Here is a 72,089-nt window from a genome sequence, read left to right on the forward strand (position 1 = left end):
CAATTGTTGAACACAATGTACTACTCAAAGGGGGGTGAATCAGTGGTTCCTAAAATCTTTTCTTTTTAAACCAAGACTTGAGTACCAGTTAATAACCTAAACACTAATTAATCAAATTGGTAATATATGAGAAGATATTAAAAGAGGAAAACATACAAATGCATAACCCACAACACCAGATGTATGAGGAAAACTCAATATGGGAAAAACCTCAATGAGAAATGCTATTGGAGTCTACTGCTCCAATCCAGCCTCATAATGAAATTAAAGATTACAATGATTTAGGGCACCAACCCCTTTGATTTAGGGCACCAACCCAAGGAGAACCAACCCGTACACCAAGCACCAACTCAGTGTAATGTGATGAAATATAATTTTAATGCAATGATAGCACTTAGTTGTAAATGAGTTCTGCAACACCTGATCAATTGATGTCTACTAGTTAACAACCTCCTCTTCTTGACTAGTTCTCACACTATTAGTTATCAGATTACTATCTTTGATCACTCACCAGTTACTCCTAGCCTTTCTTCTCTCTCTCTAAGCCTCACACTTCATAGTGTCACTCTTGGATTCCTTCCTAACCAATCACTCCTTACCAATATGCTTGATTGTTAAGACTGTAATAGTTTACCAATTACTTTGTCTCTATCGATTAGACCCTATCACTAGTTCAACCTATTAAGACATGCTCTAACTCTCTAAAAAATAAATTTTAGGTAGATAATATTTCTTCTTGCTCAGGCTCTCTTTCCTCTCACACCTCGCATCTAGCATCAAACATTTTAGTCTCGAGTTGACATATTTATTTGTGAGGGCTCTCACCAAAAGTAGCATTCAAATGGTGACGTGTTAGGTTTTACCTTCACTAACTCGATTCGTATTAGATCAAATCTGATCTTCTTTTTTGGAATGGTGATCTGCATCACACCAATTAGCATTTTCATCTCCTTTCTTTTCAATTTGCATTTTCTATTTTTGGATGTCTACGACATGCTTTTCTACATTTCTCTATCAATCGTCATTAATGGCTTGATTGTTTCCTTTAGCAAATAGGTACAATGATCACATTGTCTTGTAAGGTCAGTTCAATCACCTTGCCACCTTGTCTTCCCAAAGATGCAACATTCTACCATCCTCCCATGATTTGCAGTTTCTTCATTGATATCGACCTACTTGTTGACTACTAGGTCGATGAATACTTCAGCGACCTCTATGTGATCACCACCTGGTTTCCACCTATCATCCTTGTCGACATCCACCTATGCTCAGTTTGCAATGTTGGTTTTGCATCATCTTCAATCTTCTATGTTGATTTGACATCCTTCACGAACCAAGACTAACTACCGGTTCAACTCACCTTACCAGTATAACCTAACTTCACTGGTGGACCTTTATACTTGTTGACCTCTTCTCTGTTAGTGGATCAACTTGGCCTTACATCACACATGTTGGTCCATCTACTAAGTCCATTTACTAGTAGCATTAACTTTCATTGTGCATAGATGTTCACATCCTTTTGTTCTTCTTTTCTTGCTTGCTTTGGCTTGCTAGTGGTCCTTCTTTACCAGTAGAAGATGCATTTCATGTGTACCAATAACATACCTTTTTGTCTGCTTACACACATATTGTTTGACATCATTATGTCTTACTTAACCCATACTGATCACCACTACTTACTCACTGATGACCGTGCCATACCAGTTTACATCAATGACAACCTAATGCCAAAAAAAGTCTCCTCATAATCAATTCCTTCCATCCGTGAAAAACCTTTACAAACAAGTCTATCTTTTTTTTGAACAGCTTCACCTTGTTCATTCAGCTTATTCTAGAATACCCATTTAGTTCCAATTACATTTTTATCCTTAGTTCTAGGGAGAAGAATCCATGTATTATTTTTCTCAATCTGATTCAATTCTTCTTCCATAGCTTTAATATAGTTTTCATCTTTACATGCTTCATCAACATTTTTAGTTTCAATGTTAGAAATCAAACAAATTTCTTCAACAAGTCTTCTTGTAGTCATCACACCTTTATTCTTATCACCAAAAATATGATTTTATGAATGATTCAACCTCACATATGTGAGAGTTTTGTGATTTTCTTGAATTTCAGGCTCTTGAACTCTTTCTTTTGCACAAGAATTTGCACCTTTCTCTTCATTGTTTGACTTTTCCAGATCAATCTGAACTTGACTTCTGGTTTTCACATGTTTTCCTTTATTTGAACTAGCATCTTGATCATCAGAACCATATCTACAAGATCTAATATTTCTTACATTACCTTCATCAACCTGAACATTAGTACTTTCAACAATCTTCCTCAATCTTTTATTATAACATCGGTAGGCCTTACTTCTAGTAGAATAACAAAGAAAAATTCCTTCATCACATCTCGCATCAAACTTTCCAAGATCTTCATCTCTTTTGATATATCATTTACTTCCAAAAATTCTAAAATATCTAATAGTAGGAGCATGACCAAACCGTAACTCATAAGGAGTCTTACCAGTATCACCTTTGACATTTACCTGATTAAGAGTATATACTATAGTAATCACAACTTCTCTCCAATACACATGCACAATATTTCCTTCAATCATCATGGCTTTAGCAACTTCTTGAATTGTTCTATTCTTCTCTCTACAACACAATTTTGTTGTGGTGTCCTAGGAGAAGAGAACTGTCTCTTAACTCCATGCTCTTCACAATATGCATTAAACTCACCAGATGTGAATTGTACACCTCTGTCAGATCTCAGACACTTCAACTTCAATCCAGTCTTAGCTTCAACTAGTCTAGCATTGAAAATCTTGAACTTCTCCAACGCTTTAGAATTCTCCCTTAAAAAGGTAACCCACATAATTCTTGAATAATCATCAATCAACAACATCAAATACCTTTCACCCTATGAGCTTCTCACTATAGAAGGACCACATAGATAAGTTTTACAAGATTCTACAATCCATTAGAATTATGTTGTTTTCTCTTATAAGTAATTCTTGTTTGCTTCCCTAATTAGTATTCCTTACATACCAGATTAGAGGGCTAATGTCTCATTGCTTGAGTAGAACTTATCTTAACCATGCAATCAAAATTTACATGACATATTCTTCTATCTCATAATCAACTTTCATCGATCTGAGCAATCAAGCAACTTTTACCACCAACATTTAAGTGAAAGATATTACCTTTAGTATTTGTACCTGATGCAATCTTAGTTCTGGAGCTACTAAAGATCTCACATTTACCATTCTTAAATTGCAAGTTATATCCCTTATCAACCATTTGATCAACATTCAAATGATTATGTTTTAAACCTTCAACATACAACACATCATCAGTATTGTGCTTACCATCAAGAGAAATAGAGCCTCTACAATATATTACACAAGCTTTGTTATCACCAAATCTTATTATACCACCATCATACTTTTCCAAATTTACAAATTTACTCTTATCACCCATCATATGATGAGAAAAACCACTATCAATTACCCATTTATATTTCTCCTCAACTTTAGCAACCACATCTTTCTACTCATTAATCTAGCTTGTAGAATCTATAGTTACATAATCATCTTCCTTGATAGCAATGAACACAAATTCATTTCTTGAATTTCTCTAATCTGACTCATCATCTGTCACACCTTCATTAGCAGCATAATAACACTTCTTCTGATATTTAGGCTTATATGGCTTAAATGGCTTCTTAGAATTTCTATCTCTTTCTAGATTCCTTGATGAAAAATGTCCTATCTTATTACATGAAGAAAAGTTAAGAGGTAACTTTCCTTCATACTTACCGGCACCTTTATGAAATCTTCTGGAAATAAGTGCTTCAAGATCCTCAAGCTCTCTTTCTCCATCTTCCATATCTTTCATCTCTTTATTATATCTAGATACTCTTGTAGAACTTTCTCTTGAATCATATTTTTGCTTCCTAGAAACAGTAAATTTGAATGTAGATTCAATCTTAGGAAGAGAGTCTCCAAACTCACTCAGCTTACCAATCAACATGTCTCTTGTCAGATTTGTCATAGTCTGGTTCTCATCAATAGAAGTAACTTTATGTTTGTAAGAAGGAGGAAAGGATCTCAATACTTTAGCAACAATCTCAAATTCTTCTAATACTCCACTAGAACATCTAATTCCACACACAAGTTCATTCACTTTCTGCATAAAAGAAGTAATGTTATCATCTTCACCCATCTTCAAGTTCTCATATTTACCCTTCAGGCTCTACAACTTTGCAATCTTCACATGGCTATCATCTTCATGCAAGGTCTCCAAATTTATCCAGATCTCATCAGAACTCTCTAAGTCCATCGCATTAGTCATCTCAAAATTTGATAAGGCACTCAGCAATGCTTCCTTAGCTCTGATATTGTATTTTGCTTTGTTTATCTCATTTAGAGTAGTCAGAGCATTTTGAGGAACATTATACACATTCTTAGTAATCTTCTAGTACTCTTCTCCAATGCATCTCATATGACATTACATCCAGCTCTTCTAGAGAGTGTAGTTCATTCCATCAAATCTCAAACTATCTTTATTGAAAGCAAAGGTTGGCATCCTGGATCTCCTCTAGCAGTCAAGCTTCTTCTAGAGGATGTATCTTTGATACCAATTATTAGAAACAATGTAGCAAAATGAGAAGGGGGGGGGGGGTGAATCAGTTTGCACAAAAACTCACTACAACTTAAACCACAAAATAACTGATAATTAACAGTTAAAGCATGAAACAACTCTACATTAATAACAAACATAACACCAAGATTTTTGACGTGGAAAACCTGTTGGTAATTGACACTCAATTGGTTGGTTTCACTATGTTGTCATTGATGGCAACATGGTATCTTATTTCCGCTTCATGTTTTGGTTTAGTTGTGTAGTGATAGACACTTCATAGACACTACATCGACACCGACACTAGTAGGATAGAAGGATATATTTGGTTACTGGTAATACAGGCTAACATGGTTAGGAATATGGTTATCATTATTAGAGGCCGACATCTCTTGGATCTGGCATCGACCATTGTTTTTGATATTTATGCATTTATGTTATCTAGATGACATGTAATTTGATATTGTAATTATCTTTGTAAGCCGATATAAGGCATGATAAGTTGTATAGGGTATATAGGTCAGTTGGATTAGATCATTTTGCAATATATAGATAATAGATATGGTGGTGGATATGCGAATGTGATATAGTGTGAAATATATTAGAGAGATTATGTATGTGAGGATATTTATGTAAGGGTTTAGGGTTTCAGACCGGAACAAATAGAGCTTAAACCGAAACTTTATTCTAGCATAGAACATGCTATCTTAGCAGTTCAACACTTCTCTGGATTGTAGTCTAGATTTATATGAAGTCAGTGAGGCTCCTTTTGTGACAAAGGAGTGTGCTCTACGCTATAAGCCTTCCTACAAGTGTAGGCCCCTTATATTTTGTAATATCTCTTCATATGGCCAATGGATTGATATTGTGGGTCACAAATCCCACTGTGGTTTTTCCTCTTTGAGGTTTTCCATGTAGAATTTGTGTGTTATGATTCTTATTTATTTGATTGTCGTATTGTTTGCTTTACTTCTTTCAATTATGTATGTTCCAGTATATTGGTTGGTGTATGCATATTTTAATAAGGCTAAAATTGATCATTCTGGTATAAGACTGATTCACCTCCCCTCTCAGTGTTATTGGATTCCAACCATTGGTATCAGAACCCTATGCCTTAGAGGAATTTTAACAGCTTGAGGAAGATCCTAAATCCAAAATCCATGGATATGGCTTTGAAGAAGAAACTTGAGATGGAACTTGAAGATTATGATGTTGAAAGGTTGAAGAACTTAAAGCTACAAGATGAATTGAATTTTGCTAAGTAAATCATTCTTGTCCTACAAGAGAGGTTATCATTTGTTCAGGTTAGGAGGAGGGAACTTTTGCAAAGTTACGATGATGAAGAGAAACATGCACTTAAGGAACAATGTTTAAAATTGAGTCAAGAAAACATGGTTATGAAAAATGAAATGCAAGTTATAACTATGAGAATGTCTAAGGAGATTGAGGACCAAAAGAAAAAGAAAGAAAATCTTGTTGTATACCTCAAGAACAAATTTAAAGAATGTGGTAGGTTGGTTCATGAGAATGATATGTTGAGAACTGATTTAGTACAATCCTAGAGTAATGAACAAGAGCTTGAGAGACAAATGATAATTCTAAGAGAAGATTTAACTACTACAAGTGAGTATAAAGAAAAAATCAGGATTAGCTCAACACAACTAGATGAGTTATTGAAGAGACAAAGGCAGATTGGAAATTCCAATGGACCTAGATTTGAGCAAGGATAGATTTTTGATACTGCTAATGAAGATCAAAAACCATAAGGCACTAGTAAGGTAATTCAATGCTTATAAATTTAATGGTAGATGTTTTGTTTGCAATAGATTTGGTCACATGGCTAGACAATGTAGAAATAAAGAAAATCATAACTCTGATTTTTCTCCTGGTAAATGTTCAAAATGCAATAAGTATGGTCATCAGATAGGAGATTGCAGAATTTATGTTAAATGCTATGCTTGTGTAAAGTTTGGACATATAGCTAATCAATGCAGGTCAAGCAATTTGACCGGTTTTAGTAAAGCAATTCAAAGGAACAATGTTACATGTTCTGCATGTAATGAGGTTGGACATATTGCTAAATTTTGTAGAAGCAAAAGTCCACTGGTTGGTAATGGAGGATCAAATGAGAAAGGGAGAGAAGGTTAGTGAGATTCAACAAGATCATTTTCAGAGATGGGTTAGGAAGACTAAAGAACAATCATTAGATGGAAATACACTGGTTACTTATGTTGTTCTAAAAAATGAGCAAACCAAGTTCACTTGCAATCTATGTATGAAATAGCCAGCTTCATACAATGAATAACTTTAGGACTTGGACAACATAACAAGGATTTGAATCCTTCTACTCTTCAGGCTCTACAAAACCTAGGTGGGTGTACCTTTGATGTATTGAATCAAACCCATTACACACATATAATAGCATCAATAAAAGAAGATAGATCTCATAAGGCTTAAACAACTAGGAGGTTACTACAGATGGGCTAGATCTACATTGACATCTCAACTAAGTTGAAGCATGAGATAGGTGGAACAAACTAAAACCTACAAATATAAAAGTAAATGGATATTTGATTTTAAAAATCTCTGAGAATCCCCAGAATCTGCAAGACCGGTGTCTTATCCAAGGGCATGGAGTCATACATCAAACTATAAATGAAAACCTCCATTGTAAATTCACCTTCATCATTAAATATCCCTGCATTAATTCCTTACAAAAATGCATTACTCAGCTCACTCACAAAATCATCAAATATTGAAAATATATCCCATTATCTATGATTGATTACAGAGTTTAAATTCTTCCTTGAAGAATACCTGCAAACAATCACAATAATCTCCTTGAGATGACAAACTCCAACCTCCTTGAGGACTTAATTTGTAACAAAGAAATATACATTCAGTGACAACTTTGTGTGAATCTATGCATGCCTTACATACATATAAATCTGCAACAAGAAACACTTGTAGCAAGAAAATATATTCCACTACTTGAAAAAAGACATTATATTACAAACTTGGAAAAACTCAGAATTGGAAACCAAGATTATGGAGCCTTGCTCACAAAAAAACTGGAACCCTTACAAAATGAGAAGACCTCAGAATAAGAAGGAAGAGAGATCAATTTCAGACTTCATCTCTGATAATGGCAACTACCAAATCCTTCAGCATTAACTACCCATACACTTGGCTTGCAAAAAATCTTCTCTTTTTGACTGAAAAATAAATTCTGAGATCCTGAGGTAACTGCCCCAAAAATATTTGATGTGCACAACAACTCTTCAACATATCATTTTATTGAGTCTTATATTTTCATTTCCAACATAATTGAGTCTCCTAGTGAAGCCATCTTCATTCTTCTTTCTGTCTTCAATGTCTTTACAAAACCTCATAGTATATCTTGCATTTCATTCTTCATAGTACTGTTTTCTTGTCTCAACTTGTTCACAAGTTCATTAAGAGTTTCCTTTTTAGCATTATCATTTTGCATCTTCTCATGAAGTTCTTTTCTTTGATTTCAAGCTATAGTAAGATTCTCCTGAAGTCCTTGAATGAATTCATGTGCAATCCTTAGATCATCTTCAAGTTTGATATTTTTCAACTTCTCTGTATCATAATCTACAAGAGCTCCTTCCAATTGTTTTCTTAAGTTATCCATCTGTACCAGTGTCAGAATATTCCTCAAGTTGTTAGGCTTTTGAAAATAGAGGACTAGGCTCTGATACCAATTGTTAGGATTATTGACAGTCCCAAATATATTGAGAGGGGGGGTGAATTAGTATCTAACTGGTTAGCAGAATATTTAAAATTATTAAAAATTTTACATCCCAAAATAGTATACTAGTAAATAAGAATTAATGCAGCAAATAAGAATAACAGAGACAACATAGAGAACACACCATAACACAAGATATTTAACAAGGAAACCCGGTGTGGGAAAAACCTCAGTGGGATTTGTGACCCACAATATTCACTCACTGGCCAATGAATAAATATTACTTACAATGAGGGGCCTACACATGCAGGAAGGCCAACTACCTAGAGCACATTGCTCAATAAGAGTCACACTGACTACAAAAGTGGATTATGAAATCCAATACAATGTACTGCTTCAAATCAGCATCAACTATGTTAGGTTTAGTACCAGTTTAAGCTCATTCCATTACCAAAACCTTTGCTGTCAACTATATCACCTTATACACAATTTTCATAGTTCCATACATGCTAAATGACCTATAAGATCTCATAGATATATATGAGTCTTTTACAATATGCGATGTAGGCTTTTACAAAAGATAATTACATTTAAATACAATAAAAAAAAGTTTATGCCCTGTCTGTTGGGGTGTCGGTATGCATTGTTGCCACTGTCGATGAAGTGTTTGCCGGTGTATGTAGATGTCTATTACCAATGCTGGTAACTACCGGTGGCTTACTAGATGAATACCAGTTGGTTGCCAGTTGGTTACCATCAATGACAACATCAACTATTCTCATAAGAGTGTAGAATGCCAACATTACCCCTTTGATTTGGATTAGTTCCACAGTTTGTGTTGTTGCCTTGGGCATTGTTGTTGGTATTTGGATTTGAAGGTCCTTGATTGGTATTTGGTGGATAAGTGGTAGTGCCTTGGTTAGCACCCTTTTTATTCTTGGTAGCCTAGGGATTACTTGATAAAGCTAATACTGGTTGTTTGGACTTCATATCATTAGCATCAGTTCCTCCCTCATTAACAATGTTTTTGTTTCTAGTCCAGAATCTGGATTTGTCTAAGATGTTGTTGTTGTTCTAGTTGTTAAAATGAGAGTTGGATGAATTAGTTCCTTCTTTGAAGAACTTCAATGTTTCTTTCTTGATTCATGCCTCCTCTACTTGGATTCCATTTTCAATTAATTTGGCAAAAGATGGTATACACTGGAGCTTGAGTAGATAACTCATCTCGCTATTTAGATTGTCGATAAAGATTTCCATCTTTTCTTTCTCAAGCACATCTTGAAACCATATGTCTCCATCATTGAAGAAACACCATGAATGTTTTATTGTTTTCTAATTTAGTATTACATACATCCAACATGGTGATTGCATGTTGAATATTGTAGGAGTATTGTGTGATAAATTTATTGACCAACTCATCAAAGGATCTGACGGGAGGTGTAAGTTTAGAAAACCACTCCATTGTTTTCCCTCCCAAACTTCTTGGGAATAGCCTCATCAAATAAGTGTCATCATGAGAAAATTCAAGGCTCATGGTACAAAACTCCAGAACATGATTGTGAGGATCACTCTTACCATCATATTTGTCATATTTGGGTATGTCTGAATTTGGGGAAAAAGGTATCATGTTCAATCTCCTATCAAAGGGGTAAGGACAAATTTTGTTTAAGGAGTATTGTACTGTGCTTGCCTATTATATGTCATGTATTTGTCTCTGCAACATTTGCATTTGTTGTGTAAGAACAACCATGGGTGCATTTGTTTGTCGAGGAAACAGTTCTTCTCTTTCATTATCCCTAGTTTGGTATGGGTGTGTTCTGGTATGTTATGTTGTCCAGGTATGTTTTGTTCAGGTTCATGTGTCTCCTCTTCTCTTTGTTGTTCTTGATAAGTGTAATTTTGAGACCTTGTCCTAAAGATTTCAGTGTCGAAGTCTTCAGGAATTCTAACTCCTTTGCTTGTTAGCATGAACATGTATTTTTCTTTGTCAACTTCTATGAGTCTTTCCATAAGGTTTTGGAATGAGGGGTTTTCTTGAAATTCTTGAATAAGATCCTTAGTAATCTCTATTTCCTCTAGATTTGGATACTTGAAAGGATTTGATAATCTTCGACCCATACTGGACTCTGGTTGTGGTTCACTTTGCTTGTTTCGTTGAGAGTGAGTGACAGTGAGCATCTAGTAGAAACTTTCCATGACAAAGGGGATGAACTCCTCTTCTTCATGTTGTTCGAGGGTTGGTGGTTCAAATTGAGCTATGTTATAAGTGATGCAGACTTTTGGGAAGAAAGTTGGGTTGATCTTTCCTCCACAATTCAAGCATTCATTGAATGCTGATTTTTGGCGAAAGGCTCTGCTTCTTAATGGTTCTTCATCAAATTCGTTTGACTTGTCTTGAAGATATAATTGCATATGATGGAGAAAGGTGTGATGTGATTTGAAGAGTTGATGATTTATATAGAGAAATCTATTTCATTTGGCAAGTTTCTGAGAACTAAGTTGTCATTTCTTCAACTTAGTTTTGTGATGAAAACTTTTTCTTCTCAAAATATGAGTGGTCATACACGATTGATAAATGGTTTCCTTTTATGTTTGGATTATGATACTTTGTTTGAAAATTTAAGCCTACTTTTATTGAGTAGAGTTTTAGTTTGATTCACCTCCTTGACAAAGTGCGTCAAATGATATGGAATAAAGAGTTTCCCGATATGGAGACTCAATTTGATGACTTAAGTTTAAACTAGGTATGTTTGGTTGATGAAATCCTTTAGCTAGCAGACCTTTTGATTAATGTGACGATACTACCTAATTCTGATAGGATAAAGTTCTATCTCTAGCTAGTTTTAGTTTTGACAATTTTGCTCTGAGAACGACTTGCTTGATTGTTTGGAATATTTCTCTAATGCTTTGGTTAATGTTTTGCTTGGCAAGGTCAACTAAGGATCCAAAAGGGTATCTGAGACTAATGATAATTTTTTTTTTAAAAATGCTCAGTTTTTCTCTTTGTTTTTTTAAGTTTTACTTATGCGCTAAGACAGAGACTAGATGCGCTAAATTGTGATTTAGATGCGCTATCAAAAGCCACCAATACGCTAAGCATCCTGTACTATGCATTAAACTAGAGTTTTGAATTTTGACTAATTTGGATGGGTTACGCACTAATATGTCCTTAATACGCGCTAATGTTTAGACTCAAAGCATTGTAGTTTTCCCCCAATGCACTAGGTTGATGCTTCAAAGCGCTAATATGGTGTCTCAGAGTGCTAGTGAAAAGTTTGTCAAATTTTCAAACTATTATGCGCTAGTTTTAAGAATGAGTGTGCTAAGTTTTAGCTTGCATGTGCTAAAGTGTGTTCCAAATGTGCTAGGAGATTGCTCCTATGCGCCAAACTTCTCTGTTTGTTCTGCTTTTGGCTTTTTGGAAATTTTTCAACACTTTTTAAATTTTGATGGGTGATTTTTTGAATTATAAACTCAAGACACAACACGAAAGAGACAACCATTTTTTCCTATTCTAAACAAAGAGTGTATGTTCTGCGAGGATGTGTTCAAATCCCCAATGTTTTCATAGGTTTGGATACAAAGAAGATAATTCAGATGGGCTTTTTATTCAAAGGTCATCAACAATACCATAGCCCACTAGTCTCGATACTCCATCAACTCAAACAATCATGTCACCCTCTAGGGGGCACCCATTTTTTGCCTTTTGCTAGAAATTAACCCAAAGTGAATTGCTTCACAATTGGGTAGTTATCTTGGGAGATATATGATGAGTAATCTTGGGGGCAGATTCTTCCCCACCCTTTCACTATGATATTGCTAATGTTTGGATACTAACTTGGCTCAAGGTTTCTATAGCTAAAGTTCGTAATCAGGCTTCCATTCAGTCTTCAATGATAAACTCCCTAGGGAGGCTTCCCAACCTTTAGAACAAAGGCTTTACATATCTTAAAGATACTAGGGGAAGGCTAATCGCTGAGCAAAACCATTGAAGGGACTTTCATCATCCTCCATTTTCGATTATAGTGGGTTGGAACACTTGGCGATGAATTCATTTCCCATTTAGGTCATTCCCCTCTCACCGACCATTTAAATGGTGTTCTAAGAGAAAGTCAGGAGGGCAGGCCTACTAAAGGATGTAAATCCTTAAATTATAGAAAGCTTAAGAGTGGTTTGGTTTTTTGGTCACCCAGTTAAGGGGAGAGAATATACCTTCAACTTTTGAGACAAGGCACAAAATGGTTCTTTTTAACCCTTCAATTCAGTGATTTGCTAACTCTTATTGGGAGATGTTTCCCAAAAAAGACATGGTGTTCTTTTTAACTCTCAAATCAATAATTTTTTTGATCTAAGTAAAGAAATCTTGGTCAACAAAGCAAATTCTTTGATATGGTCAACAAAAAATAAATTCGACAAGGGAAGGATTTCCCTCTTTTGCTTTATCTAGTATTTGGAAGTGAGGTTTTTTAACTTGTGCAAAAAGTGAAGTGGATCCTTATAAACACCAAAGGATGGTGAGGTTTGTTTATACTTTGCAAAAGTAAATTTTGTCCTATTTTTTTAAGTCCCAAAAATGAAGTGTTTTTCTCCCTATGAAAGCAAGATTGAAGATTTTTTTTGTTGTTCTTTTTAAATAACCCACAAGGAAAATGAGTTCATTTTTACCAATAAGGAAAATAAAAAATTTCAAACAACTAACTTAGCAAAGTTAGAAACAAGAAAACTAATCAAATGCCTAAAATAGTAAAAAGATAAATCTTCCAAATCTTGCAAAACAAATGTTAGTGACCTACAATCAAAACACTAGTTAGCAAAGAAGAGTTTTTCAAGGTGGACTTCTACAAGTCTAAGTTTCTATCTTTGTTACAACTTTGTTTTTCCCTCTGTGTCTGTTATGTGCTAATCTGCAAACCGTACACACTACAGAATTGCACCAATGTGCTAACCAAAGACCCAGATGCGCTACGTTGTTGTATGGATGTGCTGGACTGATGCTTCAAAGCATTGATGCTTATGAGAAACCTACAGAAGTGTTATGCACTATTTTTACTGTAGAATGCACTATGTTTTGGGTTCAAAGCACTAAACAGTGAGCGATATGTGCCAGAAGACAGACCATATGCGCTAAATGATGGTACCAACACACTAATTCATGTTTTCCATGTACCTGCAATGTTAGTCTTGTATCAAAAATGATTTGATAAATGGGGTTATGCCACACAGTGGGTGTCAAAAATGTGTGCGGGAAAAGTAGTGTGATGAAACAGAAAATATGAATTCAAGACTAGTCCACACACCAATGGGACTCTTGGTGCAAGTTATGGAGTTATATGGAATAAATCAACTTCCCAAGGGATGTTCCATTGTTCTCTATATCAGAAGACCCCTCAAGCTAATGCCTTTTCTATCATATCACTGAGAAAAGTGACTTAGGGATGACAATCATGAGAATGAGGGATACTTGATCAATCTAACATGAATGCAATCCTAAATGTGCATGATATTAACAAGTATGAATTAAACTAGCATGTATATGATGATAAGATGCAAGGATTAGTAAAAGAACTATCCTAACATGATACACTAGCTAAATTTGATTATTATGATAATAGAAATACTTATAAAATATTTATTCGATTATTTCTATTCAAAGAGAGACTTAATGATTTATAAAAATGAGTATAGATTAGATGCATGAAACTTGGATTGTGAAAATGGAGGAATGAGAGCTCTATTTATAGGAATAATAAGGAAATGGATGGTCAGGATTGGATGATCCTATCAAGGGCTAGGATTGAAAGTTATCAATCCATGTTTACAATTCGCACCAATGAAAATTTGACAATTATCAACATAATACTGCTTGAGAGGGGATGTAAGAAGCATTAAATTCTTGAGAAGACCTCATGTTTACCTTAGGAGGTAAGGGTTAAGGTTAGGTTAAGGTTATCCATTGGATAAATCTTTTACCCAAAGGATAAACTCTTGTGTAAAGGTTAAAGGAATAACCAAGGGTAAAGCCATGAATGCTTGATGAGACCCTTGGGTTAGATGAGGGTTGAGTTAGAGAGAAAGTCTCTAATCATACAAGAGGGTTGAGTTAACCATTAATGGTTTGGAAGACTTTCAAGGTTAACTTGTTGAAGACGTAAAGCCTTTAATGGTTTCCAAAGACTTTGAGGGTTTGAAAAGTGACATCTCTTTGCTTAGGGATGTGACAATATTTAGTAGATGGGTTAGGCTAATTTAGAGGTGATTAGAAGAATCTAGAATGGGGGGGGGGGGGTTGGAGAGACAAGTGGGAGATGTAGGAGAATGCAAGGGGATGGAGGGTAATTTTAATTAAAATAAATTACTTCATTTCAACTAAATAGATGCAAGTGGGGGATTAGATTTATTTATTTGCCATGAGCAATTTAATTAAATGTAAATTTAATTAAAAGGGGAGAAAGGGAAATTAATTAAATAAAGTGATTTATTTAATTAAAGGATATGAAAGGTTTAGGTGAATTTAATTAAATAAATTGAATAATTTATTTAATCAAATAGATGAATGTGAATAATTTGATTAAACAAAATTTAAATAAATAGAGGAATGAGGTTAAAATAAATATTAAATATTCACTTAGGAAAGTGGTCATTTTTATACGTCTACATCTTGCAACAAGTGTAAAGGAGATCCTTGGAGGTGAAGAGATCTTTTCTCAAAAGACATCTACCTCCAAGAGGAGCTATCTTGACCAAACATAACAAATTTTACCCAAATAAGGGAAGGAGAATAGGGATGCATACCTTCCTCCTATTGCTAGGTGAAAGGGATTCTCAATGAAGGAAGACATACTTTTGAGCCAATGTGAGGAGTAAGTTTATGACAAGTGTACATTGCCAAGTGAAGAAGAGGTTGTAGCTAAGGACTTACACCTCTTGTATAAGATAGAATCCTTGGGAAAATAATATCTTCACACAAGGAATGACATAAAATCATAAGAAAACACTATTCAACAAAGGAAAAGTGGATCCTTAGAAAGGAGAGAGAGAGAGAGAGAGAGAGATCATTTCCCCCCAAGTGTAAGGACAACGAGAAGAATTACACAACTTCTAAAGAGAGATTATTCATAAGAGACGTACCATTTCAAACAAAGAATGGGTCCTAACAAGGGACACACATGTATGCACATGAAGGATAACTCAATGTATGAAAGGAAATCATGTTATAAAATATGCAATGCAAAAGAAGATGTAATATTCAAAGAGAAAGAGTGAGATAGAAGAAGGATCACGAAACTTCTCTAAGGAGAGATCGTTCATAAAAGACATACCGTTTCAAGAAAGGAATAGGTCCTAACCAAGGAACATGTGTGTGCTCACATGAAGGATAACTCTGTTGGCAATTAACACTCATTGGATTTATTTTGTTGTCATTGATGGCAACAAAATTTGATGGAAGTCACAAACCAACACTAGAAGGCATATACCGATAGATATCGACATTGGAAGCATTTAGGCCTACACCAGCATCGACACTGACATCAATACTTCAAGGAAGCTGACATCAAGGAAGATTTATTTAGTAAATCATTTTGTAATTATTGTAGAGGCCGACATTGAATATCTTTTGTAAATGCATTGTAAGCTAATATAAGGCATATCATGTGTAATAGGTATATAAGTCAATCTGCTAGATCAATTCAATATATGTGGATATGAGGAGATAATTGTATTGTGATGGAATAGAGATAGACATATAGTAGAACTATGAGATGCAAAATATATGCATGGAGATCATTTTTGTATGTGAATATTATATCATGCAATGATCTATAGCTAGCTTGGAAAGCATTCTTGGAGGAGAAGTAATATTGGTAATAGTTCAAGTTTGTGAACCGGTACAGAGCATAACCAGAATCAGAACTCTATCTGGCATAGCAGATGCATTCTTGAGTTCATTTTTAGTAATTCACTTTGGCAGAAAGCTTGTAGTCAGTGAGGCTCTTTAGTGATGAGAAGTATGCTCTAGGAAATGTGCCTTCCTGCAAGTGCAAGTCCCTATTTTATGTAATATCTCTTCATATGGCCAGTGAACTAATATTGTGGGTCACAAATCCCACCATGGTTTTGCCTCATTGAGGTTTTCCATGTATAAATTTTGTGTTATGGTGTTCATTAATGTGGATGGTTTATTTTCTTCTTATTATATGCTTATTTGTTTACCGGTACATACATGCATGGTTTATAAAGTTAATAATTGTTAATTCTGGCAGAAAACTGACTCACCGCCCCCCGCCCCCCTCTCAGTGTTCTCAAATCCCAACAATTGGTATCAGAGCTTGGTACCTTAGAATAAGTTTAATAGCTTGAGGAAGATCCTGAAACCAGAATCTTTGAACATGGCTATGGAGAAGCAACTTAAAATGGCTCTTTAGGATTATGATGCTGAAAGGATGAAGAACTTGAAATTGCAAGAAGAAGTAAATTCTGTAAATGAATTCATCCTTATCCTATAAGAAAGGTTATTATCTGCTCAAGACAAGAGAAAAGAACTTCTGTAACAACCAGATGATGAGGAGAAGAATGCTCTTAAAGAACAATGTCAAAAAATAAGTCAGGCAAACATGCTCATGAAGAATGAAAGGCAAAATCTGACCATGAGGTTATCAAAAGATATTGAGGATAGAAAGAAGAAGGAAGATAATATTGTTTTATCTCTGAAGAAAAAGTTCAATGAATATGGAAGGTTGACTCATGAGAATAATATGTTGAGGACTGATTTGGCACACTTCTGGAATAATGAACAAGAACTTGAAAGAGAAGTAACTACTCTGAGAGATGATCTGGCTGCTGCAAGTGAGTATAAAGAAAATTTTAGGATCAGTGTTGCACAGTTGGATGACTTACTAAAAAGACAAAGACAGATTGATGATTCTAGAGGACTTGGATTTGTACAACATGAAAGCTTTGGTACTGCTAATGAAGATCAGACAACCAGTATGCGGAACTCATCAGAACAGAGGAAATCGGTAAGGAAATCTAATGCTTATAAATTCAATGGTAGATGTTTTGTTTGCAATAAATTTGGGAATTTGGCTAAACAATGTAGAAATAATGCAAATAAAAACTACAATTTTGTTCCCGGTCAGTGCACAAACTACAAGAAATATAGCCATAGATTAGAAGATTGTATAATGAATGTTAAATGTCATGCATGTGGAAAGTTTGGACATTTTGCTAATCATTGTAGGTCAAGAAATAATAATACCGGATATGTCAAAGAAATTCAGAAGAACAATGTTACATGCTATGCATACAACAAAATAGTTCATATTTATAAGTATTGTAGAAGCAAGACTCAGTCGGTTAATAATGAGAAAGGAAAGAAAAATGTAGATGAAATACAACTAGATCACACCAAGAGATGGGTTAGAAAATATGAAGAACAAAGTGGAAATGGATCTATACTGGCAAATCCATCGGTAGAACAGGGTAATCCTCCATCAGCAGTAAATTTCACTAGTAACTGAGGCATAAGCCTTAGGGGTTGGCAAAGTCACTACTAAATTTTGCATGTTACCTCGAAAGAGATCTAAGGAGATCTGGAAAGAGATCTAGAGAAATATGTTCATCATCAATGAAGGTTACCCCAACACATAACTGTGAAACTGACATCCGTAGGATTTTTGGTGAAGCATTAATTATAGAAAGTTAGGGTTTTTTGCTGATAAAAGAGGGTAAGTGAATTCATTTTCACTCATCGAGCATTCAAGCATTTAGAGTGAAGTTAAGGTGAATTAAGAGCGAGCAAAGCATTGAGAAAGGATTTCAACCAATTATCTAAAGAACTCAATTGTCCACCGACATTCACTCTTAGGTATTTTCCAACATGGCATCCAGATCATTAGCACCTACTTTTACTGAAAATCCCATCATTGTCAAAGTCAAGGATAGGTTAAGGCCAGTCTTTAAGGAAGTTCCTGAAATTGCCAAGAAGGAAGACTCTGCAGGAGCATTTTCTAGGGTTCTTGATGGAGTAATGTATGTTGAAGATGTGAGGGCATACATTCACTGCACTCCTGAGGACTTGGATACCGAAGACATTAAAATAATGTATCAATTAGTGATACTGGGAGACACCAAAAAGATCAAACCAAAATTCAAGGCAATTGAGGATCTAGGGTTAATCGGTATTCTATAATACCAAAATTCAAGGATGAGGTGATCAAATACGTTTTGCGTAGGGTTCACAATGAATTCATTTGGTTAGAAAGACCCTACATGATCATGAAGGAGGCAATTGAGGCTGTCACCAGCTTACCCAGGGTTGAACAAGAACCTGGTAATTTCCAACACAAAGGTCAAAAAACTCACTGGTGCTACATCTGATAGTAGATCAATGAGGATAAGCACAATAACCAACATGGACATAAAATTTGCAAGCATGATCATATGATATAAGGTAACTCAATCCAACTGATTGAATTCTGTTGCAAGTTCATGCATTTATGTTGCATATTAGATGCTAAGAAATAATGTGAAGTATGACTTATGTGAATGGATGAGGAGTGAATTGATGCTAAACCTTACTAACATCAAAGGAACCAAGAAAGGCACCTTCAGATATGGTAAATTGATTGTTTGTTTAATGCTTTACTTTCTAAATGAGCTACCCAGTTTAGGAAAGAAGCAATGGGCTCATGACATACCGGTAGGTATGCAGAGCGAGATGGCTATCATTAGTCTTGACACTGACAGAGATGAGAAACTTTGGGGGTATTTTAAGACTTTTCAAGAAAACGTGAGGAAAAGGGAGAGAATTTCAAAGAATATTGTGGAGAAGTATTCCACTAACATATGCTTCATGGTGAAAACTGATGAAATTCTCATGGAAGTAGTTGAACCCAGGCAAATCTAGATTACTGAGCTTGGATATGAGGTAGATGATAGCATTTTTGAGCTTTATGAAAAGATATTTTTAGATGCCCCATTAGATGATAAGACATAACACTTTGGTACAACAAGAGAGAAGGCTCTTGAAGTAAAAACAAGTTTTAACAGGAAAAGAAGAGAGAAGAAAATAGAGAAGATGTCTGCATATGTACAAGATGTGCTGCATAAGATACACACTCAACTAGGCTCTAAATCTAAACAGGAAGTCAAACCGATAGAGGTTTCTATAGAAGAAGCCACAAGTTAACATTTCACCTATCACTTCTGATTCTGATCCTGAGGATAATGAACCTCTGGCTTTCAGAAGGGTGCAAAGGAAGAATTTGGTAAAACCACCAGTAGAGCAACAAAAGGTAGAACCTAGGAGGAGATTTGTCAGTAAGGAAACTCATCCCATTGCACCTCTGCCACCTGTAAGGAAGCCTATGCAGAAGAGGAAACTAGTCACACCAGCAACCACAAGAAAAAAGCAAAAGGGTGATGATACTGAAATTGGTAAGACAACAATTACCTATGCTGAAATTATTGATGAAGTTACAAAAGATGGAATATTAAAGAATATATCAAAGTATTATGAAGATTTTGAAGAAAATGAGCAAAATGAGTTAGAAGAGGCTATTTTACTATATATAGACATCTATAAGAAAGCCTTAGTTGAAATTTTGAAGGAGATACCTTTATCCCTGTATAATAAACTTGAGGCTAGAAGACTTGATGCTATCAAGAGGGATAGGGAGATCAAGGAAGTTGCACTTTTGGAACAATGTGGTACTATAAATAATGAAGAGATGAAAAGATGTATAGATACTTCTAATAGGACAATTTTCAGTAGTAAAAACTAGCAGATAAGCCTTATGATGGGAAGAGTAAATGAGGTGATAAATGAGACAAGTAAGGGATGGAAAACATTCTTTCTAAAAAACCCAGACTTTATCACATCACAAGAAGAATTTGCAAAGGCAACATCCCCCACCATTCCTAACAAATCAAAAGGAAAGGGTATTTTGGGTAGTTCAACTCCAGTTTGGACACAACCACAACTGACAGTTAAAGAGAGTACATAGTCTATACTAGCATAGACCAATTTTGAGCAAGAGAAAGTATAGGGCACTACACCAAGTGGTGAAGCCACCGATGCAATAGAGGTTGAGATGGACAACATAAAATCAACTGAGTCCATACCGGCAGGTAAAATTGATTCCCTGGCAAGAGTTTTGGCAATAGACACTTCTCAGGTCAAGAAGAAATTAGTCTCTAAGTTAAGTCCAATAGAATTACTAATGAGGACCACTTAGAAATTGCTAAAGGAAGGAACTATAGACAAAGGGTTAATTGATCAATCGGTCTTTGTACTAAATAGAATAATGTGTGACTATCAGATTGAGGATGGAGCAAGCCCTTCTGGTAAGTTCAAGACTTTAGCAGAGCACATATCAAACAATTAACAATCCTTGATATAGATTGCAGATCGATAGGATTTGGATAGTTTCTCTACAGCTAAAAGAGTAGCTTCTGGTCAACTCATAGGAACTAGGAAGAAGAAAATAGAAGACAAGCTTATTCCCATTGAAATTTGCTTAAAACCATATACTAATATTTACATAGTATGTTGTAATTTTGGAAATCTTACAACTAATGTAGATAGTAGATTGAAAGAGTTATATGACAAAATGGCTAATATTGCTAACTCTTTTGATGGACTAACTACACTAACTACATCTGTTGATGGACAAATTTTATCCTTAGAGAACCACAGTTTTTCTTTTGAGAAGGAGAAAGATAAAATAATAAGGAGAGCAAAAAATTTAAGAGGATTGGTAAGCCCTAGACTTGATTCATTGGGTGTTCACAAGAAAGAATGCATGGATATGCTAGCAAAACCTACACTAATAGATACCCATGAGAAGGAATCATTTTCCCACTTACTTAGTGGACTTGCATTGGTATATGATACTTTCAAATCAGGCTAGGACACGTATCTTCAGTTCCTACAAAAGGCATACCCAAAAATCCTGAAGATGACTAAGCTTGAGTGACACTAACAATATTCTTTCATTTTTTTATACTTTCACCAACCTTTGACATTAATTTCAAAGGGGGAGTATGTAAATATGTGAAAAATATCAAGAAAATATTATTAGATGAAGTATATGGAGTGTATTGCTCAAGGGAGCACGCCGACAAGAAATCCATTTTTCACATGAGTGTTGCCATCAATGCCAAAGGGGGAGACTGTTTGCAATTGACACTCATTGGATTCATTATGTTGTCATTAATGGCAACATGATTTTATGGAAGTCACAAAATAGCAGTAGAAGGCATATACCAACAGATACCGACATTGGAAGCATTTAGGCCTACATTGACATCGACACTGTCATCAATACTTCAAGGAATATTTATTTAGTAATTCATTTTGTAATTATTGTCAAGGACGACATTGAATGTCTTTTTTAAATGAATTGTAAGTCGACATAAGGAATATCATGTGTAATAGGTATATAAGTTAGGCTTCTAGGTCAATTCAATATATGTAGATATGAGGAGATAATTGTATTGTGATGGAATAGAGATAGATATATAACAAAACTATGAGATGCAAAATATATGTATGGAGATCATTTTTGTATGCAAACATTATATCATGCAATGATCTATAGATATCTTGGAAAGAATTCTTTGAGGAGAAGTAATACGGGTAATAGTTCAAGTTTGTGAACTGGTACAAAGCAGAACCAGAACCAGAACTCTATCTGGCATAGTAGATGCATTCTTGAGTTCATTTTCAATAACTCACTTTGGAAGAAAGCTTTTAGTCAGTGAGGCTCTTTAGTGATGAGCAGTATGCTCTAGGCAGTGTTCCTTCTTGCAAGTGCAGGCCCCTGTTTTATTTAATATCTCTTCATATGGTCAGTGAACTGATATTGTGCATCACAAATCCCATCGTGATTTTTCCTTATTGAGGTTTTCCACATATAAATTTTGTTTGTTATGGTGTTTATTTATGTGGATGGTTTATTTGCTTCTTGTTATATTCTTATTTGTTTACTAGTACATACATGTATGGTTTAGAAAGAACAATTGTTGATTCTGACAGAACACTGATTCATTCCCCCCCCCCCCTCTCAGTGTTATCAGATCCCAACAAACTCTATGCAAGAAAGGACATAAAGTTATGAATAATGAAATCCATAGTAAAAATAGTGAAACGTTAGGAAGAGATAAGATAATATTATTGCCCCCAAGCATAGAGACAATAATAAATAGACTATTATGTTTCTCACTAAATATGATTGCACTTGAAATTGTACCACCATGAATGACAATGAGCCCCAATAGTTAGGCTAATAATGTCACATAGTGAGGAGCAACATAATAGGAAATTGAATGTTATTTGAAATGATCATGAGAAATATACCATTCATCATCAGATGTTATTTTTATGACACCTAAATAAATATAATGTATTTTAATTTTCAAAGCTTGACACTCATTAGTAGAATGGCCATGAATTTGATGATACTTGCTTCTTGTTATTTTTCAAGATGTTGTTTATGTTTCCTTCTTCTCTTAGGGTAAAGGAGAGAGATTAAATTAGCATGGAGAAGATTGGAAAATACATTTTCTTGCTGTAACACAAAATTGGAATGAGAAGGTGTGGATTCACTAGATCTTGGAGGAGTTGTTGACAAAGGAAGAGGTTGGAAACCTATCTTTTCACTAGAAAAGTATGATTTCTCATGACTTTCACAACTTTGTTGCACACATCTTAAAAATTGTCCATTGCATCCATGTGTAAGATCAAGAGAGGGTTTTCTCTTAGGTGGAATTGAATTTAAGTTTAAAGAGGCCCAATCAATTCTAGACATGATTTAGGACAAACATTTTGAGTATCAAATTCCAACATCTTAGATTTTCTAGAAAAAGAAGGTGTGAAATCTAAGGACCCCCAATCATCCTCTAAGAGTTCTTCTTCAGGAACTACTTTAGTAGGATATGGTGTATTTGTTTGAATTGGAGAGAGGATTTTAGGAACTAAGAAATAATATCGCACCTCAATTTGTATGGTCTCATCTAAAGAAAACACCTCATTGTTATAGGTGTAAGGCACTGCATGATAATTAGGAAAATTTTTTTATCTCTCATCAATATGAATTTTATTGTTTTCATATTTTTTAGGCTCTTTATTTTTGGGAGAGAGCATTACAATTATGGGAAATAGCATCATATTGTTTCTCTAAGGTATCTTTGTGATTAAGACAATCAATAGGAAATAGACGATCATATGTAATTCATGCTTCATCTCTAGGAGGAAGGCTATTGAAATGAATAGAAGGTGATGTGTTATCAAAATCATTCTTAGTCATTTCAACTTATTTTACCAACATAGCATCCTCTTTCTCCAAGGTATTCTCATCAGAGAGGAACATATGAAGAGAATAATCCACGCCATCCTCTAATGGTTCATCCCAAATAGGGAGATCATTAAGAGAAGTGTTAAAAATATCTTCTTGCATCAATATGTCCTCTCTAGGGAGAGACATTTTAGGAGAGGAATTATTGGTAGGTTCATAAAGGGGGTTTTCATATATCTTAAATCCTTTCAACTTAATAACATCCTTTTGTAAAAAGAAATTTCACATTTTTCCCACTTAAGAAAAGGAAACTTGCAATGAAAGAAGTGAATGCAATGAACTGGATGCAATCCATGAGATAAATTATAAATTAGGGTGTTTGTAAATTCAACCACTAAATTTATGTAATTCAAATGAGATCTAGGAGGGAAAATTTGAATTTTGAATTTTGAAATTTGAGAATTGAAATTGGAACTTGCAGGATAATTGAATAATGCAAAGTTCTAGGAAAAATGATTATTCAATTAAATGAAGAAATTGATTGAAAGAATAAAGAGAAATAATGCAATCTCCAAGGAAATTGAAAATAAAAATTATCCAAAAGAGACTGAATTTCAAAATTAGGGCCTAGAGAAAATAACCTCTCAATTTTAAAATTGAAAAATTAAAAAGAGGGAAGATTTAAATATAAAATTAGGGTTGTCCAAAAATAACCTCTTAATTTTAAATTTTAAATATTGAAATGTTGAAATTTTAAAGAAATCAATTTAATTTTTAAAAATAGGGTTTGTTGTAATTAACCACTAAATTTTAAAATTTAAATTGAGAATGAAAATGTTGAAATTCAGATTTGTTTTCGACCTTAGGGTGACCTAAAATCAATAAAATTTCACAAATCTTTGGAATTGAACAGTAAAATATAGTCAAAACAAGCTCTCAAAATTTGAGGAGAAAAAGTCAAGACCAAGTAGGTAACTACTTGGTCCGTCCGACCAACTTTTTACGAAATTTTTAGGAAGCAAGATATTGTGATTTTAATGCAAATTCTAGAAGGATATGGGAATTGGAGATGTCTACATATGTGAAAATAAGCCTTGAAGGTCAAAATAGGACCGTCCGACCAACTTTTTACCAAATTTTTAGGAAGCAAGATATTGTGATTTTAATGCAAATTCTAGAAGGATATGGGAATTGGAGATGTCTACATATGTGAAAATAAGCCTTGAAGGTCAAAATAGGACACACTTAGGATGTTCGAGAAGATGATTAATTGAAAGAATAAAAAAAAATGACACACTTAAGGGCCAACTTTTATGATGTTTATAAGTACAACAAGAGGCTTTAGATTTAATTGAGTCAATTAAATTCTTAAAGGAAAATTTGAAATTGCACAAGATTAATTTAATTTTAAAAATTAGGGTTTGTTGCATAAACCACTTAATTTAAAATATTTAAATTTGAAATTTTGAATGTTGTAAGGAGGGAAAGTGAATTTTGAAATCGAAGTAGGGACTCAAATTTGAAAATTAATTCAAGATCTACACAACCCACAAGTTCAATTTTAAAATTAAAACTTAGGGAATTTTTTATTTAAACACTTAATTTTAAAAAACTTTGAAAATTGCACATGTAAATGAAAACTTGAATTGTAAAATTTAAGAGTTCACATATTTGAAACAATCAATCTAATTTAGATAAATCACAAGCTCAATTTTGAATCTAAAAATTACGATTTTTGTGAATTTAACCTCTAAACTTTTAAAAATTGCAAGGAAATGAAGCTTGTAATTGAAAATTTGAATTTTAAATTACATACACTCAATTCTGAAATAAAAAATCAGAATTAAGGGTTTTCACATCATGTTCACCAAAATGTAAAGTGGGAAATTCGAGCTTAACAAATTCACCACATGAAAGGGTGAAATCAGTAAGTCAATTTTCACTTGGAGGACTTTACATTCAAAAGAGGGGATGAATCCACTAGATCCAATCCTAAATGACACAAGGACTTAATACTAAGTAGATTGATTGTATTTGAAATGTGTTTGACCTTATTTGTAACTTGAATAAGTAAGGTGTTGAAATTGAAGACAAAGTGAGCGGAAATAGTGAGTACAGATTTGGGATTTCGTCATGCACCTAGATCTTAGAAGTTTGAGATTATTTGGAGCTGATCTACGAAATCTGCCAAAAGTTGTAAGGATTGTGTGTTCGAACCAGGTCACCCTCCTATCAATCCTCCAAACTTTCTGAGCATTGAAAAGGGTTCTTCTATCTCAGCAAATAAAGCTTAATTCCAGAAGTACAGTTGCGCACCTGCTTCATGAAAATATAAAGAAAAACATAAGGGGTTCGGAATAGGGGTTTGCATAAGTCAAACCTTGGTTTTGAATCAACCTTGAAATAAATACTACAAATATGTGAAATAAATGATAGAAATGTATACCTTTAGATCCACATTAGATGATGATGATGCTTTTCTTCTTAGATATAATCACATATGTTGTATCAAATGCCAAGAACATGGAAAAACCCTAACACACACACATGCTTGCAAATGAATGATATAATGTTGCTCCAATGGATAGATGAAGAATATGCAACATTGAGAAAATATTGAATGCTTAAATGCTTGAATGCTTGAATGTAGTTTTCTTTCCTTCTTCACTTTTTCATGCTATATGCTCAAATGAGAGAGGAAACTTCCTTATATAGTTTTCTATCATCAATTGTTTAATTTGTTGACATTGGCCGATGTGGGGAAGTAATTTCCTGATCATATCTGAGATAGGGCCTAGGGGACATAATAGGTCCTGATTAGGGAGGACTAGGGTGTGGCTCCCTAGTCCTACCCTAATTTACGCTAGGGACAAGGGGTTATGCAAGTTGTAAGATAGAAAAATAAAGTTTGGTTACATAGGGGAGGCATAAATGGGTCTCAATCAAGCATGGAGATGAGACCGATAAGGTGAGGGCCCAAAATGTAGTCAAAATTGCAAGGGGTGCAATTTTAGGACACTACAACTTGAAAGGAAGATCATAATTATGAGAAATGAACTTACCACTACTAACGAGTACAAGAAAAATTTAATGTTATCTCAACTAAGCTAGATGAGATGCTACAAAGTTAGAAGAATAAAGGTGATAAATGAGGACTTGGATATGATAAAGGAGAAAGCTTTGAATCTGGTCAAAGCAATTCTAAACCTAATTATCAAGAGAATAAGAGATCTCCATTAAGACAACCTGATGATTATAAATGCAATGGTAAATTATTTGTTTGCAATAAATTTGGTCATATGGTAGGTCAATGCAGAAATAGGGAAAATTAGAATAGCTCATCATTCTCCAGACAATGTTTCAATTGTAATAAATATGGTCATACGTCAAATGAATGCAAAAGTATGGTAAATACGAGAAATATGAGATGCTATGCTTGTGGAAGATTTGGATAGATTGCTAATTAATGGAGGCAAAGGGGAAATCAAGGTAATTCTAGGCCTAATCAAAGAAACAACCTTGTTTACTATGCTTGCAAAAAATCTGGTCACATTGCAAAATTCTATAGAAGAAAGAATATGAAAAAGAATGCTCCAACGAACAAGAACAAGTTAGATGATAGGGAAAAAGTGAAGGTTGAAGAGATCAGAGAGTAGTACAAGAAGAAATGGCTCAAAAAGGGTGATTCAAATGCAGTGAATGAGTCTGCACCTAATTCCAGTTTCGAAACCTCATCAGGTAACTAAGGTACTTGGCCTTAGGGGGAAGCTTTTCATGAAGATCCTAAAAACTATCTATCTAAGATTTATAACTGGCTATGGCAGGTTGTCGATGATTATGAATGATTGTTCAATCAATCTTGAAGGATCTCTGGAAGACTTAATGCTGATTTGATAGCCCGAAATATATTTCATGAGATACAAAGCATCGAAAAGAATTAGGGTTGAGCATTTATAATACCTAAAATTTAGGTATGCAGTGGATAAAAAGGTGATTTAACTCTCATTTCTCATATTGTATTCGAAGTGAAAGAGTAGGAGAGCTTGGCGAAGGAGATTGTGTAGTGAACCTAGAGATTTGAAGAGATTCGACAAAGATTTCTTGCATCCGGTTGGAAACTAAAAGGTATTTTCAGAGTTTTATAACTTTCTTTGTTTATAACATGAAATTCGGCAATGGCATCATCTAGTGTGGTGACTCTATTGGTTGTTGACATAACGAATAGGGCAAGACCAAACTTTAAGAAACATCCATATAAATTGATGGAAGATGATCCACAAGGAGCCTTTTATTCTATTTTGTATGGTATTTTGCATGTTGAAGATACTAGGGCTTACATCCATTGCAGCATTGAAGAGCTCAGGAACCCCTAAATGATGAAACTTTATACAAGGAACATAATAGGTGACATGGGAAACTAAAAAACCAAATTCAAATCTCTCCAAAACAAGGGTTTCATTCAATTCATAAACTTTCCAATTTTTTGTGAACCAGAATGGGTCAAATACAGTTTGAGCAGAGTTCATGGAAAATTCATATGGCTTGACAAGCCACACAAGTTCAAAAAGGAAGTAATCAAAGCCATAAGATTCTTGAATGCAACCGGTGAAGTTCCTGGCCTAAGGAATGTAAAGAACCAGACTATGATGGAGGCAACTGGTTCCAAGCATGATACAATATAAATGACAATCAGTGACATTGTTGAATATGATGTCAGGTTTGCATCCATGGTGACGGGATACAAGGTCTACCAATCCAGTAGAGACAACTCAGTATCTAGTATGGCCATTTGTGCTACCTATTCAATTATCAAGGAAGACAAATTGTATGATTTGTGTGGGGTGCTTCAAAGTGATCTCTTGAACAATTTGAAGAAGATAAAGAAAGACAAAAAGAATGTATTCAAATTGTTGGCAATATGGAGGAATTGATTATGTGTTATATTGATATTTTGTCATAGATGTCAACACTAGCTCTTATGGATGGTTACTAGAAGATAGGTTTTGGTTACCGATAGAATTTCTTGTATTACCAGTAAGGGTTTAAGGTTTTACTGGCAGAGCCTTTATTGAGAATCTTTGACAAGATGCACAAGTGGTGTTGGTGTGGCTTCTAGATGGAATTCAGGATGTAGAAGGTGATCCTTGATTGTGCCCCAACTAATTGGAGACATCTCTTTGGCATGGTGGACCCAAATTAGGTCGGGTACCTATCTAGGTTATGGACCGGTATCATGTTAGCATGTTATCTACACGTTACTAGGATGTTTTATGGATTGGTTAATATTGTTTTGGTCTTAAGATGACATGGCATATCATTGTAATATGGATGTATGTAATGATCTTATTGTAATATCTTTTAGTTGGCCAACCTAATTGGTTTAGGCCTTAGGGTTTGTATACATTGATGTAAGATATCATTGTAGATTGTGGTGGTGAAATATGTTCATGGTCATGGAATGAAATATCATATGTGAAGGAGATGTGGTCAATCATAGGTGATTGAATTGGGTTTAAGTAAGAAGTCAAAGACCTCTGGTATTGAGCTTAACCGGGACTATAATCAGGCATGGTAGATGCTATCTCTTAGAGTTCATTCTTCTAGATTGTTGTCCAATTATCTTGAGGTGGTTATAACCTCTTTGTAGTCAGTGAGACTCCTTTGTAATGAGAAGTATGCTCTAGGCAGTGTGCATTCCTTCATGTGTAGGCCTCTTATTGTATCACATACTTTCTATATAAGTATCATCTAACTGTGGGTAGGCTTCCACCATGGTTTTTCCCTTTACCGAAGTTTCCATGTACAAATCATGGTGTTATGTGGTATGGTTGCATTGTGTTAATTCTCTATTTCATTCTTAAGTTTTATTTCTTACCAGTATTTGTTTTTGTTATTCAGGTATTCAATATTAATGTGCTTTGGTTAAAGGTTATAAAGTGGTTTGATTAAAATAATTTGTTGACAATTGATTCCCCCCCCCCTCTCAGTTATCCACCGGTTATGCTAACATTTGGTATTAGAGAATTGGTCCTCTTTTGTAGAAGCTTAACCGCTTGAGGTAGATCCTATGGCAACTAATACTTCAAATCCACCGGCAACTATTTTCAAAAGAGAAATCCCTAAGCTTGATGGAATAAATTATGGGATATGGAAAATCTAAATGGAGACTCATCTTAGATGTTTAGAAATGATATTTGGGTGATCGCTAAGAAAGGATATACACCTGATGATTTGACATGTAGCAATCCTGCTCTTGCAAACCTGGACAAGAATATTGAAAATGATTGTAGAGCTAGAGAAGCCCACTTGTGTGCACTCACTAATCAGAAAATCATGGGATTGACTAATCAGTCATCGACAAAGGTTATGTGGGATAAATTGAAAACTCTAAATGAAGGTGATCCTACTATCAAATTTGCTAAACTTGATGGTTACTAGGTAAGGTATGAAAACTTGAAGATGGAAGATAATGAAAGAATTGCTACATTTATGGAAAGAGTAAAGGAGTTTGTTATGGGAATTCAATGTTGTGGAGGATCTCTGAGTGAAGATGAAATAGTTTCCAAAGTCTTGAGAGGCCTTCCACTGGCTTACAAGATGAAGGCTACTGCAATTAATGAATTGAGAACAATGGCAAACACTTCAGTTAACAAACATTCTGATTGGGAAATTATCTGCTTTTGAGCTTGAAGAATTTGGACCCTCTGGAGCTGCAAAGTCTGAACCTGCTTTTCATGCATCATCATCTAAATGACAAAAGTGATTGGAAAGCCTTATATGCAAAAGAATTGGAAGATATGAGGAAAAAGGATGAAGAATTTGAGAAAATTGAAGTCTTATTTGCTAGAAGAGTACCTAAAGGATCGACAAGAAGTAAGTATGAAGGAAAAACACTTTTTAAATGTTTTGCATGTAATAAGATTGGTTCTTTTTGCATCTATATGTCTTGAAAGGGATGCAATATTTGAAGAAAGAGTTAAGAAATCATTTAAGCCTAATTAGAACAAATATAGATTCAAGAAAAGAAAAGAATTCTACATAGTGGATGAGGAAGGAGTAAGTGATGACTCTGAGGATGAACTAGCAACAAACTCTGCTAGTGGATTCGACAATGGAAAGGAATGGTTGTTCTATGCTTTAAAAGAAGATGAACTGGAACCAGCTATCAAGAATGAAGAAAAGGCACTGGTAGCAAAAGTTGAAGACAAGGATGAATGGGTAATTGATAGTGGATGCTCACATCATATGACTGGAGATAATAGAAAATTTATGTTCCTGCAAGAATACAATGGTGGTCAAGTCATATTTGGGGATGACAAAGCATGTATGATCAAAGGTAGACGTATTATTTCTCTAGATGGAAAGCATAATACTGATAATGTCTATTATGTAGAAGGTTTAAAGCATAATCTTTTAAGTGTTGGTCAATTGGTGGACAAGGGATTCCAACTTCAGTTTAAAGATAGAAAATGCAAAATCATTAACAAAACTAGTTTGGAGATTGCAACCAGTACTTAGACTGGAGGTAATATCTTTCAATTGAATGTTGATAATAAGACAAGTTTGATTTCTCATATTGATGAGAGATGGATATGGCATAAGAGGTTGTGTCATATTAATTTTGATTGTATTGTTAAGATCGGTTCAACAAAGGTAGTTAGAGATATACCTAAGATTATAAAGCCTCATAATCTAGTATGTAAGGAATACCAATTGAGAAAGCAAGTTAGAACTTCTTTTAAGAGCATACATGATAAATCTAATGATGTGGTTGATTTGATTCATATGGACTTATGTGGTCCGGCAAGGACTAGAAGCTTTCAAGGTGATAGATACTTCATGCTAATAATTGATGATTATTCTAGAATGATGTGGGTGACTTTTCTAAGGGAGAAGTTTGAAGCTTTTGAGAAATTTAAGATCTTTAAAGAAAAGGTAAAAATAGAAACTGGATTGAAAATCAAATGTCTAAGATCAAATCAAGGTGGTGAGTTCATTTCTCATGAATTTAACAGTTATTATGAGACAAATGGAATGAGGAGATAATTATCTGCACCTTGGACTCCTCAGTAGAATGGAATAGTGGAAAGGAAGAATATAACTATTTTGGATGCAACAAGAACTATGATGATGTAAGCCAAATTGCCTCACATCTACTAGAAAGAAGTAGTGAGCACAAAAATCTACACATTCAATAGAGTTCATATCAAAGGTGAAACTAGTAAGACCCCTTATGAATTATGGTCTGGACATATACCTACTGTTAAATATTTTAGTATTTTTGGAAGTAAATGTTATATCAAAGGGATATTCAATTGGGAAGTTTGATCCTAGATGTGATGAAGGGATATTTTTTGGATATTCAATTCAAAGAAAAGCATATAGATGTTATAAAAAAAGATTGCAAAAAATTGTGGAGAGCACAAATGTGAAAGTGGATGAGAAATACATAAATCAATCTATATCATATGACAAGGAATTGATAGTGTAAATGATCATAACTAAACTGACAATGCCTCAACTGGCATAGGACATTGAGATACTTAAACCAGTACAATTAGAAAATTCAACTGTGACTGATGATCAAAGCAATGAACCTGAAGTTCAGAAGACACAAAGGTATGTAAGGTTAATCATTCTGAAGATCAAATAAGTGGAGATAGCAACAAGGGAGTTATGACAAGAAGAAGACTGGCAAATGAAGAGGTATGTCTTATTTCTCAAATTGAACCGACATATGTTATTGAAGCTTGTAAAGATAAACATTGGTTCAAGGCTATGGAAGATGAATTAGATCAGATAGAGAAGAATGAGACTTGGACTTTAGTTACCCGGTCTAAAAATAAGAATGTTATTGGAACTAAATGGGTTTTTAGAAATAAACTAAATGAGGATGGTCAATTGTAAGAAACAAGGCTAGACTGGTTTGTAAATCATATTCTCAAATGGAAAGAATTGATTATGGTGAGACATTTGCACCTGTAGCTAGAATTGAAGATGTTAGACTATTTCTTGCCTATGCAGCATATAAGAGCTATAAGGTCTATCAAATGGATGTTAAATGCCCATTTTTGAATGGTGAACTTGAGGAAGAATTATACATTGAGTAGCCTGATGGATTTTCACTAAAAGATGATAAAGATATGGTTTGCAGGTTAAGGAAAGCATTATATGGATTGGAACAAGCTCCTAGAGCTTGGTATGCAAGGGTGATAAATATCTTTTGAAGCTTAGTTTTACTAAAGGCAGTGCTGACAATAATTTATATTACACAATCATTGATGATGATATTCTGATTATTGAAGTATTTGTCAATGATATCATTTTTGGAGGTGGACATAAATTGTGCATGGAATTCTCCAATAATATGAAAATGAATTTGAAATGTCAATGATTGGTGAGATGAGATTTTTCTTAGGTTTGCAGATTACTCAAACTAACAAAGTCATCTTTATCTGTCAAACTAAGTATCTAAGGGAATTGTTGAAGAAGTTTGGTATGGATAATTCCAAACTAGTAAGTACTCCTATAGTGACAAGTGAAAAATTATCTGTCAAAGACACATCTACACTGGTAAATTAGACAAGGTATAAGTCTATGATTGGTGGCTTGTTATATCTAACTCACACTAGACCATATATTATGAATACAATAAGTATTGTTTCAAGATATCAAATTAATCCTAAAGAAAATCATGAGTGTGCAGTAAAGAGGATATTCTGGTATTTGCAAGGAACATCAGAATATGGCTTATGGTATTCTAGAGATGATAACTTCACTTTATGTGCATATACAAATTCAAATTGGGTAGGAGATACTGATGACAAGAAGAGAACTTCTGGTGGAGCTTTCTTTCTTGGAAAGAAATTGGTTTCATCGATTAGCAAAAAATAGTCACGCATTTCTTTATCTACTATAGAAGTTGAATATGTTACAGCAACAACTAAATGCACTCAAGTCTTGTGGATGAAGCAAATATAAAATATCAATAAAATATAACTTTCTGAAGGACAAGGTGGAAGAAAAGGAAGTCAAATTGGTTTATGTGAACACTAAAGAGTAGATTGTAGATATATTCACTAAACCACTATCTAAGGAATCATTTGAGTATTTGAGAGATAGGTTAGGGGTATCTACCCCTCCGCTAGAAACTTAATTGATGGAGCAGACCATCAGTCCGATATGCATCATTAGCTTTATCCTTTTCTCTGGGTTGATGTAGTGGTGCTACTATTCAAAAGGAGTAGTTAGCTTTGAGATTCACATAATTCTGATATCTATGTCATATCTTTGGCATTGATGTTAAAGGGGGAGAGTTATATATGAAAAATAATGTTTATGGTAGAGAGATTTAGATCAGTTTCAGATTGGACTGCACTCCTCAAGGGGAGTTGCTGGGATTTTTTAGTTTTTCATTGTTATATCTTCTATGAGAAATGTTTGGCACTTCTTGGTGCTTAGATGTTTTCTTTTTCACATCTAGTGTTGCCATCAATGCCAAAGGGGGAAATTGTTGGCAATATGGAGGAATTGATTATGTGTTGCATTGATGTTTTGTCATTGATGTCAACACTAACTGTTATGGTCTATTACCGATAGACAGGTTTTGGTTACTGGTAGAAGATCTTGTGTTACTGGTAAGGGTTTAAGGTTTTACTAGCAAAGCTTTTATTGAGAATCTTGGACAGGATGCACAAGTGGTACGACTTCTAGATGGAATTCATGATGCAAAAGGTGATCCTTGATCGTGACTCAACTAATTGGAGACATCACTTTGGCGTGGTGGACCCAGATTTGGTCTAGTACCTATCTAGGTTATGGATCAGTATCATGTTAACATGTTTTATACATGTTACCAGGATGTTTTATGGATTGGTTAATGTTGTTTTGGTCTTAAGCCGACATGGCATATCATTGTAATATGGATGTATGTAATGAGCTTATTGTAATATCTTTTAGGTGGCCGACCTAATTGGTTTAGGCCTTAGGATTTGTATAAATTGATGTAAGATCTCATTGTAGATTGTGGTGGTGAAATATGTTTGTGGTTGTGGAATTAAATATCATATGCGAAGGAGATTTGGTCGATCATAGGTGATCAAATTGGGTTTAAGTAAGAGGTCAAAGGCCTTCAGTATTGAGCTTAACCAGGACTGTAATCAGGCATGGTAGATGCTATCTCTAGTAGTTCATCCTTCTAGATTGTTGTCCAATTATCTTGAGGTGGTTATAACCTCTCTGTAGTCAGTGAGACTCATTTGTAATGAGTAGTACGCTCTAGGTAGTGTGCCTTCCTGCATGTCCAAGCCTTTTATTGTATCACATACTTTCTGCAGAAATATCATCTGATTCTGGGTAGGCTTCCCACAATGGTTTTTCCCTTTACTAGGTTTTCCACATACAAATCATGGTGTTATGTGGTATGGTTGCATTGTCTTAATTCTCTGTTTCATTCTTAAGTTCTATTGCTTACCGGTATCTATTTCTGTTATTCTAGTATTCAATATTTATGTGCTCATGTTAAAGGTTATAAAGTGGTTTGATTAAAATAATCTATTGACAAGTGATTCACCCCCCTCTCAATTGTCCACTGGCTATCCTAACACAAATTTGGTACCCTGATTGTTTGTCTATACTTATATTTCATGAATGAGGTCCCTAGTGTAGGCAAAGCTCAATGGGCATATGATAGGTCTATCGTGGTGCAAATAAAGCAAACTCTAGAAAGTTTAAGAGATGTACAAGCACAAAGATCTATTCTATGGGGATACTTCAAAAATTTCCAAAGCATGATACAGAGTAGGGAAAGGATCCCTAAGGAAATTATGGAAAAGTATGAAGACTCCATATGCTTCATGGTGGACACCAATCAATACTTAATGGAGGCTGTTGAACCCAGGACAACATGGATCATGCCCATGAGGTATGAGTTTGATGGAGATACTCTTAATGTGTATGCTCAAAACCTCTTGAGCAAACTAGTAGACAAAACATAAGGAAGATTTGGGACTTATAAGGAGAAAAGCTTGAGCCTGCACTCCCGATTCACTAAACCCGGAATGTAGAGAAGAGTGAGGAAGGAAATAGAGCAGCTAGCGAAGGATATGGGAATTACAAAGGAGGTAGTTCAAAAAGTCTGAGAAAGGAACATCTTGAAAGATTAAGACATGGTCAAACCAAAGAAGACCAAGCCATAAACTCCTTCACCGAATCTAAGGAAATCAACACCTTCCTCTAGTGCTCAATAGCCTAGCCCACAACCAAAGCCTCAATCCAAACCATCTAGTGGAGCTAAGAAGAGGAAGATAGGGAAAACAGGAAGAGTTTATGTGGTAGCCACTACAGAAGAGGAGACTGAATCAAATGAAGCAGTGAGAGAAGTCAAGAAGAGAGCTACTGCTGCTAGGGTTGTCAAGTTACAACCTTTCAAAGAAGATCAATCAAGCAAGAAGCCAAGAGTTGAAGTTGAACAATCTAGTATAACTCTTAAAAAGGTGGAGGAAGCAATAACAGAACAAGGTAATCTCAAATTGCTTTCTCAGTTTAATGATTGATTGGATGAGAAAGGGAAGAGATCACTAGAAGAAGCTACAATTGTATATTTGAATAAGTTTAGCAGGGCACTTATAGAAATTGCTTCTGAAATTCCTAAAAGTTTGTATGATATTTTGGATTTGAGAAAAGAAACTACTAGAATAAAAGAGGAGAGAATAAGGGAATATGAGCTAGCGCAACTCTGTCTGGTAATCACCAAGACAAAAATTGATATAACTCTAAAAGAGAATAAAGAAATATTTAGAAGCAAAACTAGAGTTAATAAAATATTGATTGGCAAGAATAGGGATGTACACAAGGAGACACAGGAAATTTTGAGGGAGATAATTAAAAAGTATGAGTATTATGTAGTTCTTAAGAGATCTTAGGTGAGTGTTCAAAAGTCTATTCTAGATGTCCTTGGGATACCTCCCATAGTAAATGAGCCAAAAATTGCAAAACCGGATGAACAAATAACTAAACAACTTACTACTACAGATGATATTGATGACAATAAGAAGATAGCAATCTCAGGTGAAGCAGCTTAGGATTGTCTAGTGATGAATACTAAATCAAAGAAGATAAATCAAAGAAGATAGTTGAGGAGGTTGGTAATGAGAAGGGAGAGGATATAAAGGGAGAGAAGGAGAAGTATGAAGGAAAGGTTGAATAGGTTTTGTTGAAAAGAGACACTATGGAATCTGAAAAGGGAAATCAAATAATATGCGACACAAATCTCATCCAAGGACCTATCAATCTCAATTCCTTATTTCCTGTGTAAGAACTCAAATTTGTGGTGATCACCCAAGATAAAGCCAATGGATACTAATTGAAGTCCCACATTAAGGATAAAGAGCTTATATCCTTAGCTACAAGTTTTCTTGAGAAAATTCCCCCATCTTTCAATCAAGACACACTTGATTCACCCTCTAGCAAGATAAGGAGTATGCTTAAGTCTGTAGAATCCCATTTTGAGTCCCTAGAAAAATAAACATATGTAAAAGTCTTTAACCATTTCAGTGCCATGAGGTTAACGATAATTTTGAGGATGCTTAAAGGTGATAGGGTCGGTCTGATTATTGATGTGAAGGGAATTCAAGAGGAATTGGATGAAGAAGGAAAAATCTACAAGTCATGTCTTCTACTAGTGAAGTTCACTACAGAGCTTGATAAGAATATCAAGGAGTGTGAAGGATAATTGGCTGATATATCTTAATCCTATGCCCCCTAGGTAATCTTTTCTAGTCATTATGAAGCTCACATGATGGTTTTTCTAGATAAAATCAAGAGATTGAATCAAGAGAAAGATAAAATAGTTGGTAGAGTGGGTGAACTAAGGAACCTAATCACTCCTAGGTTGGATACTCCACTTAGTAGTCAATAGGATGCCATGAATGTAATGAATAAGAGTGTTCCTTCAGATCTTAGAGGACTAGAAATAAATGCATATCATTTTAGTGCTCTCATGGTGAATTCATATGGCTTGACAAGCCAAACAAGATCACAAAACAAGCAATCAAAGCTATATCATGCTTGAATGCAACTGGTGAAGTTCCAGACTTAAGAAATGTAAAGAACCAGACTACATGATGGAGGCAACTAGTTCCAAACATGATGGGAGATCGATGACAATCAGTGATATTATTGAATATGATGTCAGGTTTGCATCCATGGTGATGGGCTACAAGGTCTACCAATCCAACAAAGACAACTCAGTATGTGGTACAACCATTTACACTACTTATCAAATTCTCAAGGAAGAGAAGTTGTATGATCTATGTGAGGTGCACCAAAGTGAGCTCTTGAAAAATCCGAAGAAGATAAAGTAAGACAAAAATAGTGTATTCAAATTTGGTATCCTAATTATCTGATTATACTTCTATTTCATGAATGAGATTCCTGGTGTAGGAAAAGTTCAATGGGCCTATGACAGGTTGGTGGTGGTGCAAATAAAGGAAACACTAGATGGATTAGGAGATGCACAAGCTTAGAGAGATATTTTGTGGGGATATTTCAAAACATTCCAAAGAATGATGTAGAGCACAAAAAGGATCTGTAAGGAAATTGTTGAAAAGTATGAAGACTGCATATGCTTCATGGTGGACACTAATCATTGCTTAATGTAGGTTATTGAACCTAGGACAAAATGGATCATGCCCATGGGGTATGAGGTTGATGGAGATACTCTCAATGTGTATTTTCAACACCTCTTGAGAAAACCAATATTCAAAATAGAGGGAAGATTTGGGACTTAAAGGAGAAAAGCTTGAGCCTGCTCTCCCAATTCATCAAACCTAGAATGCAAAGAAGAGTGAGGAAAAAAGTGGAGCAACTAGCAGAGGATATGGGAATTAAAAAGGAGGTTATCTAAAGAGACTGAGAGAGGAACATCCTAGAAGAAGAAGACATGGTCAAACCTAATAAGACCAAAAAAAAAATTCTTCACTGAAGCCAAGGCAAACAAAGAAATCAACACTTTCCTCTGATGCTCAAAAGCCTGTCCCACCAACAAAGCCTCAATCCAAACCATTCAGTGGAGCTGAGAAGAGGAAGAAAGGGAAACCAGAAAGAGTTTATGTGGGAGCCACTATGGAAGAGGAGACTAAATCAAATGAAGCAGCGAGAGAAGACAAGAAGAGAGCTACTGCTGCCAAAGTTGTCAAGTTGCAACCTTCCAGAGAAGGTCATCTAAGCAAGAAGCCAAGACTTGAAGATGAACAATCTGGCATAACTCTTAAGAAAGTGAAGGAAGCAATAACAAAACAAGGTAATCTAAAATTGTTTTCTCAATTTTTTGATCGATTTACTGAAAAAGGGAAGATATCACTGGAAGAAGCTACAATTGTATATTTGAATAAGTTTAGTAGGGTGCTTCTAGAAATTTCTTTTTAAATTCCTAAAAGTTTGTATGATATTTTACATTTGAGGAAAGAAATTGCTTGAATAAAATAGGACAAAATAAGGGAATATGAGCTAGTGCAACTTGTTAGACAGTTCAAATAACCAAAAGACAACTAAGAGGGGGGGGGGGGGGGGTGAATCAGTTGTCACAAATTACCAGAACCCAAAACATTAATACCGAAATAGTAGTTAAACCAATTAAGCATAAACAATAATCACAGAATAAATACCATCCACATGACACCAAGACTTGTACGTGGAAAACTCGGTAAAGGGAAAAACCATGGTGGGAAGCCTACCCACAGTAAAATAATACTTCTATAGTAAGTATGTGAATTACAATTGAGGGGTCTCCACTTGTAGGAAGGCCAACAACCTAGAGCACACTGCTCATCACAAAAGGAGTCTCACTGACTACATAGAAATCTAGACAATAATCTGGAGAAGTGTTGAATTGCAAAAGATAGCATCTCCTATGCTTGAGTACAATTTTGGTTAAGCTCAATACCGGATGACTAAATCTTCTTACATAAACCCAATTTCATCTCCAATGATCGACCAAATCCTCTGCCTCAATGATATTACATTATTCGCACATTAAATCCCTTGACCATGAACTCTAACATAACCATGATGATCTAAAATGAGATCTTACATCTATATATACAAACCCTTGACCATAAAAAAATACGTTGGCCACCAGATAATAAACTAATTACATAATTACATGCCATGTCTTCCTTAGAACAAACACATAATATCCAACACATAAGACATCCCAGAAACATATCGAGAGGTCCAATACACATGTTACATTAAAGCCAGCCCATAACCTAGATCAACTGGGACCTAGTATAGCTCCACAAGCTATAATAATGATCTCAATCTGCCAAGTCTCGAACATGATCACCAACAACATCCTGAAACTCTAGCAGAGGCTACACCAACACCACTTATGCAATTCATCAAAGATCTTCATCAAAAGCTCTGCCAGTGAAACCCTCGCTGGAACTAGAAACAAATCTTCTAAGAAAACATGATAACATTCGATCACCTGACCAAAACCAACTTACTGAATATGATTATGAGTAATGTTGTTCACCAAAACTGGTTAACCCAAGTACACCTGTAATTGATCTCTAAAATAGCCAATTTCAATCTATGAAAACTTTAGGGCTTGGACAACATAACAAGGATATGAATCATTCTACTCTTTAGGCTTTGCAAAACCTAGGCGGGTATACCTTTGATGCTTAAAATAAAACCCATTACACACCTATGACAACATCAACAAAAGCCGATAGATCTCACCAGGGCTCAACAACAAGTAGGTTACTGCAGATGGGCTAGATCTACACATACAACTCAACTATGTTTGAGCATGAGATAGATGGAACATTTCAATAGAATATAAAATAAAGATATTCTGACTGGATTTTACATTGTTTGAGAATCCCCTTAATTGCAAGATCAGTGCCTTATCCAAGGGCAACACAATCACACATCAAACTATAGATGAAAACTTCTACTACAAATCCATCTTCATCCTTAAGTATTCCTGCATTAATGCCTTAGATAAATGCATTACTCAGCTCATTCATAGAAAATGTCAAATCCAGAACACAAACTGTATTTTATTAATATTTGCTCACAGAGTTAAAAATATTCCTTGAAAGATTACCTACAAGCAAACATTACACTCCCAGACATAGCTGCTCATGACAAACTTGATCCTCCTTCAGGATCTGATTTGAATAAAATGAAAGTACACTTCAGAGACAAATTCTATGCAAATTTATGCATTCCTTACATCCATAAAAACCCACAATTAGATACACCTATAGCATGAATCATACTCTATTCTTTGGAAAAGGACATTGCCTTGTACAATCTTGAAGAAAACTCAGAACTAGGAACCATGAAAATCTGGAGCATTTCTCCAAAATTCTTGAACCCTTACAAATGAGAAGAAATGAGAATATGAAGAGGGAAAAGACCAGATTTCATTAGAAATTGCCAAGTGTCCTCTTTCCCTAATTGAAAAATATTTTCTTTCCCCTTCCCATGGAAACTGCTCTAAAAATATCTGATGTTTGTTAAAACTAACTACAAAACTGAATTCCTCATCCTGAGAGCTTTCTGATGGTATATAATATGTCTATATTTGGGCAAAAATTAACCCTCAGGCGAATTGTTCACTCATGCGGATTCATCATTAAAATTTTTGGATTTCTACTATGGTCAGAACTATATTTATTAGCTTTGATTTTTGCCTAATTTTCAACCTGCACCCTACTAGGTAGCACCCTGTGATTCGCTCATAGGTCTACTGGGATGACACCTCATCTGCCACCTGGTCGAAACTTGCCAGCTATCCTACCACTTGGACTTGCCAGCTCATCAGTCGTTGGTTCGCAAAGGGTAACTTTTGTGCACCATCGCATAGTGACACAACAACCAGCATCCGATCATCCTCAAGATGCTTGATCTTTAATATGCCTTTTTTGCAAGTGCTTTGTCGCTAGTTCGCGAAGAGTAACTTTCATGCACCTTCGCATAGCGACATAATGACAACCGTCCGATCACCTCGAACCTGCAAGCTCCTTAACTCATCCTCTTACTGCAAAAATTACTTACCTCAAAAATCATGCACGCATGGGGTCCACCTGGTCATTGAGCCTGCTCCTTTTGTCAAAATTGTCAAGGCTTTGACACTATAGATGTTTGTGTTTTTGTGTTTCAATACAAAAACTTTCCTATGCACAGCCAATGTAGGATTTATGCCTTATGCCTCATATTTGCATTTTTTGAAGGTTTTGATGGCCATGTCTGCATCAAGCAAGAAGGAATCTAGCAAGAGGTCATGGAAACTGGTCTTAACCTTTCAAGTACCTTTTCTTTAAATTCTAATGACCTTTTAGCATGCAGCCCATCTGCCTCACATGCATAGGAATGTTGGCAAATGTCGATGAACTTGGGCTTTACACCCAGCAATTTTATTTGCTGAAAGCTCTTTCTTTTTAAAAATCTCTTCACCCAATGCAAGGAGTATGCTACCAAGGTATGCGACATTTTCTTTACACCTGCAAATCGCATTTTCTTGGAAGTTTCACTGTCTGTTCAATGCCTCACCAAGATGCCATTGCATTTGAAAGTTTCTGAGGTCTTCTAAAAAACATTACCCTCCATTTCCAACATAGGGGAGGATGTTGATAGAGGGCGTGGATGTTACTTTACACCTTCCAATTGCATTTTGTTTAAAGTTTTTCAAACCCATGCCCAAACTCCACACCATGCAAGGGATAAGAAGAGGCATGCGAGGGATTTTTGGCACTAAGCCCGCTAATAGCATTTGCCTAAAGTTTCATTGTCTTGCTCACACGTGGGAGGGGGGTGTTGAATTAGTATACCAAAAATTACTATAAACAAACTTGCAAATGGTTTAGCAGATAACCAATATAGAAGATTCACTAATAAATCGGTTAAGATAAATGCAAACCAAATAGAAAACAAAGCATTCACCCACAAGAGCACAATCACCATAACACAAGATATTTGATGTGGAAACCCAAATGGGAAAAATCACGGTGAGCAGAAACTCACAAGTAACTATCTATAGAATAGAAACCAAACCGGTTAAGGTCAGAACAATTAAGGTCATGCAATGTTCTTGACCATAATAGATACTGTTAGGAATCTACATCTCTGTTAGGAGATAAGTCCTATTAAAGACTACCTTGTTAGAGGATTTCAGATCCACAGTTGTGAACCACCTTGTTAGAGGATTTACAAAGGCTTTTCTAGGCCTACCCAGTTAAGGGTTTCAGACTTGTCAAAGATATTAGTAATCAACAAGTGAGTGATCTAGATACTAGCACAGTATGCTTGGTTAGATCCTTGACAACTCATTGTTAATGCATTTTAGCATTACTTCAGTCTTCAATATCTTGACACTCTATCTCTTCACATAGACCTAATCTTCTCTTCAATGATCGCACGTAACCTCTTCTATCACACATCTCTCATACATGCAAACCCTAGACATGATGTCCTTATAAAGGAAACTGATTTCATGTTGGTCTGATAGGATTAGACTACAAGTTCCAAGGTTCAGTGCATCTAGAAACATTTGGTAACATGACACAAAATCACCGCGAAAGTGTCGGTGGATGATAACTCATCACACATTACAGAAATACCGGTTGGTAACTCATCACAGAGTAATACCGATTAATACAATATACCGATTACCAATTTGACAAAAATGAAGACTGGTAGATCATAGTGTTCCACTCAAAAGTTAACTACCACTTGGGTCCTTCATACTGCTTGAGATCCTTGAACCTCTTGGGGTCTCCATACTGCTTGAGCTCTTCAGACAATCTATGACGTATAAACATCTTCTACAAAATATCGATAGTCTAAAGACTATACATTCAATAATACACAATACCAGTTGGAACAATTACCAGTTGAGCATAACTCATACATCAAGAAAGTGTGTGTCAATCAATGACAATCAAAACATCATCAAAATGCCAACAATCTCCCCCTTTGGCATTAATGGCAACACTTAGGAAAATTTTGACATCTAAGTGTTTTTACAACAAAAATGCCATAATCAAAATTACTCCCCCTAAGCATATACACTATCCCTTTTGCAGAAATTACAATGTACACTACTTCCCAAAATGGTAAGATGAAAGTATACATGAAATGGTAAAATTCACCAAAATTTAATGTACACTACTCCCCCTTTGCCAACAATGACAAAGTAATGTAGAATAACCCCTGTTTCCTTATAGATAAAAATAGAATAAATGTTCATGACAATAAGGAATGAAACTTATCAAAAATAGATTTAAAGTCCTACAAAAAGGTTTTCATGGCAAATGTCCATGACTCAAGTAATGAGGGAGAAACCTCACTTTCAGTCTTCATTTGGAATACCAGTTCTTCCATTGCATCAATGGTACTCATCTCTTGAGTTACCATGACAACTTCTAGGTTGAGAAAACATTTATGAAGGATTTGCAGTCTTGGAAGTAAGAGCAGTTGAAGCTCCTGCAAATATTTAGTCCGGTTGCTGATTTTTGAGTCCATCTTGGTTGTCTTCTACTGATAACAATGAACCATTTTCCCATATGTAGTGAAGAGATCATAGGGCATCTTGAAGGTGCTAATGTATGCTTGAAACTCTGATTGGAGTTTATCTTTTTGTTTAAGCACATCATCACAAAATAGATGGGGTTGACAGATTTTACTCAAAAATAATTTATCCTCATCCATAGCAACACTAATATCCTTCTGTTGTTTCAGTAGTTGTGTCTAGAGCTCATTCATTTTCTTGACTAAGGTAGTGTTGAGTGTCTCTTTATGATTCTTCTTTATAGTGGCTTCAACAACATCTTCCAAGCATTGTACCTGGGCCTCCACTATGGTACAAATAAGTTTAAGCTCGAACAGAGAGGAATTGGTATTGGGGAGGTTGGTACTGTGAATCAGACTAGTAAGGCTGTCAATTGTAGTTTGTATGACATCCTTTTCCTTCTTCCTCCATAATGCTTCCAGTCTCTCCTGTGCAAGTCTGATGCTTTGAAGAAGCTCATACTCATCTGCTGATTGAAGATCAATAGGACTCATGGTATCAACCTGTTTGGTTTGATCACCAGTTACGTTAGGAGTCTCCACTTGTTTGTTCTTCTCTACTTCCTTCTCATCTTCTACTTTTTTCTTATCCTCTTCTTTCTTCTTTTTCTCTTCTTTCTTCTTCTCCATTTCTTCTTTCTTCTTTCTTCTTGTCCTCTTCCTTATTTTTTTTCTCTTCCTCCTTCCTTTCTTCTTCCTTCCTCTTGTCTTCTTCTTTCTTCTTCTCCTCTTCTTTCCTCTTCTCCTCTTCTTTCCTTTTCTCCTCTTGTTTCCTCTTCTCCTCTTCTTTTCTCTTCTCCTCTTATTTCCTCTTCTCCTCTTCTTTCATTTTCTCCCCTTCTTTTCTCTTGTTTTCTACCTACCTTGCTTTTTCTTCTTGCTCTTTGCCCTGTTTCTCTTTTTTAGATTTTTCCTTGTCCTATTTCTCTTTCTCTATTTTTTCTTTATCCCATTTCTCTTTCTCTTTGTTTAGAGTGACATCCTCAATATCTAAAGCATCCACATCAATAGTGTCAATTTTCTCTGTCACTCTTTCACCTTCACTGTCAAATGCTTCATCCAGTTTGCCTGATGATAGGTCAAGTTCTTGTTCAACCTTCTTATTGGCTTTGGATACTTGGTGTATTCTGATAGTAGCTTTGACATGTATATGAGTATCCTTTTACACCTAAGAGGTTTTACCTTCTAGTAGCCTGAGTCTTCTTTTTCATGAAGAAGATGCCTTTGTTCTTTTTCATCAAGCCCTTTTCTCCTAATGTTCTTAATTGTCCTTTGACAATGTGTCATTAGTTTTTAAGAGGAAATATCTATATTTACTGGTGCTCAAGTTGCAGGAGCATTATCAGTAGACTTTGTCTTCTTGCTTGATTGCCTTATCTTCTTTGGTTGAATTTTTGGTTTGGTGTCCTCTGATTCTGGTGAGCTGGTTTTGGTTTTCCACTTCCTCTCAAATACCTTTGCTGGAATAACCTCAGGTTTCTTCTTAGCTGGTGGCCGCTTGGTCACTTTGAAACTGGCAGAGGTAACTAGTGCAGATACCGATGGCACTACTTTTCCCTTTTTTTGTTTTGGGTCTTCCATCGGTCTGACCCTCTCCAAGTAGGTACCAATTCTATTTTTCTTAGCATCTATTGGTGAGGCAAGTAGGGTAGAGGCATACCTGATCAATAGGTCACTCACCACTTCATAACCTATAGGTTCAACTGCTTCCTTTCTCAGTTCCACCGCTTCCATTATGCATTCATCTACCTTTATTGTGAAGCATATGTCATCTTTATATTCCTTCACAATATCATCAGATATCCTCATTCTTTGGTTCATTTTCTACTTGAATTCATTAAAATACTTGTTTAGAACCTTAGGATATCCAGTTCCTACTACTTGTAGACTTTCCTTGATGTCCTTGGAAACCGGTAAGTCAGCAAACCATTGCACATCACCTACTCCAGGGAAATAACCTTGAAAGTAGAAGAATAAACTGACCAGAAGTTGTCCAAACCTGAACCTTAGAGAATTGCCTTATTTGATAGAATTCAAGTTTAGTAGCAATTGCTTCTGTAGATATGTACATAGGTAAAATGTAGTGTCTTCCTTAATCATTCTGTAAGCAGCCTTTACTGCAGTAGTAGGGACAAAATTCATTCTACTGGCATAGAATATCCTGTAACCAATCACCATGCAATCATATTTCAGCAGATCATCTTTGATGGTGTTGACAGTCATCGCCCATTGGTCACTCACAGAACTGGTGAGCTTAGTCATTTAAGTCTTGGTGACCTTTCATAGAGCTGGTACCTCTCCAATATTGCAAAAACTAGTGACGGCATGAATTGCTTCTGTAGACATCTAAAAATGGTCAACGCTTGTAGAGTCATACTTTAACATTGATGCATTGCCTTATTTTAGCATTTTTTTGTGTCGCATTAATGTTTCTTCTATGTTGTGCACTTGGTCTTTATCATTTGCGAGCATCAAGTCCTTCTTCTGCATTCTTCATCCGTGTCACTTTTGAATTTGGTCTTGTCGATAACAAATCTTCAGTCATGATTTTGGTCGATCTTATCTTGTCACATCAATGTGTCTATTCATTTGTCATCATTTTGGACATCGTCAATCCTAATTAGGGTTTTGTCCTCTTTTCAATCTTGTCATCTTGCGATCGATTCATCATCAATCCTTGTCTTTTGATCAAATTGTCAACAATCTTGTCATCTTGCGATCGATTTGTCATCGATTGTGGTCATTTTCAATCTTGTCATTTTGCGATTGGTTTGTCATCGATCATTGTCATTTTCAATCTTGTCATTTTGTGATCAATTTGTCATCGATCGTCATCTTTCTCAATCATGTCAATTTGGATCAATTAGTCATTGTTCCTCATCAATTGGTGCATTTATCAATCAAATCATTTGTCAGCATTGGTCTTTTATCAAGTTAGAATCATGATCAAATTGAATCGATATCAATTATCTTTTGTTAGGACCTAATTGTCATCCTTGCATTTCTAATTCATCTTCTAGGGTTTCATGATATATTCATTTAACCTTGTTTGTCATTTCTTCCTCTAGGTTAAATAGTTTATTTATCGTAAGTCTTCTCATCGCAATTAAATATTTATTTAATTGGCTAACTAATTATTCCTCTTTTGGGAATTAATTAATAAATGACAAATTATTAATTAATTTACCTAATTTCCTAATTTTCATCAATTTCTAATTCCCAATTTCAAATTCCTAATTTCTTAATTTCTAATTCATCTAATTTTCAATTCTCTCCTATTTTTCTCCTAATTTCATGGGAATGACATTTCAATTTGTCATAATTGACAATCAATCAATTTTGACATAGAAATTTGTCATAATTTTGTCAAAATTATGAATCAATCAATCTTGCATAGAAAGTGCAAATTTGTCATAATTTTGTCATAATTGTCATTCTTGATTTGAATTTCCATTCGAATCACATTCATGCTAATCTTGTCTTTCTCCAGTTTGTCTGTAAATTGGATGAATTTCTTCAATCAAGGTCCCTGATCCCTGGTCGAATCAATCACACTCTGAGTATTCTTGCGCTACCATCTTGTCTACTTGCTTTCACATCATGCTTATGCACTAGTAGGTGAGATCCACAAACAAAGCTATTTGAAGGAGAAAGATGGACAATGGAGCCACATGAAGGAGACATTCAAGTTTGCAATGGTTTGTGTTTGAATTGATGTCTTGTTTTCATGTCTTTATTGAGTGTAATTAGGATTGATCATTGCAATTGAGCTTTCATGATTAAGCTAGGCTAAATTTCTATTTGCTTTGATGATTTCTGATTTCCTATATACATTAATTAGTGAACCTGATGAGAACTAACCCCCTAATCATGCTCTTGAGTGCTTTTGAGTTGATTTTCAAATGAAAAACCAAAGAAACAGGGTAATGCAGGGCTTTCTGAGGACTTCTGCACTTGTGTAGGAGCAATTTGCGCCTATGTCAAGCATTCTGTGCCTGTGTTAAGAACTTCTACGCCTGTGTCAAAGGGATTTGCACCTATGTTACATCATTCTGTGCCTGTGTAAGACATTCTGCACCTGTGTAGGGCTAGAAACAGAGGTAAGAAGCACTATTTCTTACTTGCAAATTGTTTTGTTTTGCATTCAGTTTCTTCTTTTTGGTTTTTTGGTACTAAATCTTTGTGCAGCACCTTGGCATTATGCATGGCAAAGACAAAGATGAAACTACTAATGAATTTTATGCAGGTTCGCTAGTCAAAGATCAAACAAATCAAACTTCTAACTTGGTGGTTTTGCAGGTTGCCTTGTACTCCAACTAAATGTTGTGTTTGAAATTCATAGTTAGGCACCTAGTATAATTGCTAAGTAGGATGGAATGAATGTGTGTTTGCTTTGATTGTTGAGTTTGACATTGGAGTAGGAGAGTATGCTCTCATCCTTCTTAGGGTGATCAGAAATCCAGATCTTCGATACCATTCTCTTGTTTCAGATTGTTTGTTACCTTTAGAGGGCCTGCCTTCCCGACCATTTGCTTTCTTTTTGCAAGCAAGTGATAATTGTGAGAAGGGAATGACCCAAAATGAGTACAGCTAGAATACCTTGGCATTTGAACTCACTATAAATAAATACCTGATGGGCGAAAGCTTTGAAGGAAGGGTTACGTGGGAATTGTAGTTACTTGGGAAGTGATGACCCTTGGACTCTTTCTCATATCAACATCTAAGTAGGGCCTTGAGGTCTAAATCATGCTTGCGTGACTACATTTGTTTGGTGTCTTGGTGGGCTTGATGTCTCAATCATGCTTGTGTGACATCAAGGAGTAATGCTTAACAAAAATCCTTACTAAACACCTTGTATTTAGAGGCCAAAAATCCTTCTAGTTGCTTGAGAAGGACAAGTTTGGATACTTGGAAGAGATACTAAGTTTTCCATGGGGACTGATGCTTGGCTTCCCTGAGAAGTGAGTGCCGTGGAGGGGAGCCCGTAGGGTCAATCATCTATGTATTCTCCTTGAATCTCATAACGAGTCTACCTCTCAAGTACCTACTGTCCTTGCCTACCATAAGAAATGTGTGAATGAGCATGATTTTCTTGAGTCTAAGTTAAAATATCTTGTCTTCTTTGCTTGTCAAAAGTTGAGTTGTGTCTCATTTCAAAAACAAGACAAATTGATTAAAAACAAGGTTAAACACAAGAACATTTCATCCAACAAAGTTCAAAACACCTTCAAACATGGTTGTCAAACATTTTTCAAAAACTTGTCTCAACACTCATGTCACTTAGATTTAGGTTCATCTTAGGTTTGCATTTTGCAAATTCATTGTCAATTACCAAGGTTAAGTTTCACCTAAGTCGTGCTCCTTTGCATATCAATAAGGGTCATCCATTTGCATGTGTCCTCTTGCATTAGAGTAATACCATTTCATAATTCAAACTTAGGTTGATATTGTCATACATTTGCATTTGCATACCCTAGGTCTCTTCATTAAGTTTAGGTCATTATCATATCATAGTAGGGTCATTTGCATAGTAATTGTCCCTTTTGCATATAGTGTCAAAACTAGGTTTGGTCATACTTGAGTAATCCAAATCTTTGATAAACCCTAAGTCATTGTTAAGAAGTCTAGACCTTATCAAACCTTTTGTCTTTTTGTCATCAATGTCATTTGGTCAAACCTAGCTTAGTATCCAAGCATATAGGGGAGACATTGTCATTTTTTCCTTTGTCACTTGGTCCTTTTGTCCTTTGAGGTCTAGACATCATTTCAATTTCCTAAAGGTCTCTTTTTGGATTTGCATTTCAAAAGTTTGTCAAAATCTTGAAAAACAACAAAAGCATAGGTTGCATTCTTGCCATAGATTTGCATCTTCATTTATTTAGTTTGCATTTAGCTGCATATCATACATTATCTTTGAAAAATTCCAAAAATATTGCATTTGCATAGTGACATGCTTGTTGAGACAAGGTCAAAATCTAAGAAGATGGGCGAACCAACGTATAAACCCATTGACAACATATCAAATTCACAATTTCAAACTAGTCAAACAACACAAATTGAAGGTTTGTCAAACATATCATTACCACCATATGCGATGGTTCAACTTGGACCACCTCCATTATATGAACCAGTATTTGTACCCATGAAACCAGGACATGGGAGTGTTCCACCAACACCAAGAGGAAATGCACCTTTCGATTGGAATCAACTAAACCTGCAACATGAAATTCAAACATTGCATGAGGAACAAACTCTTTCACAAGGATTTGGTTCAGATCAAGGCATTCAACAGGAGACAAATCCAAATATTTTACCAGATTCTTCATTAGATTCCGATGCCTCTGATGATGTTGATATGTTCCTTCAAGATCCAAAGTTGACAAAAAAGATGGATAAATTCTTGAACAAGGTCTTTAAGATGTTCCCCCAAAAATATCTTGACATGATGAGTAATGCAACCTCCTCAAGTGAGCAAATCAATGTGCAAAAACAACAAGGAAATGAGCTATTAAGTTTCTCTCCACACCCAAATGAAGAAAATGTGCAAGAAGAAACTCAACCTACTTTGATGAGTAAACATGCTTCAAAGGCATTGATAGTGACTATTCCTCAAAAGTCACCATTTGAGACAATAAATAATCCATTATTTAACACAACACCTGTAACACAAGATCAAATGAAGACCACGCAAATATTGACAACTATCCCTCAACAAGAAGTGGTTCCTCACATGCATAAAATTGGATCAAAATCTAAGATGCAAGAAAGCTTCATGACTGGAATGCCTAATATCACCAATGTCCAAAAAAATTCCATAATGCAACAAAGTTCTTATGTCCTGTTAAGCTCAATATATTTTCCAAACACTATTGTGAGAGAACCTTCGATAATGGCGACACAAAGAGGTACAGATAGTGGTTTGCACCAACAACAAATGTTGCAACAATTGAGTAATACACAAAAGGTACAATCGAATGTGCAAACAAACAATGCACAACAACAACAATATCACATTCGACAACAAGTTGCAGTGCCTTCTGCACCATTACAAGTTAATGCAAACTTACAACTACCACAATGGATTGGACAAACCACACAGCAAGTTAATGCAAGTGCCACACCCCATCTTAAGGAGAAACAACAAAAACCACCCAAACAAAGTTTTTTGCAAATGATGGGATTTACACTGCGACAACAACAATTGGCACAAAGTCAGTAAATTCTGATTCATCAGCATCAACAACAACATGGGCCTCAATATGTGCCAAGACAAACAAGCTATCATATTTCACAACCACAATTGACGCCTTTGCAATATCAACAACACCCTCAATTGCAATATCAACCTAGGCTGCAAACGATGATGCCACCACAAGAAGCACAACAACAAGGTCAATATCAAGGCATGGCACAACCACAACAACAAGAGGTGTACCAAGAACATTATATGCCGGAGACACCAAAGACGGCAATTTCAAAGCATCAACAACCAATCGGAAACACAATGTATCAACAAAGAGTACCCACCAGGATTAATGATGGACCTTCAAAATCTGACACAATTGCACAATAGCTTGAGAAGTTGCAACAACAAGTCGATGCATTGGAAACCAAAGGAACAAAGAAGTTGTACACAGATCAAGATTTATGTCCTAATCCCTTTGACAAGAGCTTATACATGCCTCCCTTCCCTAAGCATTTTGAGGCACCTAATTTTGAGAAATATAAAGGGAATGGTAATCCAAAAGATCACATTCGAGCATTTTTCACAGTGTGTACTAAAGTGAGTTATGAGGAAACATATTTAATGCGCTTATTTGCATGAAGTCTCATGGGACAAGCCATGGATTGGTATTTGCATCTGCCAAGAAATATAAAGACTTGGTTGGAATTGGCTCAAAATTTTATATCTCACTTTGCATTAAACATCGACAGTGATGTGACCATGTCAGATTTATGCAACACCAAGAAAAATCAAGGTGAACTATTAGTGACTTTCTTTCAACGAGGGTGAAGCTTGTATAGTCGTTCTTCCCTAGATATACCTGAAGAACAACAAGTGAACTTGTTTATCCAAAAATTGGTTCCAGAAATGATGTACGAACTCAAATTGAAAAGTCCCAGTACTATTGAGAAACCCATTAAGAAAGGGATGAACATTGAAACTACTCTTGTAGTCAAGGGAATAATTAAGCTCAATAAAGACAGTGACAACACAAACAATTCAGGGGACAGAAATAGATTTTGGTACAAAAACAAGAATGTCACTAATGATGGAGTTGTTGATGCAAGAACAGTGAATGCAAATCAACCCTCGTTCACAATCAAGAAATTGAGTGTTCCTAATATGTCAACTATGGAACAAAATCAAACACCAGTGAGCAATGTTACTCAACAGCCATAATACCAACAGCATACTCAATAATACACTCAACAATATAATCAACAACAAGGTCAGCAACAAAACTAGCAATGCAAACCTTTCCGATTGAGGGATGGACCTCCTCAATAGTTTATGCCATTAGGAGAGCCTATTGAGTCAGTAATGAAATAATTAATACAAGCAAAATTTATCAAGTTACTAGATATCAAGGCAGAACCAATGGTAAAGCCACAGTGGTGGAATGATAATGCATATTGTGAGTACCACCAGTCAAAAGGACATAAAACTGCATCATGTTTTCAATTGAAACATATGATTCAAGACTTGTTAGAGCAAGGAATGATTGAGGTAGATCTGCCCAATGCGACCTCTAACACTGATCATACAATTTTCAAAACTCCTTTGCTTAATCATGAGAAGGGTAAAGCATCTTCTTCCAACTCTACCCAAACAACAAATTATGCGAATACTAGTTATAACATTGTCATCAATTGTTTTCAAGTGTCAAATGAGTATGTTGCCACCCTAAGAATAAAGGGACAAGATCCTTCTTGCATAGTCACCACTCATCGATCCAAAATAGTCCTGAAAGGAGCTCCTACAGTTCCTCCCAAATCAACTTCTATGAGTCAGTATAATCTCCCAGATCATCTAGGAAAGACACCTACACAAATATCAATCCTTGAGTTGTTGAAAATGTCCCACATGCATCGCACAATCCTAGATAAATATTTAATTGAGTCCACTATCCCGACAAACATTGATGTTGACTAGTTTCAAGCCTGAGTTGGACATCTAGTTGTTCCCCAAAATATTGCATTTTCTGATAATGATATCTCACCTGATAAGCTCCCTCATAATGATCCTTTACATTTTGAAGTCTTTGTCCATAATTGCAAAATCTGACGAGTCTTGATAGATGGCAGAGCGGGTCTTAATATTTGTACCTTGAGAGTGGTCATTGGCCTTGGTTATATAGAAAATGACATTGATGCTTCCAGAAGAATAACAATCAAAGCATATGATGATGTTGAGCGCCCATCTAAAGGGATAACTACATTACCTATCAGAGTCAGTCCAGTGACAGAAAACACTTTCTTGCAGGTCTTAGACCTTGATCTCCCTTACAATATGATTCTTGGCCATCCATGGATCCACGCAATGAAAGCAGTTCCATCCACCTATCATCAATGTTTAAAATATCCTTACAATGGAACTGAAATAACAATTCTTGGAGATCCTAATCCATTTCAATTTTGTGCTACTCTAAAGGATTCCCCTCAGCAGCAAGTCCCAGTCAATAGAGAGGGCCACTCACATAGCTATGTGGATCCTAATGAATTGTTATATGCTGTCAAAGAAAAATTGAAGATACAGGACCAAGGATGTGGAGGATATTCAATGGATCAAACATTCCTCATCGGGAATTTACCAATATCTCCAAAATCATATGGCAAACCACATTTGTTGCAAAAGGAACCTAAGGTAGTTATTCAATATCAGCCTCCCACTACATTTACAAGATGGGGTGAACTTGACAAAGAAAATTTAGATGATGATGTCATAGATTGGTTTTATAAGGATCCAACTGAGACCCCACCTCTCAAGTTGCCGGTGGAATGATACAACAAAGGATTTACTATGCTGCAGAAGAAAGGATATGATGGCTACAGTGGCTTAGGCCCGAACAAGAAGGGAAGGCTAGAACCTATTATACCCAAGATGCGACCTCCAACTTTAGGGTTAGGTTTTGTACCATTGCGAATTGGAACCTCATCTACCAAAGTGACCACATGTGGAAAAGGGGGTGACTCTAATGATGAAATAACACCTAAGGATACCTGACTCGAAATTGATTCCAATGAATGGGAGTGGAGTTCTTTTTCTTCTAGCTCCTATGCCCTTGACAATGTTTTCCTTGACCCTGATGATTTGCCTATGGAAGACAAACATGAAATAATTCCTCTTCCCAAAATATGTCCTAATGCTTGGATAGAGTCATTCTGGGACCCAAGCTCCAAATCAGATACAAGCAGTTCAGATAGTGATACCACAGATGTTTACATCTTTACCATCTTAGTCCTCTCTCTCCTTAAAACCGATGGTGACATGCCCCTTGTCTATCCCCAGCTTATCCAACATGACCAACAAGAACCACTCACATTGGATTATTTTCAGAATGACGAAGCAATTGTAGAATTCCTTGGACTATGGGAAGGCATACCACAAGGCAATCATAAGGCAGGATTTGCTATTGACCTGGATTCCATAGCATATTTTGGGGAGTCAACTCCATCTTCTAGTCATCAAAATGAAAAAAGAAAAGAAAAAGTAAAACATCAAAAGAATAGGTCTTTGAGTGAAAACTATAAGGCACTCTCTAATCATACAAAAGTAAAAATAAAAGATGTACTTGCGAGTGACACCCAAAGGTGGAAGAGTGGACATACCCCTATCAAGTTAGGATAAATCAACATTGCTTGTGGAAATGACCGAAGAGATAAATTTGGGTACACCTAACAACCCTAAGATTATCCATTTTGCTACTTCTCTATCAAAATAGGAAAAGATAGATTTTGTCAATTTTTTTCTTGAGAAGAAGATCAGCTTTGCATGGTCCTATGCAGATATGTCTAGCCTTGATCCAGAATTAGTCCTTCATCATTTGCCATTAAAAGCAGATGCCAAGCCTGTCAAACAGAAACTTAGAAAGATGCATCCCCAGGTGGCTCTCTTGGTCAAGGTAGAACTAAAAAAATTACTAGATGTGGGCTTTATCAGACCCATTGATTATGCAGATTGGATTTCAAATTTGGTACTAGTTAGCAAAGTAACTGGGGGCATCAAAATCTATACAGATTTTAGGGATCTCAATAAAGCATGCCCTAAAGATGATTTTCCACTGCCAAATATAGATATCATAGTTGACATGACTGCTGGATATGAGATGCTCTCATTGATGGATGGTTTCTCCAGCTATAACCAAATTTGCATTGCTCCTGAAGATCAACATAAGATAGCATTCACCTGTGCTTGGGGTTCTTACTACTAGAATGTGATGCCCTTTGGTCTTAAAAATGTAGGCGCAACATATCAAAAAGCGATGACGACAATTTTCCATGATTTCATGCATACTTTGATGGAGGACTATGTTGATGACTTATTATGCAAATGTGTCACAAGAGGTAGTCATCTAGCCATCTTGGGCCCAATCTTTGACCGAATGGAAACTTAAAAGCTTAGACTCAATCCAAAGAAGTGTGTCTTTGGTGTCATAGCAGGCAAATTACTTAGGTACATTATTTCTCACCAAGGCATCGAAGTCGACCCAGCCAAGGTTAAAGCAATAATGGACATGCCTCCTCCTTCTAATCTCTGTCAACTAAGAAGTCTGCAAGGAAAGCTACAGTCAATGCACCAGTTTATAGCTCAATTGGCAGACAATTGTCATCCTTTCCAGCATTTATTGCATAAAGGTGTCACTTTTAAATGGACTGAGCAATGTCAATCAGCATTTCAAACTCTCAAGGACTATTTGCTATTGCCGCCTATTCTAATACCTCCTATAGAAGGAAAGCCATTTATATTGTATATTTCTACAACTGAAACGACACTAGGAGTTCTCTTGGCCCAATAGGATGAGAATGATAAAGAGTGAGCTATTTATTATATCAGCCGAACACTAGTAGGCTATGAGCTGAATTATTCAACTATTGAATGGGCATGCTTAGCAGTGGTCTTTGCAACAGAGAAACTTTGACACTATATGTTAAATCACCAAACATTGCTGGGTGCAAAAATTGATCCCTTGAAATACTTGCTTAGCAGAGCAGCTTTGATGGGTTGCTTGGCAAAGTGGGTTATGATCCTCAGTGAATTTGATATAGAGTACATGGAGTGAAAGGCAATAAAAGGACAAGTCATAGCGGATCAACTTGCAGAGGCTCCTATTTCTAATGATCATCCCATGTTGATAGATTTTTGGATGAATCAGTCTTTTCTCTTACATCCTCTAATGAATGGAAGTTATACTTTGATGGGTCCCATACCAAGTTTGGATTTGGAGCAAGCATATTGTTTGTCACCCCTCAAGGTGATGCTATTCCCAAGTCCTACAGAATAACTTTCCATTGTACCAATAACATTGTGGAGTATGAAGCATTGGTCATAGGACTCTGAGTAGCAGTCCACTGGAACATCACACATTTACAAGTTTATGGAGATTCTCAGTTAGTCATTCATCAAGTGAATGATGACTATGAAACAAAAGATGAAAAACTTATTCCCTACAAGCATATGGTAGATTTCTTCAAGACAAAATTCATGGCTATCCATTTTAGTCAAGTTCCAAGAATGCAAAACAAGTTGGCAGATGTGATGGCTATGATTGCTTCCATGCTAAATATGCCCCACAATATGGACAAATGTGAATTTTTGGTCGAACAGTTGCTTGTCCCTTCTTTTGACATTCTGACAGCAGATGTGATGTGCGTTCTTGTTGGTCCTAACTCCTCGTGGTACAATGATGTATATCAATATTTGAAATCCCAAACCTTACCACCTAACCTTTCTGCTAACCAACGTCGAGCCTTCATCTGACAGACAACCAAATATGTCACCATTGACAATATCCTTTATCATCATTCCTTTGACCATACCCTCCTTAGGTGTTTGGACTTTGACAAAGCACAAACGACTTTACATGAGGTTCACAATGGTATATGTGGGGGCCATTTCAATGGTCTGAGCTTAGCCAAAAATTTAATTCGTGCTGGGTATTATTGGCCCACTCTGGAAAAAGATGTTCACGATTTTGTTAAGAAGTGCTACAAATGCCAGATCCATGGAAATTATATTCATGCACTAGCCCAAGAGCTTCATTCTGTCATATCTCCATGGCCCTTTTCTCAATGGGGATTGGATCTTATTGGCAAGATTCACCTGACATCTACAAATGGACACAAGTTTATCATTACAGCCACAAAGTATTTTACAAAATGGATTGAGGCTATCCCCATGACTTATATCACTGGTGTGCAAATTTCCAAATTCCTATTGAATTATATCTTATGCAAATATGGGGTTCCCCTTGCCATAGTCACAGATAATGGTCGTCCCTTCAAGAATAAAGATGTCAAGGAACTCTGTGAAAAGTTTCATATCCAACATCATTTCTCTAGTCCATACTATCCACAGGGTAATGGTCAAGCTGAGGCATCAAATAAAACCATTATCAAGATCCTGAAAAAGGTTGTCAATGACGCTAGTCGAGATTGGCATGTATAGTTGAATCCAGCACTATGGGCTTATTGCACTTCTATTCGCACACCTACTGGTGCAACACCTAATTCCTTGGTGTATGGTGCAGAAGCCATTTTACCCTTGGAAGTGGAGATTCTTTCTTTGTGTGTTTCCTTGCAACATCTAATTGATGATGAGAGGCACAGAGTCTCTCAGTTGCATCAGCTTGAGATGTTAGATGAGAAACGTCAGACAGCCCTAACACATTTGCAAGCATATCAAAACCGTCTCCGTCACTCTTATAATAAGAAGGTGAAAGGGCAACACTTCAAAGTGGGAGATCTAGTTTTAAAGGCAAACCCCAAGAATGCATAGTCTACTGACATCATCAAAGGCAATTTTGAACCTAATTGGGTTGGGCCTTTCATAGTTACTACAGCCTATGGCTTGGGGGCATATCAGTTTGCCACCCTAGAAGGTGAACCTTTGTCTGATCCTGTAAACAGCATGCACCTTCACAAGTACTGGGCATAATTTTCTATTAGCACTTCTTCAAGTATGATCCTAAAAAAAATACAAAAAAATCAAAAAAGCAAAAAATAAATACAAAAAAAGTGAAAAACAAAGGAAAAGAAAAAGAACAGAAAAAAGTCAAGAAAATTTTTTTGCCCTCTAGTGAAAATTTGGCAAACAGGCGCTTTGGGCAAGTACCATGGTGAAAACCTGGCAAACAAGCACCATGTGTAAGAATGATCATTGCTCTGTCATCTATCATGACCTCTAGCTATGCTTTCTCTCTAAAGATTTATCGTGCCTATCCTTGTCCTGACCCAATGTTCTGTTTTAGGCTTGTAATTGGTCAACATCATTGTCTTGCATACTCCATTTTTTGTGCATATGTTTCGGTCCTGGCCTCTATATATGTCTTTCAGATGTTCCTTGGGTGCATTCCCCTTGTCATGATCAATCACTAGAACTTTTGAATTTAAAATGTCCTGAAATAATTAAAAAAAAATTGAAAAATTTCTTGAAATAGTCAAAAAAATTGAAAAATGTCTTGAAATAATCAAAAAAAAATTGAAAAATGTCCTGAAATAATCCAAACAAAAAAAAAAAGTCAAATAAAGTCCTGAGAAAATGAACAAAAACATTAAAAATCTTGAAAAGCAAAACAAAAAATATATATCCCCTTTGTGCATAGACAGATCACTGAGCATCCCTCCAACGACACGCAATCACACATTGTGCTTTAATGAAATCATGCATTAACAGATGAACTTTTTCAATCAAACTAGACATTTAAACTAATCACAATTGTCATATCAATTGAATGTCAGCATCAATATCATTTGTCCTTGTCACTACTATCATGGGTCTTATACAGGGTGTGGTATACTCAAAACCAGACTGTGTCCTGTCTTAGACGAGGTACCACATGTCCTGAAACCAGACAGCATGACCGTCCTATTAGCACTTTCAACTTTTGACAATGAAGATCAAGATGTTTGTTTGACTTGTTGGAACTAATGATTCTTATCATTTACTGATTTATCTTCGATCATGTTCCTATGTTGCTCGATGATGTCACTGAGTGATTTAGAGTGACCGGGATGGTTCATGGTCCCTTTCTTTTTTGTTGTGATTGTTGTTTGTCTGCGATGTGTCTATCTTTTGCAAAAAGGGTTGCATTTTAGCTCTGACCTTCAATGCCATGATGCTACACATCGATTTTGCTACATTAAAATAAAGGTTCTCACCTACAAAGTGCATTAGTGAAAGCAAGTTTTTCCTCGTCTCTAACTGTCCTTTGTTTCATTTCTTCTTACTAACATTTCTTCCATCAGTTCGGGTAGTCAATTTGATCTTGTGCTCCAATTTCCCCAAACACATATGCTACATCCTACATTCATTGGTTAGTACATTTGCATTATATCAAACATTACATCAAGCATTACATCAAGCATTTTATCCATTTCATATCATAAATGCATCAAAAACACATAAAAATACATTCATACATGGTGCATAAGTCATCCATACATAGAAAATAAACATAAGTCATAACACATTGCATCCCATCATATCGATGCATATCATATCATATATCACAATAATATCAGAGTACAAAATTGGACTGTCTGTGCTAAGTATGGCCTGCAAGCTGACTATATAATATCACACTACATAATGTCATTTGTCTCTGTCATAAAGAGTACGTGCCTCTATCATTGGGTGCTCCCTCTGTCCTCCGCATCCCTACCATGTCTCAAGGATGATGTCCCTCCAGTCCCAGGTCTTGGCTATGCTGGTCTCATAGGTCCACTCACCCCCATGCTCCTTAATGACCTCCGAGAGCGTGCCTTGCTCTCTCTCCTCGATCGTGCCCGATATGAAGCTGCTCTCTGATCTGGTGGGACTACACTCTCATATAGTGTCCTCCAATGGTGTATCTCCTCTCCGGTTTCTACCAACATCTATGCCATCTCACATTCATTAGCGTCCCTGATCGACCCAATATACTCAGTGACTCTCTATTCTTCTTGTTGTGCCTGAGCTATTGCTGTATCTCAAGCCACTGTAAGTCTGGCTATCTCTGCTCTGAACTAATCATGCTCTATCCTCAAGATAGCATTCTGTCTCTCTAATGTCGCAATATGATCATGCTGACTCGCTATGGTAGCCCTACACATCTCCATCTCCTTTATGCTAGCTATCTCTGACTCTATGGGTATATCCTGCAATGACTCCTAATCAGCTAAGTCTGGCTCATAATTGTCATCCCCCTCATCATCTCCATCCTCATCATCCCCCTCATCATCTTCATCCTTGTCATCCCCCTCATCCTCATCACCACCCTCATCCTCCTCATCCTCATCTCTGTCCTCATCCTCTCCTGCGAGTGGGAAGTCCTCCTATCTCCTCGGTACTGGAATATCAAGATCTATTAATGGCATTGGTTGTCATCATGCAAACCATCTCTCATACTCCTCTATCATCTTGGTGTCCACCACATCTAATCTCTAATCCCACTGTCTCTGTTGTAGCTATGTGAAATCAACATAGGCTATGTGTGGCTAAATCATCCTCCCCCACTGACTCATCTCTCTATGAGATCGAGCAAAGTGTGCAGTCCCTCTAGGTACATCCTGCCTCTCTCCAAATTGTCATCTGACTCTCTCTGGCAGGTACATCTCAATCACTCTCTGGTGATTCACTGGTTGCCTAATTAGGTATCTCTCCTATCTACAATACGGTAGCTCATCACTATCATCTGACCATCTAGGGCAATCAAGATATGGCCTCCATGCGAACTCTCTCAATCTGTCTAGCTCATGTCACCAATACAATATGTATCCAAAAGGACCCTGTCTTAGTGCTCCTCCATAGCAGTACACATATGGTCGATGTGGTAATACCCATCTCTCTACAATTGGTCGACATATGGCTATGTGCTCAAATTCCCATACCTGTAATAGTGTGACTCCACAGTTCAAATTTTGAACTCCCTGATATGCTATCTGATGCAACTGAAAATATAGCATAGCAAGCACACATGGTCCCCATGTGTACACCATCCCCTCTATCGCCATCTGCTCTAGCACTCTTCCCCATCCAATAGGGAATCTATGTCCTCGTCTGTCTCTTGCTAGTAGGCATGCTATCACCACTGCTATCACCACATATCACCGATCGTACTCTGATGCCATGGTCTCCAAGCCGATCTCCCTCTCTATGATATCTAGATCATCTGTGTCGCATTTAAATAATCTACACAATGTGTCTCTCCCTATCACTGGGTCATACTCTATCATCTCTCCATGAATAAGAATGTGGAGGATACGCCATACATCCTCTAGTGTCACAGTCGCCTCTCCAGTCACCAGATGGAATGAGGAGGTCTCTGAATGCCATCGCTCTGCCAATGCGGTAAGCAGTCCTATGTTTGCCATAATCTCGAGCATGAATGTGATATAGTATATTCCAAGTCCTGCTAATGTATCTCTGTCTGTGCTCTTGAGTCTATGTCGTAACATGAAGCAGTCAAGTCGGTTCTCCTGCATAATCAGTGGATACTGTCGACTCTGCATCACAATTGGGGCATATTTTGTCAGTTTTAGGGTTTTCTCCTATGGGCTACATTTCCTTGTTTCATGTCCAAATCAGGGTGTTTCTATTCTATTTTGACCTATCCTACCCTTATCCCCCCTTTTCAGATCATTTGCATGTTGTTTTTGACCAAAATTGAGTTCCCAGTGCACAACTGCACTTGTGTGCTATATCCTACACCTGTGTTGCATTGAACTATGCTTGTGTACCCTACACAAGTGCAGGATGCGCTCACACAGGCACAGAAGTCAATTTCTGCATCCCTGTGGGCCCCGCAATGTCCCGCAAGCAAGTCAAATTCATAAAATTGACAATATGGGTTTTTGACATACATACCGCTGCTCCTGCATCATCTGGTCATCTGTAAGTGCGTACACATTCTTCGAGGTGATCTGCCATTGGAATGTTCACCATCTCTCTACAAGCATCCTTTTCTAGAGCAACAAATTCTCCTCTTTGGCTAGTGCAAATGAGCAATTTTCACTCTCTTTGTCTCATTTATAGATCTTTGTCAGTGCATAGATGGACATGCACTCTCTCCATCTTATGCTGATCACAGTCTTTTGCATCATCAATTGCTTGTCCTTTGTGTATCCGATCTCCAATTGTCTGTCCATTTGATCCTATCATTTTCTATCATTCTTATCGATCAATTGGCCTCTTTTCTGGATGTTTCCGGCCAATTCCTTGAGGGGGCATGCATATGTCATTGTCAGTTGTCTAGAGCATTTTCAATATTGTTCTTTGAAACAATGCTTAAAATCACATTGTCTCAAAGAGGGGCAAAATGTAGACATCTAAAAATGGTCAACGCTTGCGGAGTCATACTTTAACATTGACGCATTGCCTTATTTTAGGGTTTTTTTGCATTGCAATAATGTTTCTTCTATGTTGCGCACTTGGTCTTTATCATTTGCAAGCATCGAGTCCTTCTTCTGCATTCTTCATCTATCTCTCTTTCGAATTTGGTCTTGTCGATAACAAATCTTCAGTCATCATTTTGGTCGATCTTATCTTGTCGCATCAATGTGTGTATTCATTTGTCATCATTTTGGACATTGTCAATCCTAATTTGGGTTTTGTCCTCTTTTCAATCTTGTCATCTTGTGATCAATTTGTCATCGATCCTTGTCTTTTGATCAAATTATCATCAATCTTGTCATCTTGTGATTGATTTGTCATCGACCATGGTCATTTTCAATCTTGTCATTTTGTGATTGATTTGTCATTGATCGTTGTCATTTTCAATCTTGTCATTTTGTGATCAATTTGTCATCGATCGTCATCTTTTTCAATCATGTCAATTTGGATCAATTAGTCATTGTTCCTTGTCAATTGGCACATTTATCAATCAAATCATTTGTTAGCATTGGTCTTTTATCAAGTCAGAATTATGATCAAATCGAATCGATATCAATTATCTTTTGTCAGGACCTAATTGTCATCCTTGCATTTCTAATTCATCTTCTAGGGTTTCATGATATATTCATTTAACCTTGTTTGTCATTTCTTCCTCTAGGTTAAATAGTTTATTTATCCTAAGTCTTCTCATCGTAATTAAACATTTATTTAATTGGCTAACTAATTATTCCTCTTTTTGTGAATTAATTAATAAATGATGAATTATTAATTAATTTACCTAATTTCCTAATTTTCATCAATTTCTAATTCCCAATTTCAAATTCCTAATTTCTTAATTTCTAATTCATCTAATTTTCAATTCTCTCCTATTTTTCTCCTAATTTCATGGGAATGACCTTTCAATTTGTCATAGTTTGTCATAATTGACAATCAATCAATTTTGACATAGAAATTTGTCATAGTTTTGTCAAAATTATGAATCAATCAATCTTGCATAGAAAGTGAAAATTTGTCATAATTTTGTCATAATTGTCATTCTTGATTTGAATTTCCATTCGAATCACATTCATGCTAATCTTGTCTTTCTCCAATTTGTCTATAAATTGGATGAATTTCTTCAATCAAGGTCCCTGATCCCTGGTCGAATCAATCACACTTCGAGTACTCTTGCGCTACCATCTTGTCTACTTGCTTTCACATCATGCTTATGCACTAGTAGGTGAGATCCACAAACAAAGCTATTTGAAGGAGAAAGAAGGACAATGGAGCCACATGAAGGAGACATTCAAGTTTGCAATGGTTTGTGTTTGAATTGATGTCTTGTTTTCATGTCTTTATTGAGTGTAATTAGGATTGATCATTGCAATTGAGCCTTCGTGATTGAGCTAGGCTAAATTTCTATTTGCTGTGATGATTTCCGATTTCCTATATACAACTTCCAGTGTGATGTCATGGGTCCACTTGAGATACATATTATCATCATGTACTCTGCTAAGGATGATGCAGATATGTTCTTCCGTAAACTCTTCCCGAAAGTACACCGCATTGTGCAGTTTCATCTTCTCAGGGACACTATACTCAGGTTTGATCTTCTTATCATCCCCATAGAACAAACTTAGCTGGAAATGAATCACTAGGGATCCTAGGTCTTCTAATTTACAGTCTATATACCCTAAAATGTCATCCTCGACAATAACTCTGACAGGAATTTGTGATAGGGCATTGTATTTCATTTTCTTTTGAAGAAAATCAGTTGAATCTACAGGTGCACTAGAACTAGAGTGCAATGTAGAAGCCATGATAAGAAATAAATTCAAGAAATACCTTCACAATCCAAAGTTTAGGGTTTGGTAATGTCACCGACAATACACCACTTCAATTGCCAGATTATTGCTTAGTGTTCTTCACTGATAGATTGAAAAAGATCTTTGTATTCCTCTGCAAGATTTTTGATTTCACTTTGAATCGCTAGATGAATCGGACTTTGTCGCTTTGCTCTTGAAAATTCTTCTCTTGAAAATTGATAAGTGATAATGATGAAAAAAATCCCTTTTAAACAAACTTTCACCTACCATAATAAATGCATCACTGTTAGGGCACAAACCCTAATTTTTCCTTTTATCACTTCAAGTCTTCTGTCAACTGACAGGTAACATATACCGATTAAGGTCTTTATTGATATAAACTGGGGGTTTGAAATATTTCACCGATATGTTCCCCCTAAGCTTTTATGAAGCTTAGTTTGTCGGTTCAGAGACTTCCACACTAGGTATAGAAACCGGTTCATCCTATGACACTTCTTTTAGTTTCTTTTCCCAAGTTTTATTCATTTCCATTTGAATGGTTTCAACATCAATATTCCCTTTTGGAGTGATCGGTATATCCTCTAATAGGTTCTTTCTCAGTCTGCAAGTTCTGGTAGTGTGTCTTGGTTTGTTGCAATGATAGCATACCATTCTAGGTATTCTCCATGGTCCATTATTCATACTTCCATTCTTCCTTCTGCGTGTTGCAGCAATGTGACTGCTACCACAATAGATCAAACAAGTTGTTCTCCAACTAGTAGCCACTTGATAACCACCTAACCAATGGTCATAGGTATTGTACCGGTTGGGATTTCAGTTCACAAAAGGTTCTGGGATAATTTCTTGAGTCCTTGGAGCATATCTCCCATTGTTGTGCAGAACTGACCTACATTCAAATTCTTTATGCCCAAACTTGTTGCATGCATAACAGTTTCCATTGAATCTATTGGATCTAGGCTTATTGTTTAGAAAATAAGTAAAATTGTTGTAGGCCTTGCTTCTACACACATTAGCGGTATGTCCTTCTTTGAGACAATTAAAGAAAATAGGTTTAAATTTTTGCTTACCTTTGTCCTTGGATGTTGGTTGCTTCTTTGATGCTTCAGCTTTTGTTCCAAAGGTCTCACCTTCCTCATACCCAGAGAAACCAAGTCTAGTGGTATTCTTTACTGGTTTTGCCAATTCTAGCTTTTGCTCTAGCTTAGCAGTACTCTGATTGAATTTGGCAAGTATTTCCTTTGACTCAGTAAGTTCCTTGGAAATAGCAGCATTGGATTCCATCAAGGTTGCATTCTTAGAAATAGCCATGTTTAGTTCACCTTGCATTTCTTCTTTTTCCACTTTACTCACTTGGAGATGAGTGGTAAGGGTACTGATTTCTTGCTTCAGCTTGGAGATCTCATGATCTTTGTCTTTTGCCAGATCTTCAACTTTCCTTCTATTCTCAAGCTCTTGACACATTCTGATAGTCAGTACTTCCAACTCCTTTCTCAGGTTGGCTTTAGATTCATTCAATTTTTCAACTTCTTCAACTAGGGCATCCATATCTGCTTCATCAAAAGAGCTATTTTTAGTAAGTTCCATCAGTTTCTTAGCATACTCTCTTCTTTTGGCCAAAGAGGCTTTATACATGACTTTGAGTTCATCATAGGCTCTTTCAGTTTGAGTGAGATGATGAGTAAGTTCCCTCACACTGTATTCCCCCATATCTCCTTCCAAGTGGTTAGACTTATAGAAAGGTTGGCTCTGATACCAATTGATGAATACTAAGAGGGGGGGGGGTGAATTAGTATACCAAAAATTACTATAAACAAACTTTCAAATAATTTAGCAGATAACCAGAACAAAAGATTGACTAATAAATTAGTTAAGATAAATGCAAACCAAATAGAAAACAAAGCATTCATCCACAAGAGCACAATCACCATAACACAAGATATTTGATGTGGAAACCCAAATGGGAAAAATCACAGTGAGTAGAAACTCACAAGTAACTATCTGTAGAATAGAAACCAAACTAGTTAAGGTCAGATCAGTTAAGGTCATGTAGTGTTCTTCAATAGAATAGATACTATTAGGAATCTAGATCTTTGTTAGGAGATAAGTCCTATTAAAGACTACCTTGTTAGAGGATTTCAGATCCACAGTTGTGAAGCACCTTGTTAAAGGATTTACAAAGGTTTTGCTGGGCCTACCTAGTTAAGGGTTTCAGACTTGTCGAAGATATTAGTAATCAACAAGTGAGTGATCTAGATACTAGCACAGTATGCTTGGTTAGATCCTTGACAACTCATTGTTAATGCATTTCAACATTAGTTGAGTCTTCAATATCTCCACACTCTATCTCTTCACACAGACCTAATCTTCTCTTCAATGATCACACATAACCTCTTCTATCACACATCTCTCATACATGCAAACCCTAGACATGATGTCCTTATAAAGGAAACTAATTTCATGTCGGTCTAATAGGATTAGACTACAATTTCCAAGGTTCAGTGCATCGAGACACATTTGGTAGCACGATACAAAATCACGGCTAAAGTGTCGATGGATGATAACTCATCACACATTACAAAAATACCAGTTGGTAACTCATCACAAAGTAATACCAGTTAATACAATATACTGATTACTAGTTTGACAAAAATGAAGACTGGTAGATCATAGTGTTCTGATCAAAAGTTAACTACTGCTTGGGTCCTTTGTAGCACTTGAGATCCTCAAACCACTTGGGGTCTCCATACCACTTGAGCTCTTCAATCAATCTATGATCGGCAAACATCTTCTGCAAAATACCAATAGTCTAAAGACTATACATTTAACAATACACAATACCGGTTTGAACAATTATTGGTTGAGCATAACTCATATATTGAGAAAGTGTGTGTCCATCAATGACAATCAAAACATCATCAAAATGCCAACAGGGAGTATTGGATTTGAGCCTGCCAATTGAATTTTCTTTTAGGTTTCTGAGCTTTAGTCTGCCACGTTCCTTTGCAAGGAGGCCATACCACGCAGGGGATTTGATGTTTAACACCTTCCAATCTGCATTTCTTTTAAGTTTTTAACTCCTCTCAAACTCCATACCATGCAAGAAAGAGGAACTAGCTTTATGCTTGCCAATTTGCATTTACTAGAAAGTTTTTTTTAATGCCCTTCAAACCCACATTTAACATAGAGGCAGATGTTGGCTGGCATTTCACATGCCAGTTATATTTGCTAAATGATCAATCCCCTCTCCATTCCACACCATCTACTAGGTGCATGTGCATTTTTTTAAAGTCTCCTATATGTTGCTAAAGCAAAAAATACATTACATAGGCCAATTGCATTTGGTTTATTAAAATCTTTTCACATTTGCTGCATACCAATTTGCATTTGGTGTTGGAGGTTTTAATGCCTTTTATTGTCCAACTAGAAAATTGCAGTCGAGCCGGTATTCATATGCATTGCCATGAAATAAGAACATTTCGCCATAAGATTAGTTCATGGGCATGAGCCAAGTTGGGCCCCAGAGTGGGTCTAGCTAAAAAAAAATTCATTTTCATGCAACTGACCTTTGAAATGCCTCAGGAACCTTGAACATACTTGTGGAGTTGATTGACAAATTTTTCTAATCATTAAACTAAGTTTTGCAACTCACTGGCAACTGTGCCACATTTTCTCATTTAAACCCAAAGATGCAATTTTCAAACTGGTCAAAACACCTTTCTGGACTTCACAAACTGATAGGTGTACTTTCTGATATACTGACATTCACTCTACCAAATTGTTTCTCAAGATGAATCTCGACTGAAGAAATACGAATGGTCAAAGATGACCAAATGGCTCTGTTAGCATTATGAACCTGATAAAATCAATACACAAGACCTCAAAGTGCCTTTACTAAAAATATGATATCATCTTCGTGGATCCTCGAATTTGGGGAATAGATACTTTGAAGTACAAGGAAGAGCATGGAATGTTTAGTTTAACTAGGAAGCTAACAAGGTACAAATGGTGAGCTCATGAAAATAGACACTTAAAAGGATGTAGCAATGAAAATGCAGAAAATTGAATAAAGTGGCTCAAGAAACCATCTTGGAAAACTAATCAAACAGATTGGCAAGAGCTTCAAACTAGAAACATAGCTTGTCTTTCATACCAATAATATGTTGGAAGAAATATTCTGATATAACACTCAACTGGGCATTTTTTAAACACGTGCAAAGTGGTGCTCTAACTAGCTGTCGAAAGAGGGTCCTATGCAAACAATACAAATTGCAAATGGATTGGACTTACCAAACTAAGCAAATGGATTCATAGGGACTTGAAACATGGCATGTAGACTCACCTATATGCATAGAATTGAATGCACTTTGAATTTCAACATGACACTCAATTGGGCAAAACTTATAAGAGATCAAAGTTGACCATTTAGTAAAATCTGAATTTGTACCTCTGATGGACTTTCAACTCACCCCTTGAAATGGGTAATTGATAAATTGATCCAAACTAAAATCTGAAAGTTATAATACACTGCATAGGCCAAATGAAAGGTGTAGAAAAAGTTTCCAAAGCCTTCCCCCTTCATAATCAACTGGCTACATTTTACACTCTTCAAAATAGGCCTATCAGGTTGACTCATTAGGTGGTCCTTTGAAAGTGCAGAGCAAAATTTTGAAATGGGCCTCTCAAAATAATCAAATTTTATGAGTCCCAACAATGGCTCTAATTGGGGATGGTTGATTGCAAGATCAACACAAGAATCCAGAATCTATGGTAGAGAAAACCACCCAAAAATGGAATACTTCTCTTTTCTTCTAAAAAACAAAAGGTTCCTTATTCCAACCAAACAACAGGGCTCCTTTATTGAAAACCGCACAACTGAAAGTAAAGAGACTATACAAAATGTACAAACATACTTACAACTAATTATAAACTGCCCCAAACAATCTTAGCATTTATCTCTATCAAAAATCTGATTCTCATCACCTGATGTCATAATCCAAACAAAGACACCTTTCAACAACAACTGAGCATAATCAACCTCTTTCATCTCATTACTACAACAACTGGTGTGCACACCTTTTGCCTGATTTTGAACCTTATAGCCATACACTACTTCAACAAAAGTAAAATCATAAGACAAGTCACTATAAAGGCCTTCCCACAAGTTGCAATACATTTCACTATCCCAATCAACTCTATCCTTTACAAGGACATCATCATGGTGAATTTCAAAAATAAAACATTCATTTTCACCATTGTAATTCTTATCAGCACATGCCTTGTTATCATTTAAATTCATAGAATGTGGTACATTAATAACTAATTGATACAAACAAGGAACATAAACATTTTGGTCCAGATGTGATACTTCACTATGCTGATCACACTTTATATTATCCTTGTTCATCAAACTCAATACATCAACATTCTCAATATCCTAATCATGGAAAAGAATACATACTTTTGACTAAAGCAAATCCTCAGCTAAATCTTTCTCATTCAGACTTACATCCAAAAACTTCCATTTGTGGTCTGAAATAATCATCACACAACCCATGGCTCTTATCTCCATCATGAAGTAATTTCTTACAACATATGTTTTTGCTGTTTGGAACTTCATCAGCCTCAAAAACTTGTTCAACACAAGGAGAAACCTCAACATTTTCATCAATGACATCAACACTATGAAAATTTATATCAAAGGCAAAGAACTCCATATTCGGTTCAAGCATACCATCAACATTCACATCCTCTTCATGGTATGTAAAAATTTGAAAACATTCAAATATAGGTTCATTTAAATCTGAAAATGAAACATTATCCGCACTTTCACATATGTTTTTATCTTCAAAAATACTTTCATTTTCAGATTCATGACTGAGATGTATAACTTGGTCTCCTATTATATCATCTTCACAAGATAAATATTAAGAATTCTCATACGTATCCTCAGCGGCATGACTGGCATTCATTCGCTGATCATAAGAAAATGAATAACTTGTGTCAAGATCACTCTTATTCTGAAATTGATCTCCATTATTCATTTGTACATCTCCAAAGTGCTGAAATTGAACTCAGTGTACTCATAATCAACAACACCAATCCATTCTGAAACACATTCATCATTGGGTATACTTGTAATGAGAACACCATTAACATACTTCACAATTTCATTTTCAGCTTTATCCAACTCAATCGAATCCTAACTTACATCATATTGCACATCCTTGTGTGACAAAATCATAGGCTGATTGACAACTTTTTTGTTTGAAGACATTTTGTCATTATCATCCTCACTTCCATAATCAACAACACTTGGTGATCCCTCAGTATTTGGTACTTCAACATCAAATACATTAGCATCATGCAACAACTGATGGTTATCACCATCATTATTTTCATTATCATTTTCCTTGGGAGATGCATGATTAACTTCATAGTTTGCAGCCACATAATCAACATAACTGGCATACAAATCAAATGGTGCATATCCTTCATATATATTTATATCTTGACAAGGAATGTTTTGCCTAACTTCACATTTCCTTTCACTGTTGAAGGTGTTTTGACAAGAAGAGCCAATAGACAAAAATATCTTTGAGATCCCAAATTTTAAATTGTTTTCAATGTCCCTAGCTGTGTTAAAAGCTTCATGGAAAGTTGTGGGTTCCTTGTCTCTTAATACGAAACCCATCTTCTTATCAAAAGCACTCATATAAATCTCCAAGCATGCTCCATCATTAAACTTATACTTGCTGGAAATTTTAGTCAATATTTGTAAAAATCTAATATTAAATGCTGGTACAATTCATCTTCCCTAATTTGTATGTACATGAATCCTCTCAGCATATCATAATCACTCACCTTTTTAGCGAATTGGGCAATAAAGTCAGCTGTTAATTCATCCCATGAGGAAATACATTTTGCTAGCAAAAAAGAGAACCAATCTCTTGCATCCTCTTTCAGTGACTGGACAAATAATTTCATGCACACATCTTCTTGGCAAACTTCAAAATCTCCGATCAAGTCAGAAAATCTTTTCAAACATAGATGCACTGATTCTGATTTCATCCCACTGAATATTGGCAAATGCTTTCTAATTTATGTGGGTATAGTATTTGTGTAGCCCGGAATATCTTTGAAATTTAGAGCAACATAATACTTCATGCTAAAAAATTTTCTATTACATGGTTGTTCTAGTTTACTGGACATGGTCATATGTGAATAAAATTGGGGCTGAAATAATTGACTGCACATTGTAACTTCTCAAACTTTATACACAACCCCATGCAAAAATTCAACAACTTACAAATATGTCAAGCTACAGATTTATCTTCTTCATGTTTTGACATAAAGCTCATGGATATTTGCATATCATAGGAAAATATATAAGATTGAAACTTACAATAGTTTGAATATGCAAATATATTTAATCTTCTTCCCTTTCAACAAGTGGAAAACACTAGATAG

The sequence above is a fragment of the Cryptomeria japonica genome, chromosome 3, assembly GCF_030272615.1.
Source record: "Cryptomeria japonica chromosome 3, Sugi_1.0, whole genome shotgun sequence".
In the NCBI taxonomy this organism is placed as follows: domain Eukaryota; kingdom Viridiplantae; phylum Streptophyta; class Pinopsida; order Cupressales; family Cupressaceae; genus Cryptomeria; species Cryptomeria japonica.